This window comes from Callithrix jacchus, chromosome 10 (assembly GCF_049354715.1).
Source record: "Callithrix jacchus isolate 240 chromosome 10, calJac240_pri, whole genome shotgun sequence".
Taxonomy (NCBI): domain Eukaryota; kingdom Metazoa; phylum Chordata; class Mammalia; order Primates; family Cebidae; genus Callithrix; species Callithrix jacchus.
Window position 1 is genome coordinate 49,839,785 of NC_133511.1, and position 72,089 is coordinate 49,911,873.

Genomic DNA, 72,089 nt, shown 5'->3' on the forward strand with positions numbered 1-72,089 from the left:
ACTATCCTCTATTTCTAATATCGGATCACAAACTAAAAAGTTTGATAACTACTAGCATGGACTTTGTTATTAATAACCACATCACCTTTAAATTGATAATGTAAGAAAGCGTATTTTCTGTCTACAAAATCCTATTATGGGAGTGTAAATTAGTTGAACCATTGTGGAAGACAGTGTGGCAATTCCTCAAGGCCTTAGAAATAGAAATTCCATTTGACCCAGCAATCCCATTACTGGGTATATATCCAAAGGACTATAAATCGTTCTACTATAAGGACACATGCACACAAATGTTCATTGCAGCACTGTTTACAATAGCAAAGACCTGGAATCAACCCAAATGCCCAATGATGATAGACTGGATTGGGAAAATGTGGCACATATACACCATGGAATATTATGCAGCAATCAGAAATGATGAGTTTGTGTCGTTTGCAGGGACATGGATGAATCTGGAGAACATCATTCTCAGCAAACTGACACAAGAACAGAAAATGAAACACCGCATATTCTCACTCATAAGTGGGTGATGAAAAATGAGAACACATGGACACAGAGAGGGGAGTACTAAACACTGGGGTCTATTGGGGGAAAAGGGGAGGGCCAGTGGGAGGGGGAGGGGAGGAGGGGTAGCCTGGGGAGAAATGCCAAATGTGGGTGAAGGGGAGAAAGCAAGCAAAACACACTGCCATGTGTGTACCTACGCAACTGTCTTGCATGTTCTGCATGTGTACCCCAAAACCTAAAATGCAATAAAAAAAAATTTAAAAAAAAATCCTATTGGTCTAAGTGATGCAATTATAAACAACAGAATCTTCAGTCCTGCAAATTTTAACCATTTATTTCTCCATATGTCTTCACATTGTTTCTTACTTAGCTCAATTTCAATTACCGTTGTTATAGTCATTTACCTGCACATAGTTTTACTATATTGGCACACTCTCTTTCTTGCTTCTACTTACCTCACAAAACTTAAATTTTGTATGATTCTAACTATGCACTTAGTCTTTGCCAGTCCTTAAACAGGTTAAAGTTTCCAAAGACAATATATAACCATAATGAGTCATCAGTCTCACTTCAAACATACGGCTACTAACACCAAATGTATATTTCTCTGTACATTGTGCTGGTGGAGCTACGCCTCCGCTCATTTGGGCATGTATTTTATACCTTCTTCTATCTTCTCCAATCTCTTATAACGCATTCCTACACCCAAACTTATTATTTCTTATGACAATATAATCTTCACATTTCAGTAGAAAGTAGGTACAATAAGAAAGTAGTTTCAAACCACTTCAATCACAACACATGCAAACCTATTTGTATTTAGGCCTATATAATCATTCTTCTTTCCATGGATAAACGTTTGTGTTCCTTTTGAAGTCAGTTCTCCTTAAAAAAAAAAAAAAAAATGTATCCCAGCACCTAAAGGGTACTTAGGAAATTTGCTTCTGTTATTTATCCCCGCTCCAGTTTTGACAGATGTCAAATGTAGAAAATATTAAGAAAACAAAACATTGTCAAATGCTGCAGAAAACTTGAATTAAGTGAGGTATATTTGAGACTATTCAATTTGGTTACATAGAAATTATTAATGATAATTGTTGGTGATCTTGGCAAAAAAAAATCTGTAGTAAAATCCTATGTGAATAAAGTTTTTTTAAGTAGAGAATTTTTATAAAATGGAGGAAATTATCTAATTTTAATTAAATAAATGTCTTTATAAAGAGAGGGGATAAATAACAAAAGCAAATTTTTAAGTAGCCTGGACAAACAGTTGATCAGATATGAAGGTTCTACCCTCATGAATGGAATTAGTGCCTTTATAACAAGGCCTGAGGGATCCTTTTTGTCCTAATGGCCCTGCTGTCCAGTGAGGACACAACAACAGAAAAGCACCCATGAGGCAGACAGCAAAACTTCACCAGCCACCAAATGTGCTAGCACCTTCATCTTGGGCTTCCCTGTCTCCAGGACTGTGATGGACAAATGTCTATTAGTTATAAATCAAAGGTATTTTGTTATAGCAGCCTGGAACAGACTAAAACAGACTATATATACTTTTTGAAAAGTATTGTCTGTTGATTCCATATGTTGTTATTTATTCATTTTTTAATTAATTTATTTTTTCTTACACTTTAACTTCTGGGGTACCTGTGCAGCTCGTGCAGGACTGTTACATAGGTATACACATGCCATAGTGGCTTGCTGCATCTATCCCCCAAATCATCTACATTAGGTATTTCTCCTAATGTTATCCCTCCTCAATATCCCCATAGCCTGCTATCCCTCCCCTAGCTCCTCCACCCCCCAACAGGCCCCAGTGTGTGATGGTCCCCTCCCTGTGTCCACGTGTTCTCACTGTTCAACACCAACTTACGAGTGAGAACATGTGGTATTTGGTTTTCTGTTCTTGTGTCAGCTTGCTGAGAATGGTGGTTTCCAGCTTCATCCATGTCCCTGCAAAGAACATGAACTCATCCTTTTTCATGGTTCCATAGTATTCCATGGTGTATATGTGCCACATTCTCTTTTTCTAGCCTATCATTGATGGGCATTTGGGTTGGTTCCAAGTCTTTGCTATTGTAAACAGTGCCACAATGAACATACATGTCCATGTGTCTTTATAGTAGAACGATTTACAATCCTTTGGGTATATAATTTATAATCCTTTGGGTCAATCCCATTGACCCAGTAATGGGATTGTTGGGTCAAATGGAATTTCTATTTCTAGGTCCTTGAGGAATCGCCACACTGTCTTCGACAATGGTTGAATTAATTTACACTCCCACCAACAGTGTAAAAGTGTTCCTGTTTCTCCACATCCTCTCCAGCATCTGTTGTCTCCAGATTTTTTACTGATCACCATTCTAACTGGCATGAGATGGTATCTCAGTGTGGTTTTGATTTGCATTTCTCTAATGACCAGACTATGTATACTTTACAATGTTATAAAAATTAAATAAATTATTATAATGTAATTAATAAAAATGGAAAGAGAAATTGGCCAGGTTGGTAGCTCACACCTATAACCTGAGCACCTTGGGAAGCTAAGGTGGGAGTGGGTCACCAGAGATTGGAAGTTTGAGACCAGTCTGGTCAACATGGCAAAACCCTATCTCTACTAAAAATACAAAAATTAGCCAGGCATGGGGGTGTGTGTCTGTAGTTCCAGCTACTAGGAAGGCTGAGGCAGAAAAATCGCTTGAACCTGAGAGGCAGGGGCTGCAGCGAGCTGAGATCATGCCACTGCACTCTAGCCTGGGCAACAGAGCAAGACTGAGACTCCACCTCAAAATTATTAATTAATTAATTAATTAAAAACATATTAACAAAAAAGGAAATTAAATAAATGAACTTAACTTATGTTCATTTGGTAGCATAAATATACACAGAGAAATATTCCAAGTGATCTTCAAAAACAATTATTAAACTGTATCTTCCTTAAGCACAAAGAGAAAGTTTAAATATTTTAAACTGCTCTTGGTCATTGTATCTATGATTGGGTGATTTTTATACATTTATTCTAATACAATTATTTTGTTTATGCATCCACATGCACACACATACCCAGGTCTACACACTGCAGAAATTTCAGTGAAGTAATGTCATGCATATCTTTCAGAGTTGAGTGATTTAGAGTAGTTAAAAACAGATGAAGTAAAAAATGATAGTCAATTTTACGTTTCAATCACACAGGATCATAGAGGGCCCAAGTATTTAGTTGAACATTATTTCTGGGTTTGTCTAGAGGATATTTCTAGATAAGATTAGCATCTAAACATGTGAGCTCAGTAAAGTGGATTGCTTTTCCCAGTGTAGATGAGCATCATCCAATCAATGGCCAAATCAAATAAACTCTCACTGGTCAAAATCAGGACAATATAAACATCAAATATATTTAAATTCATAAGTTCATAATTATTTAAACAAACAAATATATACCTAATTGGTCACTTTCAGAGGATATTTAATAAAAGAAAAGATTGCAAATAATCAAAATACTTATGAGAGAAAGGTCTTTTTACAGTAGTATTCCAGCCAAAAATAGAGAAGAAATTTGAATTTTCAGACTAGTGAATCACAGTTATAATTAGTAACTGATAATTATAACTCAAAAACAGAGAGAATAAGACATTGGTTATCACATGATGGTGATATATTGTACAATCTGTATAGTAGCCTAGCCCCCCCCAAAACAAGACTCAATTAGCATCATCAATTTACACGATATGTAGACATGAATTTCAAACAGAAAAAGAAAAGAAAATAAGATTGGGGGAGAGAGAAAAAGAGTATTTTCAAATCAAAAGGAACTTATCAGGCATATCAATAAAGTACAATGTATAGATTTTCCTGGATTTTAATTCAAATACACCTAAGTAAAAATACATTGTAAACCATTTAGAGAAATATAAACACTAACTGAATTTTGATTTTGTTAATTGATAATTTGGTGAGATAATGATATTGTAACTGAAAATTTTAAAGAGTCCTTACACTTTAGAAATATATATTGAAGTATTTATACATCAGAAAAGAGAAATCTGGGATTGGCATCAAAGCAATTCAAAGGAGGGAGCAGGGGGAATCTGGAACAAGCTTGGCTATGTTTTCAAGTTATGGAGGTGAATGATGCATAAATCAGATTCATTGTATTGTCTTTTCAACAGTTGCATATTTTTATGCAAAACATAAACACAAGAAAAGCAAGAAGAGTTCAAAAGATAAACACAAGATTTCATGGTTAATTTTATGTGAAAACACACATCAGTCTGTTACATAATTATTCTCCACTTTACTACCAAAGTTGTTCAGAATCTTGTCATTGCTACCGAGGTTTATTACCGCCAGACCACACTTTCATTTTCTCTTGCCTTGAAACTTCCATGCCCTCACCTCACCTCCCTGCTTTCACTGAAGCCTTTACATAGACTGTTCTCAACCCAAGAATTAAAAAACGTAAGGCAGGCTTGGGACCCCTCTGCTCAAAATTCCCCAAGGGCCTCTCTTCATCACATTTGGAATAAGTTCCTTAGCTTGACTCTCAGTGTTCTTCCCAACTACCTCTCCCACTGCATTTCCTACCACTCTGCTGGCTGTCTCCACATTCTGGTTCTCAAACATGGGCAGCACACTATCATCTCTAAGCTTTGCCTTGCATTTTTCTCTGCTCTTATAATCCTTCTTTCACTATTTGCTTGGCTTGCTCCCTGTTAGTTCTTGGTTCAAATGTCACATCTTCAGAGACATCTGCCTGACCACCCTATCTAAAATAATACCACTTTGTAATCTCTAACCACGTAAGCTGCTTACATTTTTGTATCACATGTTGTCATGTATTTATTTGTGAACAAGAACTTTGTTTTGTTCACCACCGGACTACTGGCATCTAGATTATCATCTGACACATAAAGAATAGTCAACAAATATTTAATGGATAGAGTAAATAAACAGATTTTTTAAACAGAATAATATGTTCATTAATAGGAACTTGCTTAAGTCCCTGTAAGGCATCTGGAAGAGTATTTGATATTCTGCATAATTTTCTCATTTTATCTACATATCAACTCTGTGAAGTAGGCACTATGATCATCTATTTTTATTAAGAAGAAAAAATAATTGAGACTCAAGGAGTTAAAAAATACCTATAACCCCATAGAGAGATAAAAAAAAAGGTATAGCGTACATTTAAACCTAAATGAGTGTAATTTCAAAGTATTTGGTCTTTTTACTATATCATTCTACCACATATAAAACACATCAGTCAGGTTCAGGCTTTCTGAAAAAAAAATATATCAAGCCTGTGTTATAACAAATAACAAATGATCAAATGGAACAAGCGGGTATGATGTAACCCCATTAGGTATTTATCTATTTATTCACCGCCATTGAAGTATTCTCTTTAGAGCTTGTCTCTTTGGGAGCCATACATCTCTGTTTTATCTGTTCTTTCTGTAAATCCACAAAAGACACCAGCATTTACCTGATCAAAAATAATGAAAGTGCAGAAAAATCAATAATGGTAAAAGAGTAGCTACCTTCTGATTATGTTTTCCAGCAACAACTGCAAAAAAGAGGAAAAACACAAGGTTTGCTAAGATGCCACTATTTTGTACTAATCTGATATTATTAGGATGTGCTCTTTGTGGAAAATTGCCCTGTCTTTTCCTGCATTAACTTGCAGTAAAGAAGAAGCGAAAGTTCACAATATGTTTGCCTTATCTTGCCTTGTAAGATTTACTGGTGCAAGACAAAGATTTGCAGGCCTGGGTTCCAGACTGCTGTGTACTTTTTTGAATTTTCAGAGAAATGGCATTTGAAAGCCTACTTAGCCATAGTGCATTATGAGAATAAAATTAAATAAGAGGTCCAGGTAAAGTTTCAAGAACTAATTGGTAGTTATTATGGTTCTTGACATATTTTATATTGTTTAATTCTCACAACAGTTCTCTTACATGTATTTTAGAGGAAATCAGGGTGACATACCTACAGGCCCACCATAGGTCTCAATAAATACATTAATATCCAAGTTCCAAAAATAATAATATCACCCAATATAGAGGATTTTCTTAAGCTTATTGCTTTCAGATTCTATAATTTCCTCCAAGTGTCATAATTTCAAGTATTATGAAGAGCTAGGCAAGACCACAGAGGTGGGTCTGCATTAAAGATGTAGCAAGAATTATCAGTTAGGCAAGGCTTCAGCTTGTTTTCATGTCCTTTTCCTATTTAAACAGAGTACAAGAAATGCAAATAATGTATATAAGACCAAGAATACAAGGATACAAGGATAGTAAAAATATACCCTCATTTTTACTATTCCCTAGTTCTAAACAGAGTGCCAGTGAAGTTCAGTGGTTTTAGCTACTTGCTTGGTCAGAAGAAGCCACGACTTTTGACTTAAATTTAAGACTGAAACCATGAAACTACTACAAGAAAACATTGGGAAAAATCTCCAGGACATTTGTCTGGGAAAAAATTTCCTGACTAAAACATCCTACAGGCATGGGCAATCAAAGCAAAAATGGATAAACAGGATCACATCAAGTTAAAAAGGTTTTCGGCACAGCAAAAGTAACAATCAACAAAAAAAACATATAACACACAGAATGAAAGAAAATCATTGCAAACTACCCATCTGACAAGGGATTAATAAGCAGAATATATAAGAAGTTCAAACTAGTCTACAGGGAAAAAAAATCTAATAATCTGATTAAAAATAGACAAAAGATCTCAAAAGATTTCTCAAAGAAGACATACAAATGAAAAACAGGTATATGAAAATGTGCTCAACATCACTGATCATCACATAAATGAAAATCAAAACTACAATAAGATATTATCTCATCCAAGTTAAAATGGCTTATATCCAAAGCACAAGCGATAACAAATCTGGTGAAGATATGGAGAAAATGGAATTCTCATAGACAGTTGGTGGAATGTAATTTAGTACAACTACTATGGAGAACAGTTTGGAGGCCCCTCAAAAAATAAAAATAAAAATAGAGTTACTGTATAAGCTAGCAATCTGGCTGTGGATATATCCAAAACAAAGGAAATTAGTATACTGAAGATATCTCCATTCCAATGTTTGTTGCAGCACTCTTCACAATAGCCAATTATTCGGAAGCACCCTAAGTGTCTGTCAACTGATAAATGAATAAAGAAAATGTGGTACATATACAAAATGGAGTACAATTCAACCATAAAGAATAATGAGATCCAGTCATTTGCAACAACATGGATGGAACTGGAAGTCATCATGGTAGGTGAAATAAGCCAGAAAAAGAAAGACAAACATCACATATTCTTACTTATTTGTGGAATCTAAAAAGCAAAACCATCAAACTCACGGAGACAGAGACTAGAAAGATAGTAACCACAGTCTGAGAAGGGTAGTGCTGGGGTGGGGGATTAGTGTGAATGGTTAATGAATAATTTAAAAAAAAGGAATGAATAAGACCAAGTATTTGATAGCACAACAAGGTGACTATAGTCAAAATAGTTTATTTGTACATTTAAAAATAACTAAAATAGTATGACTGGATTGTAACACAAAGGATAAATGTTAGAAGAGATGGATACTCCATTTTTCATGATGCAGTTATTGCATATTTCAATATTGTATCAAAATATCTCATGCACTCCTTATAACTACTATGTACCCATAAAAATTACAATTTCAAAAAAAAATAAGGCATTTCGTCTTGTTTACATTCTGTGCTCTGCAGGAAGAACTGCATTTTATTTTATTTTATTTTATCTCACTTTATTTTATTTCATTCTATTTGAGATGAGGCTCTTGATATGTTGCACAGGCTAGACTCAAACTCCTGGACTCAAGCAATTCTCCTGCCTCACCCCCTCATCTTCTCAACCCAAGTAGCTGGAACTAAAGGCATACACTACCATGCCCAGCTTGAGAACTTAATTTTACATGATAATACTTAGGTGTGTGACTATCCAATATTTCAAAAATCTCCTTTGATAAAATATCTCAAATTAACCAAGGTTTTCCTATATTGAATTTTACTAACTTGCCCCTAAAGTTTGTTACTCAGACATGTATTGTTACATGGTATTAATATTACCCTTAATGAAGGCACAATTCATCAGAGATGTCATAGATATGACACAACCAAAGAACCGAATCAAGACCCCAAAATTTCACAAAGATGAGGAATAATAAGCTGGAACATAGAAGATGGTATTTGTGGGCACAAATGTAATATTGTTCCCTCGGGTACAGAAGCAAATTCTCACACAGAGAGGATGGCATTTATGTAGCATGGTATCCATGTTATCATCATCACTTTCACTCTCATATTTCTTGAATAATTTCTATGTACTTGGCACTGAAAATGTGATTTATATTAGTTAGCTTGTGTACCATATGGGGTAGATCTGTTATGTTTATCTTACAGATTAGGAAACAAAAGCAAAGTGTATCTGCTGAAGCTTACAATACTAATGAGTTGGGTCTAGGATTTGAATGCATATAGTTTTTCTCCAGGGCCTACAATCTTTCAGGCTATGTAATGGGTTTTATGTATGCTACAGCTGCTATAAAAACAAATGACATAATAGGCTACATTAAAAGAAATAGATGAATCTATGAGGCAACAGGTTCACAGTTTACCTTACAGTAACCCAAGTAATTTGCTGCAGAGCCAGGTTTGAACTAGGATTTGCCATCATTCTAATCATGCTTCTGATCATTGTTTTGCTGCCACAAATGCAATGCCATCTCCAACATAGCTAGAGTCAATTTAATGCCTTTCCATATCACAGGATTCTTACATCAATCAGAGACTTTAGAGGAATACATTTATAGGATTCATTTAGAATTACTATTCTAGTACAAGCAACCTTAATCTACCCTAGAGTGTATACTTTCTAAAGTATAATGGGGGTTTGTTGAAGGTCTTCCCGCCACAGAAGTAGACCAAAGTTTGAATATTATCCACTGAGAGCCCATGCCCAGTATAAGAAATTTATTCAGAGGATTTATACTTACAAGCATGGCTTACCACTGTTATGTCAAAATATGCATAATTAAGAGCATCTAGAAAAATTGTCCATTTTAAATTTTAATTTGAAAGAATTATTAATAATAACAATATCCAAGAGCATTAACTTGTTGGTATCATTCTTAACAGTAAAGCCTAGTTACAAAAGTTTGGCATCAAAATGCAAAAAAAAAAAAAAAAAAAATTCTAATGGCCGGGCGTGGTGGCTCACACCTGTAATCCCAGCACTTTGGGAGGCCGAGGCGGGTGGATCACGAGGTCAACAGATCGAAACCATCCTGGTCAACATGGTGAAACCCCGTCTCTATTAAAAATACAAAAAATTAGCTGGGCATGGTGGCGTGTGCCTGTAATCCCAGCTACTCAGGAGGCTGAGGCAGGAGAATTGCCCGAACCCAGGAGGCAGAGATTGCGGTGAGCCAAGATCACGCCATTGACTCCAGCCTGGGTAACAAGAGCGAAACTCTGTCTCAAAAAATAAATAAATAAATAAATAAAATTCTAAAATAGTCTTTTATTATTCCTCATAAAATTTTGCATGTTTAACACATGTGGTATCAAACTGGATTAGATAAAGAAAGCCTTCAGTGAAATCATTCCAAAGAGAGTTTTTGTAGAAGCCAAAGTAGCAACATCTTGCTAGATCTCACCATTGAGATCTAGCTGTGCTTCATTATGTACCAAGTGTAGCAGCACAGTCAGTCAGTATGCTTAGAATGTCAGTTTCTCCTTCAAAATCTGTCATTATTGAGAAATAAAATACAATATGCTATCTACAAATAAAAATGATAAAGAGACATAAGTGAAATATTTAATACTATAGGTAATAAAGATAAATGAAAACAATTCACTGGTCAGAGATTGTTCAAAGCCAAGAAATCTTGGGAGCGAACCTGTGGCATGCCCACAAAGAAACTCCAGAATGTGAGTAAAAACTGTAAGTATTCTTCATTAGAGTGAAAAAAAAACACATGATTATATGATATATTAGTTTGCTTTCATGGTACTGATAAAGACATACCCGAAACTGGGAATGAAAAGAGGTTTAATTGGACTTGCAGTTTCACATGGCTGGGGAGACCTCACAATCATGATGGGAGACAAGAGACAGTTTTCACATGGCATCAGCAAGAGAAAAATAAGGAACAAGCAAACTCAGAAACCCGTGATAAACCGATCAGATCGTGTGAGACTTATTCACTATCAAGAGAATAGCACAGGTAAAATAAGCCCACATGATTCAATTACCTCCCCCCTGGGTCCCTTCTACAACACAAGGGAATTCTGGAAGACAAAATTCAAGTTGAGATTTGGGTGGGGACACCACCAAAGCATATCATTCTGTTTCCGGCCCCTCAATCTCAATTCTTAACTTCTGTGCACCTGCAGGCTCCACACCATGTGGAAGCTTCCAAGGCTTGGGGATTCCTCCTCTGTAACTACAGCATGAGCTCTATATTGGCCCCTTTCAGCCATGGCTGGAGCAGCTGGGACACAGGGCACCAAGTCCCTAAGCTGCACACAGCTTGGGGACCCTGGGTTCAACTCATGAAACCACTTTTTCCTCCTGGGCCTCCAGGCCTGTGATGGGAAGGGCTGCCATAAAGGTCTCTGACATGGCCTAGAGACATTTTCCCTATGGTCTTGGGCATTGACATTATGCTCCTTGCCTAATAATAATCAGGCTCCTCAAAAAAATATGTATATTTTTTTCTACTACTACATCAGGCTTCTACAAAGTTTCTGAACTTTTATGCTGTTTCCCTTTTAAAATGGAATGTTTTAACAGCACTCAAGTCATCCTTAGAATTGCTTTGGTGTTTAGAAATTTCTTCCACCAGATACCCTAAAACATCTCTCTCAAGTTCAAAGTTCTACGAATTTCTAAGACAGGGACAAAATGCCACCAGTCTCTTTGCTAAAACATAACAAGAGTTACCGTTGCTCCTGTTACCAACAAGTTCCTCATCTCCATCTGGGACCACCTTAGCCTGGACTTTATTGTTCATATCACTATCAACATTTTTGACAAATTCTTTCAACAAGTCTTTAGGAGGTTCTAAACTTTCCCACATTTTCCTGTCTTCTTCTGAGCCTTCCAAACCATTCCAATCTGCCTATTACCCAGTTCCAAAGTCACTTCGTCATTTTCAGATATCTTTTCAGCAATGCCCTACACTACTGGAACCGATTTACTGTATTAGTTCATTTTCAAACTGCCTATAAAGACACACCCCAAACTAGAAACAAAAAGAGGTTCTATAGGACTTACAGTTCCACATGGCTGAGGAGGCTTCAGAATGATGGCAGGAGGCAAAATGCACTTCTTACATGGTGGCGGCCAGAGAAAAATTACAAAGAAGCAAATATGGAATCACCTGATAAATCCATCAGATCTTGTGAGACTTACTCACTATCCACAAGAACAGTACAGGAAAAACCAGCCCCCATGATTCAGTTACCTCCCACTGTGTCCCTCCCACAACACAAGGAAACTGTAGGAGTTACAACTCAAGCTGATTGGGTGAAAACCATATTGTGTGTTAACAATGATTTGTTAGACAAGGCTTTTCCCAATAGTCATATTAATATGAGTTTTTTAGAAAAAGTGAATGCTTGAATAAAGTTTTAAACAATACCAAGTATAGAATCAAAAGGCAGAAGAAGAAAATGCAATTTAATATCACAGAAAAATAACTGAAAATAACACTAAAATTATAATTCACTGGCCTGATTTAAATTCTACCACCCCCAGTTAGTAGTGTATAAATAACTATTTGTCCACTTGTAAAATTAGAATTATATATTCCTTACAGTGTTGCAGGGGTTGAATTAGATAATGTATGTAGGCATCTAGCATATAACAATTACATCACAATGAATGAAAGCTTTTGTGAAGCTATGGGATGCTTAAGGGAAACTGCTAAAATAATATTTCTAATAATAAAACATAATTACAGAAATTATATTTATAAACTGACTTATTTTTTTAAAAGTTACTTGCAATAAAAGTCTTTGTTTTGGTATAGAATCCTATGAGTTTTAACACACATAGATTCATGTAACCACTACCACTAACATAATACAGAACAATTTTATCACCCCTAAGGATTTCTTCATGATATGCTTAACCTCGAGCCCTCATCACTGGAAACCACAAAATGTTTCCTTCTCTCTTGATGGAGAAACTGTGGCATTCTAAGCATCCTGATTGACTGTGCTGCTATTCTTGGTACATAGTGTAGCGCATCTAGATCTCAGTGCTGTTAGGCAAGATGTTGCTACTTTGGCTTTCTACAAAACTGTATCATTAAAGCTTTACATTTTTCAGTATATCATGTGGATGGAATCATATAATACCTAACACTCTGAGTCAGTCATCTTCTACCTAGCATAAAACATTTGATGTTTATCCAAGTTGTTGCAATGTGTATGAACAGTTTGTTCCTTTTTAGTTCAGAGAATATTCCGTTATATGTATATGTCAAAATTTATCAATTTAGTCACTAAGGGACATTTACATTGTTTCTAGATTTTAGTGGTTACAATTAATGCTGCTAAAAGCATTTATGTACAGTATAGTTTTTTTCAATGTCCACATTACTGATAATTTGGTCTGGATAACTCTTTGCTGTGGGGAACTGTTTCTTGGTGCACTAGCAGCATCCCTGTCTTGTATACACTAGATGCCAGTAACACCCTCCTCTCAAGCTGGGAAAACCAAAAATGTTTCCAGACAATCTCTCATTGGGTAAAAATTACCCCCAGATGTTCAGGTTTTTGTGTGAACATATATTTTGCATTCTTTAGAATAAATACTTATAAATGTGATTATTGAGACATATGAGAATTCTATTTTTAACTTTGTAATTAACTTTCAAACTGTTTTCTAGCATCTGTAGCATTTGTATTCCTCTAGTAAAGCAATGCAGGAGCGGTTCAGTTATTCTTCATTCTTACAGTCCTTGTTGTCAGAACTCTTTTTGTTTTTTTCTCTGCTTTCTATATGTGACAAATGCCAATATTTTTATAGTAACCACATGAATAAGTTTTTAATGGTGTCAAAATATGATATTAATTTTCCTACTGGCTAATGATGTTGAACATTTTTTTATGTGCTTATTTTACAACCAGATATTTTCTTTAATTAAATGACTATTCAAATATTTGGCTAATTTCTATTGGGGTGTTTGTTTTCCTAAAGATAATTCTTTTGTATTCTTTATATATTCTGGGTACAATTCCTTTTTCAAATATGTCATTTGTAAATATTTTCTATTACTTTCTCTTTTCTTTTTTCTTTTTTTTTTTTGACATGGAGTTTTGCTCTTGTTACCCAGGCTGGAGTGCAATGGCATGATCTCAGCTCACTGCAATGTCTGCCTTCCAGATTCAAGGGATTCCCCAGCCTCAGCCTCCCAAGTAGCTGGGATTACAAGTGTGTGCCACCACACCCAGCTAACTTTGTATTTTCAGTAGACAGGGTTTCACCATGTTGGCCAGGGTGGTCTCGAACTCCTGAAGTCACGTGATCCACTAGCCTTGGCCTCCCAAAGTGCTGGGATTACAGGCATGAGCCACCATGTCCAGTCTACTTTTGCCTTTCTTCTCACTTTCCATAGAATATCCTTTAGAGAACTGATAAAGTCTAATTTATCTTCTTTTTTATTTTATGGATAATGCTTTTGATTTTGCATTTATGAACTATCTGCTTATCCAATGTTATAAAGAACATTATCTACATTTTCTTCAGTGTTCTACATTTACAGTTAAATCTATCAACCATTTAAAGTTAATTTTCTGTATATGACATTACAGGTTCATTACTTTTGTATGTGAAAGTCCAAACATCGGCCGGGCATGGTGGCTCACACCTATAATCCCAGCACTTCGGGAGACTGAGGCGGGTGGATCACAAGGTCAAGAGATGGAGACCATCCTGTCAACAAGGTGAAACCCCGTCTCTACTAAAAATACAAAAATTAGCTGGGCATGGTTGTGCATGCCTGTAATCCCAGCTACTTGGGAGTCTAAGGCAGGAGAATTGCTGGAACCCAGGAGGCGGAGGTTGTGGTGAGCCGAGATCGTGCCATTGCACTCTAACCTGGGTAACTACAGCGAAACTCCGTCTCAAAGAAAAAGAAAAAGAAAGTCCAAGCATCCCAGAACCATTTGTTGAAAACTTTGCTCTTCTCCATTGAATTGTCTTTGCACATTGTCAAAAACAATTGGCCATATGTGAAGGTCTGTGTACTGTTCAATAGGTCTACATAGTTTATTCTGTCAATACTACACTGTCTTCATTACTGTAGCATCATAATATGTCTTAATATCATGTAGCTCCTCCAACTTTATTGTAATTTTAAAAATTGTTTTGACAATTCAGATTTTTTAGATTTCCATATAAATTTTGAAATAAAGTTTATGTATCTACAAGGAATTCTGTTAAGATTTTGACTGGGATTCCATTAACTCCATACATCATTTTGGAGAGAACTGATCTTACTGTATCTTTCAGTCTTTTTACAAAGTTACACTATTCTTCATTTATTTACATCCTCTCGGATTTCTGTCATCAGTGTTTGTAGCTTTCCCTATACATATTTTGCAAGTATTTTGCTAGATTAGTATCTAATTATTTTATTTGGAATGGGAAGCATATTGTAAAGTGTATTTTTTTCTTTCAAGTTTCAGTTTCTAATTCTTAATTTTGATGTATGATAGTTTTTTGTTTCTTGGCCTTTCTAAACTTACTTTTGAACTTTTAAAGTTATTTAGTGTATTCATTGGTGTATTTTACATACAAAATTATTGTATTTTCAAATTAGGGCAGTTTATTTTCCTTAACAATTAGAATACATTTTATTTATTTATTTTTTACCTTAGTATACTTTCTAGAACTTGCAGCACAATAATAAATAGGAGTAGTCCAGAGTGGCCATACTTACCTGGATCACAGGGGAAAGTGCTCAGTCTTCCACTGCATAATGGTGTCTGAAAAAAAAAGTAGATATTTTTCTACTCATAGTGTTCTTCAATTTTTTAAATAATAAACGGATACTAAATTTTGTCAAAAGCTTTATTCTGCAGCTATTAATATAATCATATTTTTTCTTATTTAGTCTATTAATATAGTGGAAACCAATTATTGGTTTTCAATATTGAATTAGCATTGATTTCCTGGTGTAAAACTATTTTGCTACGACCTGTCATACTCTTTATATATTGCAGTATTCCATTTTATAATATGTGTTGAAGTTGCTCACACTCATTTAACATATGAGGGATACTGGCCTGTAGTTTTCTTTTACTTTATTGTCATTTTCTGGTCTTGGTATCAGAGTAATGCTGGCCTCACACAATGAGCATGGAAGTATTTCTTTTTCTTCTGCTATTATAAAAGATAATATAGAACTGATATTAATTATTCTGTAAATGGTTGATATAAATGGTTGATAAAAATTCTCCAGCAAATCCATTTTCTTCTGAAGTGTTTTCTTTTGTTTGAAAATTTTTTTAACTAAAAACTTTATTTAAAAAATATAGAATTATTTAGATTATTAACTTATTTTTTATTAAATTTTATTGGTTTGTGTCTTTCAAGGTACTGGTACATTTCATCTGGGTAGTGGAACGAATGTGCACAGAGTCGTTCAAGTTCTTTTGTTATTATCCCTTTACCATCTATGTTGATATTATTTCTTTTGTTGTCCATGTGCCTTCTTTCTTTTCTTATTGGAGAAACTGTCAAGAGGTGTATCAGTATTATTGATGCTTTAAAACATAGTTTTGGCTTCATAAATTTTTCTTTTGATTTTCTGTTCTTAATTTTAGTGATTTCTGATTTTATCTTTCTCATATCCTTCTTTCTGCTTGCTTTGGTATTGGCTTTTACGTCCTGTTGTGTCTTAGATTGTCTCTTAAATTACCAATTTGATATCTTGTTTTTCTAATATAAGCACATAGTGCTCTACATTTCCATCTCTGTAATATTTAGCTGTATCTCATATGTTTTAATATATTCTATTTGTATTTTCAAAATATTTCTAGTTTCCTTCAAGACGTATTCTTTGATATATGGATTATTTAGTTCTGTGTTAATTTCCAAATAGATGTGGACTGTCCAGACATCCTGTTATTGATTTTTAGTTTAATTTCCATATGATCAAAGAATACATTTGGAATAAATCCAATTATTTTATATTTATTAGCATGTATTTTATGACCTAAGATGTGGTCTATACTGCTGAATGTTTTATGCGCACTTTGTGTTAATGTGTATTCTGTTTTGCTGACTGGAGTATTTTAGAAATGTCAATTAATTCATCCTTGCTATTTTTTTTCTGCTTATTCTATAGATTATTGATAGGTAAGTGTTGGTCTTCAAATATAGTTGAAAATTTATCTCTTTATCTTTCCAGTCTATCAGCTTTTGCTTTATATATTTAGGAACTTTAAGTATATAAATTTAGAATTATTATATCTTCTTAGTGAATTGACTTTATCACTTTATAAATTTCCTCTTTGTTCCAGATAATCTCTTGATTTTAAAATTTGCTTTGTTTGATATTACTAAAGACACTTGAGCTTTATTTTCAAAGGGCTAGTGACATGGTATTTTCTTTACCATCATTTTTTAATCAATATGTTTTAAGTGCATTGCTTATAAATAGTAGAAAAGAGGGTATTTTAAAACATAAAATTAAGATGACTTTTCTTTATATATTGTATGCATAGACCATTTATTTACCTCCAATGTTATTATTGATAAATTAGATCTGGGTCTACCTTTTTATTATTAGTTTTCTTTGGGGTCCTTCTTTTATATTTCTGCTCCTCTGTGTTTCATTTTTAAATTCTGTTTGTTTGATTTTTAATGTTTTTTAAAATTCCGTTTTGTCAATTGTAGTTAAATACAGTTGCAGCTTTAGAGATTAAAACACAAATGCAAAACCTTTCCCAAACAACTTAGAGTTACTTTTTTCTACTTCTTATGACTAAACACAGTTTTTTACCCTCTTGCCTTTTTGATGTGACATCTACTTACATTGAAACTCCCATCAGAAACTGTTATAATTTTAGCTTTCAACAGCCATACATAGTTTAATAAATTTAAGAGGCAAAAATATACTAACCAGGTTTCATTCTATTATTTAATCTGACAATATCTTTATTTTGGGTTTATTCCAGAAAGATATTTTTATTAGATGTAGGATTAAGATAACATTTCTTTTCCGTCAGTGACTTAAATATGTTATTCAACTGTCTTCAATCTTCATGGATTCTTTTGGATAATCTGAAGTAATATGAATTGTTGTTTCCTTATATGGTATATTCCACTTTTATACTGGATGCTTCACAAAGATGTATTTTAATCTTTGGTTTCAAATAGTCTGACTTAGTGTTTGGGTGTAAATTTTTTGAATTTATCCTGTTAAGTTCACTGAGTTTGTCGGATTTTCCAACTTGTTTTACCTCAAATTTGCAGTTTGGGTGCACACCTATCTCTTTTTCTCTCTTCTGACAGTCCAGCGACACCAAGGTAAGACTTTTTGATATCATTTGTTAGTTACCTGAGACTGTGTTTGTATCTTTCACAGTTTTTAGTTTCTCTGTTACTTAGGTTGGGTAATATGCTGATCTGCCTAGAAGACCACGTTTGATGTTTGATCACTACTACCACATCTGCCTTGCATAAGGTGTGGAAAGTAAAAAAGACTGCCCTATGAGGCAGTCTCCACTAAGCCAGTGATAAAGGGGTGTTGCCTCATTTTTTTTTAATGCTCTTTTTTTTTTCACAAGGTGGTTTAAGAGTAGAACATGTAATTCTTACAAGGACAGCCAGATTGCAGTTGAGAGCTATCTATAGATTTATGGTAGTTCTAAAGGAAACCTCACAGATAGAGGCACTGAAGGGGAAAACTTCCTAGTGAAAGAAAATGATTCTCTTACTGAAATGTGAGAATAGAAATCTTGGATCAGGAAGGAGTGAATCAGGTGAAGGATAAATTTTCAGTAGGCATTTTGTGTACAACTTATCAACATAAGAAGGAAAACTATTAGGGTAGAATTGAGGACCTTTTCAAATATGTAAAAACAATAAACATTCCATTTGTAAGATTAGTAACATATTTTAAAGCCATTATTTCTTACCTAAATAAAACCAAATATGAAGCAGAGGAAAACAGATTTATATTGTCTTTTAAGAAAATATTTTATAGAAATTATAATGTGGGAAACAAGCTATATTGTGAAGTGAAAAGTTTCCCATCCTGAATGTTTTAAGATGGTCCAGCAGAAAATGGGCAACCACCTTGCAAGAATTGCACAGAGGGCACTTCCACCCAGAGTTGAGAAGTTAGTAGATGGTCAAACATCCCTTTCAATTCTAAACAGCTAGAGTGATTTTAGTTACCCAAACAAAATCATTTACAAAAGGATAAAACCCAGAACAAAAGTAATGACTCAGAAAAAAATTTAAAATACTTGGTAAAAATAAATCTTTAACACATTGTTTTATTTATTTTCAAACTTCCGATCTGAAAATTTTCACCACTGAATCCCCTAAGTTAAACACATACAGTATCATCTCTTACAAGCCAATCTGTTTCATTTGGTTTATGAGTAATAAATAACAGAATGTCTAGTAGGTTAAATTTAAGAAATAATAGCCTCCATAATAGGTAGAGATAAATGTATTGATAAATACATTTAACTTAAAATTGTTAAGTTATATGAGAGTTAACAGAAGAGACTGCCACAATTTTTAATAAATATCTAACGTTTTTAAAAAGCATATGCATTAATCTTTTTATTTTTACTTGATTGGCAAATAAACAAAAATGAGTAATTTGATTTTCTTATCTATGTAAACTGTCCTCATTTTTTAAGTCAAGGATTTTTAAGAAATACCAATGTGTACCCTTAGTATTTCCATGGCCTCAGTCTCTAAGGAAAACACAACAAAAGATTATTTACACTTAGTTATTATCAATAACTAAGACTTATTGGTCAGCTAATATGTGCCAGATGCTCTGATAGGCACTAGGTTATAAAATAAGGTTATAGTCACTATTCTGAAGGAAACTTCAATCTAAGTAGATATACAAGCATGAGGGTAGTCACAATAACAGCTATTTGGGAATTTTTAATATGTGGATTACACTTTCCTAAAGTATTTTTATGTATTTATATATTTGAGATTATAACAGTACTCTGAGATAGGCCCTGCTGATGTAAGCTGATTAAGTCTCACAGACATGTTGCAATAATATTATAATCCTTATCTTCTGCAGAGGGTGAGTGCTCATATAAATTCCTAGTAAGCACAATGAAGGGGCATATGTCAGATTCTGTGTTTATCACTTTTTGGCATTCTGTTCTCTGTGGAAAAGAGAGAGATTGGCATACTTTAAAAAGCTGAATTTTCTGCTCTACTGTGTAACTGGCATTCCATACATGATTTAGGATATACCAATAATATTGCTTATACATGCCTCAAAAAGTACTAAATTATTTGGAGAGAGAGGCAGAGTGCAGAAAATGTCTATTTTGATGATATAGATCAACAAGCTGTGAAGTTTCAGAGCTGATCACTTCTCAATAAAGCACTTGACCCTGATTTGACAGCCACCCCGTTCCGGCAGAGGTGGCTTGTTCTGGAACTAGTGGCCACAGCAGCAGTTTCTTGGGTCTGCAAATCATGGTACAGGTAGCAGCTCCCTTGGCTTTGTTGTGCTGCAATTTGGGGAAGTTTTCCTGGAAGTTTAGCTAAGAGTCCTTTTCGTCAGTCTCCCTGGAAAACACTGTGAGCTCTTCCTAAAAATATTGTAAGCTGTCGATCACACTTCATAAATTCTTTTTTGCTTAAACTATGGTTATAAATTTGTTTGATACAGCTGCCACTGCAGTATCCATTTTTAGTCCTGCCATAAATTGTTTAAAATGGTCATATCCCATCACCTTTGGCTTAGTTAAAATGAACCTTCCCTGTGGGTGTGTTTGTGGGATAGCCTGCGTATTCCTTGTCTCACTGACCTGAAACCCAACACACCCCACAGCCACTGACCATGATAAAACCATAGTCATGGAAATGTTTCTCCTTCCACATGTGTTTTTTAAACTACCCAGTCCTCACCTCTTGTGGGAAAGCCTAAATAATAATGTTCATGGACTTTAATAAAGGCATAGTCCCACGGGTTCTTTCTCTCTTGCTCCCTGCCTGCTGCTTGAGCTTCAAGCTGCCTCCAGACTTTTCATGCCTCACCTCCCCATTGACACCATTAACCTCTCCGAGATCTATAAATAATACATTGCTTTCTGGTTGGTGCATTTCTGTTTCATCTCTTCATTGTATCTCACCTGACTGACACAGCTGATCGTAACCTTCCCTCTGTCAGGGTTCTCCTAGAGAGGAGCTCTCTTGGCTTACGGTGCCTCATAACAGACAGCCCTCAAGACAAAATGAGAAAAAAAACCATCACAATAAAAATCACAACTATCTAGAATGTTTCTAATGTCTGTGTGTATAATTTTTGACTAATTTGGAGCACTCTGTCCAGCCTGAGGGCAAGGGAATAGGATAAAGTAAGGACCTTGGAAGAAATAACATCTGTGGTGATCTTGAAGAAAGAGTTCAAGAAAAGGAGGGTAACAAGTCATCTGTGAAGTAACAGTTTGCAATAGATTTAGATGCATCAGAAAGTATCACATCCAGAGGACCACAAGTACTGGAATATTCGCTATTGACATATGATTGCCTTGAAGTTTCATTTGTGACACACAATTTCTCCTGAAAAGTTTATGCAAAATATCTGTATCACTTAAAGCTTTCTGAGTTCTTCTGGTATCAAAAGACTCAACAATAGAATCTGATTAGTGTAATTATAGCTCGTTACCTGTATGATTAAGGACACATCTGTTTGAAAAAAGCATCTATAAAAAGAATGTAATCTGAGGTCAAATTTCTTTGATCGTTGTTCTAGTTTTTTTTTTTTTTTTTTTTTTTTTTTGCCATAAATTCTCATTATATACTTTGTAGGTTATCAGTGAAATCAATGGTTTGGCAAAAGAGATTTTTTTTTTTTTTTTGGTCAACATGTATAGGCCCACACTGAAGTTTATTCAATTCTGTCCCCTCTTTTAGAATGACGATTTGCTGCCAAATTTTACTCTCAGAGTTCAACACCCTACTCCCCATCTACTTACCTTCCTAACCTCTGGGTCTGACACATCCAACTATACATTACCCTAATATCCCACTCTATTCCACATTATGGAAAATGTAGTCCAAAGGGTTAAACAACTTGCTCCAGTTTGTAAAGACTTAAAACCAGAAAGATTGGCCGTACTCCAGACCCCTGCCTTGACTACTAAGTTTAGCTGCCGTATTATCACCCAGAAAGAAACTATCTGAAGAAAGCTGAAGATCCTTAAAAAGAAGCACTGTGAATAGATGTATTAGTAGCTAATCTAAATTAAAATGTTTTCCTCTATGAAATTGTGGTTCAGCAAGAGATACATCTTTTCCAATCAAGATTATGTCTGATCATTAGATTCAGCATTATAAACAAATAGAATTATATAAATCTCTGCATGAACTTTCTTATTAATAATAGTCTTTTTTGAAATAAGATGGGAGGAAAAGGCAAACAAGAGCAAAGTAATTGTTAGACAGAAAAAATCTAGGTGGAGAAACCAAGTTTACCAGTTTTCTGCCTGATAATTTTTGAAAATGAAAATATGGAATGACTAGTCTTTTATTTGCCACTTTCATTCAATTTCAAAAGTAATTTTTGTTTTAAATAACTTGCTATAATATTAAACTCAATAAACACAGATCAGTTTTTTAATAGCTTAAAAGAAGCGGTAATAATGCATCTTAGTATCATTCTGGAATAATTCTTCAAATATATACTTTTAAATTCTTTTTTTCAGTTAATGTAACCAAGGCAAAACTCTTCTCAGGGGAAGATATATTACTATGGTAAGTCTGTTTTAGAATATGGTTAAAATTTACATGTTTTAGAGTATATTAAAAAAACAGTCTTTTAAAATACAGTATCTTTGAAAATCACTATCAAAGTAGAAGTTGGGCTAGGCTAACAGCATGATTCCAGACGTTATGTCTCATAAGCTTGATTCTATGATAACGTAAACCCAGAGCTCTTCCAGCTCCTGGCAAACCAAGAGGTACACATATTGACTTGTCACATTTCAGGTCATTGATAGGACCGCATTTGCAAGTGGATGGGGTCTTCTGAGAACTTCTGTTGACATGCACATACTGCCTTTCGGTAGCATGTGAACTGGATCCAGATCTGAAGACTTTTTCTCTGGTCAGCCCACTCCTTACACCAAGTGGGATTAAAAAGCATTTCTGTGTCCCTTAGACAAGTGTTGTGAACATATCTCCTAGGCCTTAGCAAATAAGGAGTCATTGTTGTCTGATGTTTCTAATGTATAACTATAAAAAAGAATTAGGTATGAAGATAAGTTTGCTTCCTTGTGATATGTATATTTGTGTTGTTAAACACAATGGCTTAGAACATATGTTTTGAAGGTCAAACCTTTCTTTAAAAATGAAAATGCTGAAGTAATTTTACCTATTTCATTCAGTTGCTGCCAGTTAACTAGCTCATGAAAAAATTAAATAACACCTACAAATTCACAACTGCTTAATTTAGTAAAACGATATAAACCTTCCTACTCATGGGTTGTGTTTCCTGTGAAGCCGTTCACACCCTGAAACTAGCCACACAGCAAGTCACATTATATACAGAGCTATCATTTCAGGTTATTACTGTGCCATATTACCTCATCGAATATCAAGAAAATCCTGACAGGCCCATGATATAAGTTAAAACAAACGAGAACTCTTAATCTCATCAAGAAAATTAAGAGTTGTCATGACCATTTTGTCTTAAATTGCAGTATTTTCTTGAGCCACTCTGCAGTGTTTCCTTTTGTTCACACAGGAGGCCATCAATGGCTATTCATAATTGTTATCTTTAAATAAAAACTCTATTCTGATGTAATGATGTGCTACATTTTTATAAGACAATGCTATAAACTCAAAATGACTCTTCTCTTTAAACTATAATTAAGTAGTGTACTCTTTAACATGACAATGAAATCCAGTGATTATGGCAAAAATCACTGGGAAGTACTGAAATATGCACAACTTTAATTTGTAGGACCAGTTTTTCCTCATAAATATTGGAAACTGCACTAACATCTCCGTTTTTATCCTCTAGAGGGCTAAACATTCTATTCCTTTGAGGAGCAGAAATGTAGCTGGTTTCCAACTGGAAGGAGCTAGTGAAGCCTTTAGCAACAATGTCAGAACAACAAATTTATTCACCTTATGAAAGTTCCTCAGGGAATGGTACATAGTTTGGGAGAAAAAGATATTTCATTTTATATACATAACAAAGTAAATTAAATACATAAAATAAACAAACATATTGTATTTTCAAAACCAAACAAGTATGTCTAGTGGTAAACACATTTGTTTTTAGTATTTTGAGAGACTCTTACCTAGCCTTGAATACGGGCAAACCTGTAGAGTTTCCCCAACTATTACCACCACTACCTCTGGCATGCTGGTAATAAACACCACAAAACATGTCATTAGGAAACCTTCAATGAAATTACATCTCTATCATGTACTCTAAGAATGTATTATGAGTTTTTTATTAATAGAGATGGTATTCAAGATTTTGCCATTCATGAATCATATGCTGGACAACAAGGCTGACCAACTCACTAACTTCTATCTTCCAGTCCAAGATAGTTGAGTAACATTGAGTAACATTGAAACTACAGTGACGTCTAGCAGCAAACATAGTCAACATGATATATATTATATGAGAATCCTATAAATGCCCCAAATGTAATTAATTCAAGGATCCCAGCCTTTTCTCAAGGTGACAAGTATAGTTTTATTCATCAAATACTTCCTTAAATAAGCATCGCTAATAAATTAAAGAAATCATGTTTGATTTCCACCTCCCAAACTGTGACTTGTTTTAAACATTCAAATAAGAGTGCAATGAATGACTTTGATGTTAAGCTCTATTTTTAAAACAGCTGCTGTTGTATTATTGAATCTATGTGCACTGCAGATTAGCTTTAATATGGTGCATGTTAAAAAATAAAAGATGATTTTCTGCTAGCATAGTTAAATAGCTACTTCTAAAATGTAATTTATTTCATCCACATGGCCTGGAAATAAACAAGTCTGATATTTTACTTTAGAGAAATATGATAAAATTGGAATTGCAAATTTGCATTTATAATTTTATGTGAAAAAAATCATTTCCTGACTATAAATGGACAGATATTTTAAAATATTCTAAGAATTTTATTCCATATCATAAATGTGGCACAACTATTTCTTTCTTCAAACAACATTAGAATTTGATCCATATAAATTGCCTACAGACTGTGAAGTTTCCTTGGTTTAGATTTTGCTTTACTACAGATTTTGTTTTTTCTTTTCTTTTCTTTCTTTTCCTTTCATTTATTTATTTATTTATGTATTTATTATTTATTTATTTAGAGACAGAGTCTAGCTCTGTTGTCACCCCAGGTTGGAATGCGGTGGCATAATCTCAGCTCACTGCAACTTTTGCCTCCTGGATTCAAGTGATTCTCCTGTCAGCTTCCCAAGTAGCTGAGATTACACGCACCTGCCACCATCATTATCCCGGCCAGTTTTTGCATTCTTTTTTTCAGTAGAGACAAGGTTTAGCCATTTTGGCCAGGCTGGTCTGGAACTCCTGACCTCAAGTGATCCACCAGCCTCGGCCTCCCAAAGTGTTGGGATTATTGGCGTGAGCCATCGCACACAACCCAGACGCTTCTTCTAATTAATGCAGGAATCTAACTCCCCAAGGGCTTTAGTGAAGCAAAATAAGTTTGGAGAGGATCTCCAGGTTTGTGCCAGTAGCCTCCATTAGGATCTCAACATTGACAGCTTCTCTTGTGTTATAGCAAATTAGGCTTTGCTAACACTAAGGTTTATGTGTTACATTAAAATATTTTTAAATTATTGCCATTACAAGAAAAAAAAATAGAAAACAATTTTTCCTATCTGGAAGCAAATATGAAAGTTTCTTCAGTTCTACATGATGTGGAAAAATATATTTTATTTTCTAAACTTTGCCAAGCTATCATAGATGTAACTGCCAATACAAAGAAATGAAAAGGAAAGTAGAAGCATGCCAAATGATGAAACATGTGTTGATATTTTTTATTCTGTTGAGAAGTGTGATGGGTGATGAAAAGAAAGCCTCTTTCTGCCTCCATTAAAAATATTAAACCGTAGCAAGTTTATATAAAGTTTAGTTTATATAGTGGAGGTTCTCCCGCTTTTTAGAATATGTCAAGTGCAAATTATGCATTTTTTGGAGAGTAAAAACTCATTTGAAATTAGTTGAGAAAGAAGAAATGAAACGTCACAGACTCCATAGCAGTTCTTAAAGTTTTACACTGTCTATAGACTAAGGCTGTCAGCACAGCAAGGTCAATTCTTTATCTTTGATGTGTTAGTGAAGATCTTCAAAATCCATCTGCATAGATGATAAACACAACAGATTACTGTGAGAATACAAAAGAGCTTTTGGAAGGAAACGGATGGAGGAAGGAAAAGTGAAACAAACATATAAAACATATTAAAAATAGATAAAACTCCATTACCAAAAAAAATGTTTAGCAGGGAGAAAGAGTAGGTTGAAAACATTTAGATTTAATAATTGTGATTATTTACTAATAGCTAATCATGTAAGCCCTTTAAATGGGTCAGGAATTCTGTTATGAACTTTACATTTACTAACTGATTTTTTCTCACCACAGACAAAGTAAGTTGCATACAGATTATTCAGCTATTACGTAGTAGAACTAGAATTCACATCCAAGCAGTGCTACAGTTACAATCATTAGAATAGACCACATCTCAAATTTATGGGTCATTGTGTGTGGCAAGCACTGGATAACTACACGTGTCTACCTTATAACAACTTTGGGAAGTATGCCTTTATCTCTGTCTTATAGATGAGAAACTAGGGCTTAGAAAAGAAAGCCCAAAATTTCAGTAAGCTTGACAGGATTTCAGAGTCTGATTTTCTTCTTATTGCATTCTTAAAAAAAATGAAAGATTATTTTATATTGGTTGTTGTCTGATATAGAATATAAGAGAAGAACTCGTTGTCATCTATGTATTTTCTGTCACCACCAAGTAAGAATTTATTATTAAAAAGATATCCTGTGACTAATGGAAAGAATACAGACTTTAAAACCACATCTCAGTTTTGCCATGCTCTGGCTGTGTTTTTCTGAGCATGCTTGCTAACTGTGCTGAGAATCTGTTTCCTTAAGGAGAAAAGATGATTAATATGTTTGTCAGATCACTGCTAAAAAAATTTGATCTCAATTACAAATGTGCTTATCCTACAGAAAGTGCTCAGCTACTTTGAATTTTAATCATTACATTTATTTGTCCTAAGGATGGCTCCAATTTATGGGAGATCCTCACAGAAATAAAGAAGCTTCCAGGAAGAGCATGAAAGCTTAAGACAGACTGGCTGGCTGGTTTTATAGACAGAAATTAGTCTAGTGGAAAAGGAAGCCATTAATATTTTAAAAAGCAAGGCCTATATATAGAAATAATTATAGAGTGTCAATCAGCAGCATTATGTAAATAACAATGTAGCCGGACCTACTGTCATAGCTGAAGAAAAGGTTTTCAATACCTCCATGGCACATGTTTCAAAACACTGCTCCATGCATCAGCTCATTTTCATTAACCTGATGGAGTCTGGTGGCTGGAATTGCCTGCTCTAAAAATTTCAGGAGAACTACTTTTGAATGTGCTATCTGGCAGTTTTTCTTTTGTCCTCTAACCACAACTAAATTATCTTTTCTTAAAATCACCTCTAACTAATAGGCATCAGTGAGTGAGACCCAGATTCAGAATATAATGGGAGCCCACTTGCCAGCAGGGAAACACATTAAAGAAAACCTTCTAATGGCGAGAACCTATTTAAGCTGTGTCTCCCAAGGGAAGTGGTTCAAGGCCCATTGACTAACAAAATTAAAATAAGATTGAACCAAAGGCTGCAGCTTATTCTTTAAGGGATCATTCTACAAAATCAATGACAAATGTAGGTATTGTTTTTCATGGAAGAGTCTTAAATTTCTAGAATTTTAATCTTTTCAATTAAACCACTCAAATATATAACTACAGTTATTGAAATTCTATAAATGCATGAGATCGTTTATATAAATTAATTTATAAATTAGAAATTATCTGATCACATATCCTGATTTTAAAATTATAATACTGTCAAGGTATATAGAAAACTAGCTAGCACAATAATAGAACCTATTTATATATCCAATTATTTGATATTCCTCTTAGTCAGAAAACAGAAAGAAAATGTCATGTCATTTCAGTTAAGTCCAGTGATAAAACACTGTCAAAACGTGTGTTGTTTATGCTGCTTAGAAACTTACAGGCTTTTATCATTTTAATGTCATGTTTTTGCTTGAGAAAATTACTTATTTCTTATTGTTTCGTGCTCATAGATTATTAAACTGACTTGAAGAATTGACATATCTGAAGGTAGACTGAAATCAGGAAGTTATCTCCATTTCCACTTTAGTGGTAATATCATTCAAAAAGTTAAATTGCAAATCCTGAGTGTTATGTGCTACTGGAAACAGCTTAAACCCAGAGCTTTCTTTACAAATACAAGTTGAGAAAAACTGAATGGACAAGAATTATTCTCCATTTTATCTTCCTAGTTTCCTCATCTAACATCATTTGACATCTTTTATATAGTTCTGAATAAAGAAAATTCAATAACAAAGAGCATATAGAGTATTAAATGTTTCTAAAGAATAAAGAATTTCTATTTTCCCATAAATAAGGTGGGTAACATCACATGGAATACAAATACATTTTATAATTGATTAGTTTTCTTAATTTTATGTTGCTTAGTTTGAAGTCTGTAGAATATCTATTGCTTCTGAATCATGTAACAGAAAGTAAAAGCTTTATTTTTTTATAAATCTGAATCACAGAAAGGTACACTATCTAATCATTCTTTCTAATAATCATTCTGATTAACAAATGTGACAATAAAACTTACTTTAATAGGCAGGTAACAGTCCCAACAATAACTGATTATTTTGGTGGAATAATCTCAGACATAAAGAAGAATTTCTCACTTTTTTCAACTAAATAATTTATCATTCAACACCATGGAAAGGTAAAAAATACACAAGCAGTTGTGTATCACCTTATCAGCAATTTTTTAAAATTTTCTTTCTCTTAAGGAAATCATGATGAATATTTAGCAAATAGAAAGCTTGAGATGAATAGAAAGCTTCAGATGAATCTTTGAACTTTAAGATTATTCTAGAACTCCCATTCCTCATTGGAACAAATGAAATGATCTCAGAAAGATGGACATCTAGGAAAAGTAATAATGCCTTCATTTATTAAATGATTTAAGGCTATTCTGCTTCTTCATAATCATACAATATTTATCAATTATAAACCACATCAGTTTAAATAAATATCTGGGAGACTTCTTACATCATCTTTTCCTAATTATGACAGGTAGGTGAGTCACAAGCAGGAAGAAAGAAGACATGGACTAAACAATCCAGAGGGTAAGGAGTATTGAATTCCTGGGACATAAATTAGAAAATAGTATTAATATTACCAAATTAAAAAGTGAGAAGGGAAAACAAAGGGTGATCAGGTCAGAAGAAAACAGCTAATGGAGTCAGATAGATCTAAGTGTAAATGTCTGCTCGGCCACCTATGGTCTAGGTGATTCTCACCACATTAATTCTAGCTTCAGCTTTCCTTGCTGAAAAAAAATGGGTCTAATATTAACATACTCAAAATGTATTTGAGGACTAAACTTTTAACATCACATCACATATAAAGCACCTTACAGATCACAAATGATACATTTGAAAAATATAGTTATATTTGTCTTTTTAATATTTTTGTTTGTTTTAGAGATTGTAGTGGTTTTATAAGATTTTATAACTTTTTAGGACTATCTCTTGTGTATGTTTCTAATTTCAAAAATCATTGCTTTTTATTTATTTATTTATTTATTTGGATCATAAGTATATCTTCCTCCTTGAGGGAATAATATTTGCTACCTTGATCTAAACAACCAACTCATGCTATCTCTCTTCTTTCCTGGCTAAGTAGCTTATATTTTTACTTTCTCAATATAAATGTTATTTCCTCAAGGATCATTTCTCAGATCCTTGATCATTTCTCTTGACATCTACATAAGTTTAATTTCTCTGTCACAGTTCACACAGTAACCTGTGGTTTATTCTCTATACTTAAAGATTTTCATTTATTCATCCAAAGATAGTGGGTGCTTATATTTAAATTATGTTTGTGACTTCAATTTAATGTCACCTCAACCATCATTGCATACTCCTGGAGAGGCTGTTGAGAATATTCCCTTTTATACCTTCACATCTAGTGTGATGAATGCTACACAGGTGGGTTCAATAAACTGTTGAGGATTTATGGATGTTGAATATTTTTATACATATAAAACAAAATTCTAAGATCATCAATGCTATTTTGAATTACTTAAGATCAATATTTTATCTAGCAATTGATAATAGTTATATGATTCAGGTTAAATAATCTAAGGCACAGTTACAATCATAATTTCAACTCAAGTACTTGGCAATTAAACACACAATCTCAGGATTTTTTTAGTCACAGGAAGTTTTTAGCTATAAAAAATCAATAAGTCTCTTTCTTTCTCTCCCCCATCTGCCTCTCCTTCCCTCTCTCTAGCTCACATCTTTGTTTCTCTCTGTGTCTGTCTCTCTCTTCCCTTCTCTCTAGTGCACATGTATATGCAAATTATACAAACACACACAGGGAAAAATTAAGATTATAGATTTTCAGGTAGATAATTATTTCAGCCTTTAGTAATGTGCAAATGTGCAATTACAGACATGAAAGCATAACCTAGAGGATCAATAAGAAAGGAAAATCATTATACTGTAATTTCTATGGGTTGCTCATTAAATAAGTTCATTTAGTAAAAATCTACATTTGTTCCTTTGTAATCTGGATCATATTTTACATTCATGATTTACATCACATTTTCCTTTTCTATTCTATTTTCTTCTTTCCCTAAAACAAATACATTTTAATATTTAATGTAGTACAAGAAATAAGAAAGAAGCTGGTCCAAGTACAGTAGTGTTAACAACTAATTGATTATAACCAATTACAGAAATAAGGAATGGGAGAACATTTATTTTGCATTTTAAAATTTGTCTTAATCTATTCCAGCATCTGTACCTGTTCTAATTAGAGATGACTATAAAACATCTTGGCTCTAGGCAAATAACACTAAATCTAATGGTGTTATAACGGCTTGCTCTTCTACTCTTGAAGATAACCCTCAAATGTAACATAGCTAAACCTGGTGAGAAATTGGCCATTAAACTCAGTAAGCACTTGCTTTGCTGGCGATCCACAGAATGCCTTTTAATTCAATGTTAAATTATCTTTATAAAGAATCTGAACAGTCTGGTTCTTAAATTAATAAGAAAGTCATTTTATAAATCTGCTATTAGTATAAAAGTCACTATAATTAATATATAAACAATAAACTATCTTAGAATGTGGCTCAGTCTATTCAAAAATTGTTCTGCTGCAGTGTTGTGGGTTTCTACCTTTTGATCTACATGTATCCTTAGGTACATATGCATCAGATCTTGCTGTTTCACCTCCATTACCAGCCAGTTGCCTCTGGAGCTTATTGACTACTGCCATAAATTATAAGATCTCTACCTGTTTTCAGGGAGAAATGACATAAGAAAAATGCTTGAAATTCTTAAAAGTGAAATAAACCAACTGTTATTGATTACCCAAGAAATATAAGAGAGCATTTTCAGTATTGTGAAGTGTCCTTAAGGTTACTCATTAATAACAAAAGCTAATGTGTTCTAACACTTAGCATTGTGGTTAGTGTTTAAATTATTTAGAAGTAAGAATTAAGAACACATGAACAGTGGGCCAGAGGCATGAGTTGCTAAAAGCAATGCTAATTATTAAACATGCTTGAAGGTAGCAATTAATATCAGAAGATCAATTTTACTTTTAAATGCTTTACTTTTAAAAACTCTTGGGAAAGTATATATAAAACTACTATAAAAGTAAAACCACGATTAAATTCCTTAGTTTGTATATTATGGGTTGGTTTTTAAGATATGGTCTGGAGTGTATTTTCACAGATCTTGATGGGAATGCTTCTCTCACATAACAGACAAAGACTCCTCACCTTGTAAGATCCCATCCTTAGTACACCAGGCCTTTAAAAGGATCACTTGAAGTGATGATGTATTTAGATCAATGAATCATTCAATACTTTTGCCAGAATCAATTACTTCACATGCAGTTGAGTTTGTAAAAGAAGCACTCAGCTGCCATGCACCCTAATCTGTATTTTCAGCTGAAACCTATGTACAAATTACTGCTCAAGATAAAAATTATACACTATAGAATGGAGGGAAGGAGAGTAACTTTAGAGTACAAAAACCTGACAAACACTACCTCAGAGTTGATGAAGGTCAACCTTAAATGTAGTAACTCATGTTAATAGTGTATATCCTTGATATGATGTAATGAAAATTGCACTTTGCTTCTGTGATTTGCCTCCTCAGAACACAGAACCCCAATATAATCATTACTGAAAAAATTTAAAACATAAGATAAGCCCCAAGTAAGAGATGCTTTGCAAAATAGCTAAGCAACAATTCTCAAAACTGTCAAGACCAAGAAAACAAAAGGAAAGTCCAAGAAACCATCACACCCAATGGTAGCCTACAGATAGAATAACAAAATGTAATATGATGTCCTACTGGAATCCTGGATCAGAAAAAGTACATTAGGAAACAATTCCAGCAAGATGGCTAAATAGGAACAGCTCTGGTGTGCAGATCCCAGCAAGAGCAACACAGAAGGTGGGTGATCTCCACATTTCCAACTGAAGGACCTGGTTCATCTCATTGGGACTGGTTAGACAGTAGATGCAGCCCAAGGAGGGCAAGCTGAAGTATGATGGGGTATTGCCTCAACTGGGAAGTGCAAGGGATTGGGGAACTCCTTCTCCTAGCCAAGGGAAGCCATTAAGGACTTTTCCTGGCACTCCAGCCCAGATACTGCATTTTTCCCTATGGAACTGTAGACCAGGAGATTCCCTTCATAACCTGTAGACCAGGAGATTCCCTCTGGTGCCTACAACATCAGTGCCCCAGGTTTCCAGCACAAAACTTGGGGGCCATTTGGGAAGACAGTGAGCTAGCCACAGCAGATTTCCTTTTCCATACCCCAGTAATGCCTGAAACACCAGTAACATAGCATGCTCATTTCCCTGAAAAATGAGGCTAAAGCCAGAGAGCCAAGTGATCTAACCCCATGAAGACCAGAAACTTAAGATCCACTGGCTTAAAATTCTCACAGCCAGCACAGCAGTGAGAGCTCGACTTGGAACATTCGAGCTCAATGGGGGGAAGGGTGTTCACCATTGTTGAGGTTCTAGTAGGAGGTTTTAACCTTGCCTGTGTAAACAAAGTCACTGGGAAGTTTACACAGTAACAGGCCTAAGGAAGCTCAGCAAGGCCACTGCTGGCAGACTGTGTCACTAGACTCCCTCTTTTCTAGGAAGGGAATCTCTGAAAAAAGGTAGCAGCCCATCAGGGACTTATAAATAAAGTCTCCACCTTCCTGGGAAAGAGCACCTGGGAAAAGGGGTGGTTGTGAGTTCTGCTTCAGTAGACTTAAATATTCCTGCTTGCCAGCTCTGAAGAAAGCAACAGATCTCCCAGCACAGTACTTGATCTCTGATGAGGGACAGACTGCCTCCTTAAGTGGCTCCCTGAGCCCTGGGTATCCTGACTGGGAGATACCTCCTGGTAGAGGCTGACAGACATCTCATACAGAAGATCTCTGGCTGGCATTTCATGGGTACCCATCTGGGATGAAGCCACCAGAAGATGGAACAGAAAGTAATCTTTGCTATGCTGCAGCCCCCCTGGTAATACTCAGGGAAGGAGGGTCTGTAGTGGAACTCTAGCAAACTACAGCAGACCTGCAGCAGAGAGGCATGACTGTTAGAAGGAAAATTAATAAATAGAAATAAATAGTTTCAACATCAAAGAAAGATGTCCACTCAGAGATCCCATCCAAAGGTCACCAACTTCAAAGATCAAAGATAGATAAATCCATGAAGATGGGAAGAAACCAGTGAAAAAAAGAATGAAAATACCCAAAACCATAACTCCTCTCCTCCTCCAAGGGAATCACAACTCCTCACCAGCAAGGGAACAAAACAGGATGGAGAATGAGTTTGATGAATTGACAGAAGCAGGCTTCAGAAGGTGGGTAATAACAAACTTCTCCAAGCTAAAGAAGCATGTTCTAACCCAATGTAAGGAAGCTAAGAACCTTGAAAAAAGGTTAGACAAAAATGCTAAGTAGAATACCCAGCATAGAGAAGAGCATAAATGACTTGATGGAGCTGAAATACAGCAGGAGAACCTTGTGAAGCATACACAAGTTCCAATAGTTGAATCTATCAAGTGGAAGAAAGGATATCAGAGATTGAAGATAAACTCAATGAAATAAAGCAAAAAGGAAAGATTAGAGAAAAAACAGTGAAAAGAAATTAACAAAGCCTCCAAGAAATATGGGATTATATGGAAAACACTCTTGAGGACATTATCTAAGAGAACTTCCTCAACATAGCATGGCAAGTCAACATTCAAATTCAGGAAATACAGAGAACACCACAAAGATACTCCTCAAGAACAGTAAACCAAAGACACATAATCTTCAGATTCACCAAGGTTGAAATGAAGGGGAAAATGTGAAGGGCAGCCAGAGACAAAAGGTGGGTTACCCACAAAGGGAAGCCCATCAGACTCACAGTGGATCTCTTGGCAGAAATCCTACAAGCCAGAAGAGTGGAAGCCAGTATTCAATACCCTTAAAGAAGAGAATTTTTCAATCCAGAATTTCATATCCAGCCAAACTAAGCTTCATAAGCAAAGGAGAAATAAAATTCTTTACAGACAATAAACTGACAGATTTTATCACTACTAGGCCTGCCTACAAGAGCTCCTGAAGAAAGCACTAAACATGGAAAGGAACAATGAGTACCAGCCACTGCAAAAATATACCAAATTGTAAAGACCATCAACAATATGAAGAAACTACATCAACTAACGAGCAAAACAACCAGCTAGCATCAAAATGGCAGGGTCAAATTCACACATTACAATATTAGCCTTAAATGTAAATCAGCTAAATGCCCCAACTAAAAGACACAAGCTAACACATTGGATAAAGAGTCAAGACGCATTAGTGTGCTGTATTCAGGAGATCCATCTCATGTGCAAAGACACAAACAGACTGAAAATAAAGGGGTACAGGAAGATGTACCAAGCAAATGGAAAGCACAGAAAAGCACAAGCCACAATCATTGTCTCTGATAAAACAGACTTTAAACCAACAAAGATCAAAAGAGAAAAGAAAGGCATTACATAATGGTAAAGGGATCAATGCAACAAGAAAAGCTAACCATCCTAAATATATATGCACCCAATACAGGAGTACCCAGATACACACAGCGAGTTCTTTATGGCCTACAAAGATACTTAGACTCCCACACAATAATATTGGAAGACTTTAACACCCCACTGTTAATATTAGACAGATCAATGAGACAGAAAATTAACAAGGATATCCAGAACTAGAACTCAGATCTAGACCAAATGGACCTATTAGACATCTAGAGAACTCTCCCCAACAAACTGACAGAAAATACATTATTCTCAGCACCACATCATACTTATTCTAAAACTGACCGCATAATTGGAAGTAAAACACTCCTCAGCAAAAGCAGAAGAATGGGAATTATAACGAATGGTTTCTCAGGTCACAGTACAATCAAAATAGAACTCAGGATTAAGAAACTCACTCCAAACCATGCAACTAAATGTAAATTGAACAACTTGCTCCTGAATGACTACTGGATAAATAATAAAATAAAGACAAAAATAAAGATGTTCTTTGAAACCAATAAGAATGAAGACATAACATACCAGAATCTCTGGGATACGTTTAAAGCACTGTGTAGAGGGAAATTTATACTACTAAATGCCCACAAGAGATAAGAAAAGATCTTAATTGATACCCTAATATCACAATTAAAAGAACTGAAGTAGCCAGATCAAAAAATTCAAAAGCTAGCAGAAGACAAGAAATAACTAAGATCAGAGCAGAACTGAAGAAGATATAGACACACAAAAAAAAACCCTTTAAAAAAGTCAATGAATACAGGAGCTAGTTTTTTGAAAAGATCAACAAAATAGACTGCTAGCCAAAGTAATAAATGAGAAAAGAGAGAAGAATCAAATAGATGCAATAAAAAATGATACAGGGATATCACTACCAAACCCACAGAAATACAAACTACCATCAGAAAATACTATAAACAGCTCTATGCAAATAAATCAGTAAATGTAGAAGAAACTGATAAATTCCTTGACACTTATACTCTCCCAAGTCTAAATCAGGAAAAAGACAAGTCCCTGAATAGACCCACAACACGGCCTGATATTGAGGCAACAGTTAACAGCCTACAACAAAAAAAAAGTCCAGGACCAGACAGGTTTGCAGCCAAATTCTACCAGAGTTACAAAGATGAGCTGGTACCATTCCTTCTGAAATGATTCTAAACAATAGAAAAATCCTCCCTAACTCATTTTATGAGATAGACATTATCCTAATACTAAAACCTGGCAGAGAAACAATTGAAAAAGAAAATTTCAGGCCTATATCCATGATGAATATTCATGCAAAAATCCTTCATAAAATACTGGCAAACTGAATCTAACAGTATATCAAAAAGCTCATCCATCATGATCAAGTTGGTTTCATCACTGGGATGCAAGGCTGGTTCAACATATGCTAATCTACATATATAATTCATCACATAAACAGAACTAAAGACAAAAACTACATAATTATCTCAGTAGATGCAGAGAAGGCCTTTGACAAACTTCAATAGCCCTTTATGCCAAAAACTCTCAATAAACTAGATATAGATGTAACATATCTCAAAATAGTAAGAGCTATTATCATACTGAATGAACAAAACCTGGAAGCGTTCCCTTTGAAAACTGGCACAAGACAAGGATGCCCTCTCTCACCACTCCTATTCAACATGGTATTGAAATTTCTGGCCAGGGCAATTAGGCAAGAAAAAGAAATAAAGTGTATTCAATTAAGAAAATAGGAAGTAAAATGGTCTCTATTTGCAGATGCCATAATTGTATATTTAGAAGACTGCATTGTCTCAGCTGAAAACCTGAGAAGCTAATTCAGCAAAGTCTCAGGATATCAAATTAATGTGCAAAAATCACAAGCATTCCTATACACCGATAACAATGAACAGAAAGCCAAATCGTGAGTGACCTTACATTCACAAAGAGCATTGCTACAAAGAGAATAAAATACCTGTGAATACAACTTACAGGGATGTGAAGGACCCCTTAAGGAGAACTACAAGCCCACTGCTCAGGGAAATAAGAAAGGACACAAGCAAATGCAAAAACATTCTATGTTCATGGATAAGAAGAATCAATATTGTGAAAATGACCATTCTGCGCAATGTAATTTGTAGAATCAATGCTATGCCAATCAAGCTACCATTGACTTTCTTCACAGAATTAGAAAAACTACTGTATGGTTCAAATTGAACCAAAAAAGAGCCTGTATAGCCAAGACAACCCATAGCAAAAAGAACAAACCTGAAAGCATTATGGTACATGAATTCAAACTATATGACAAGGCTACAGTAACAAAAACAGCATTGTACTGATACCAAAACAGATACATAGACCAATAGAACAGAACAGAGACCTTGGAAACAATGCTAAACATCTACAACCATCTGACCTTTGACAAACCTGACAAAAACAAGCAATAGGGGCCTGATGCGGTGATTCACATTGGTAATCCCAGCACTTTGGGAGGTAGAGATTAGGGGATCATGAGGTCAGGAGTTCCAGACCATCCTGACCAACATGGTGAAACACTGTCTACTAAAAATGCAAAAATCAGCTGCTTGTAATCCCAGCTACTCAAGAGGCTGAGCCAGGAGAATCAATTGAACTCAGGAGACAGTGGTTGCAGTTAGCCAAGTTATACCATTGCACTCTAACTCAGAGACAAAGCAAGACTTTATCTCAAAAAAACAAAAAACAAAAACAAACAAACAAAAAAAACCCAAGCCTCTTCTGCTACAAACATCAGCATAGTGGTATCTGCCAGTAAAAAACAAACAAACAAACAAACAAACAAACAAACAAACAAAACAAAACAAACCACCAAAAACAAAATCAAGCAATAGGGAAAGATTCCCTATTTAATAAATGTTATTGGGAAAACTGGCTAGCCACATGCAGATTAAAAAAAAAAAAAAAAAAAAAAAAAAACTCTAAAACTAAAATTAGACTCTTTCCTTGCATCTCATACAAAAATTAACGGAATATGTATTAAAGACTTAAACATAAAATCTAAAATGATAAAAACCCTAGAAGAAAACTGCCTAGGCAATACCATTCAGGACATAGGCATGAGAAAAGACCTCATGACTAAAACACCAAAAGCACTGGCAACAAAAACCTAGATTAACAAATGAAATCTAATTAAACTAAGAGTTTTGCATAGCAAAAGAAACTATCATCAGAGTGAACAGGCAACCTACAGAATGGGAGAAAATTTTTGCAATCTATCCACCAGACAAAGGGCTAATATCCAGAATCTACAAAGAATTTAAACATATTTACAAGAAAAAGAACAAACAACTCCATCAAAAAGTGGGCAAAGAATATAAACAGACAGTTCTTAAAAGAAGACATTTATGAAGCCAATAAACATATAAAAAAAAGCTCATCATCACCGGTCATTAGAGAAATGCAAACAAAAAACACATTGAGATACCTCTCACACCAATTAGAATGATGATCATTAAAAAATGAGACAAAAGAGGCTGGAGAAGATGTGGAGAAATAGGAACACTTTTACACTGTGGTTGGGAGTGTAAATTAATTCAACCATTGTGGAAGACTGTGGTGATTCCTCAAGGATCGAGAGCCAGAAATACCATTTGACCCAGCAATCCCATTACTAGGCATAAACCCAAAGGATTACAAATCACTCTATTATAAAGAAACATATGCACATATATTTATTGCATCACTGTTTACAATAGCAAAGACTTGGAAACAACCCAAATGCCCACCAATGATAGACGGACAAAAAAAAAATGTGTCACATATACACCATGGAATACTTCGCAGCGATAAAAAGATAAGTTCATGTCCTTTGCAGGGACATGGATAATGCTGGAAACCATCATTCTCAGCAAATTGACATGAGAACAGAAAACTAAACACTACAAGTTCTCACTCATAAGTGGGTATTGAAAAATGAGAACACATGGACACAGGGAGGCAAACAGCACACATCAGGGCCTGTTGAGGGGATGGGAGTTAGGAGAAAGATAGCAGAGGGTGGGGTGATAGGGGAGAGTTAGCATTAGGAGAAATATCTAATGTAGATGACAGGGTGATGGATGCAGCAAACCACCTTGGCATGTGCATACCTATCTAACAAACCTGCGAGTTCAGCACATGTACCCCAGAACTTAAAGTATAATCATAATAAAGAAATAATTAAACTAATGAAAATTAAAGAAGAAAAGAAAAGGGACATTAGACAAAAATTGAGAAAAACTGAATAATGAATGTACTTTAATAATAATATATAAACACTGTTTTACAAATTATGGTCAATGAACCATACGAATATAGGATGTTAATAAAATAAACTAGGTGCTGAATATATGGAAACTTTCTATAGTATATATGAATTTGGGGGTAAATTTAAAAACCCTTCCAACAATGAAGTTCATGTTTAAAACACGAAAACAAAGATGCTGAAGGTGAGTCTGATAACACAGGAAACAGCAGATCTAGAAACTTTTCTTTTTTAAAACAATGCTTAAAGGAGTTAATTTGGTTCAAGATTTCTTAATGACTGCAAAAAATAACTTGAGAAATACCCTTATACAGATTATAGAATTAACTATATCAGCTAAATGCATAGCCTTGGTATATACCTCTTTATATTTGAGTTAAAGTATGAAAACACAAACAAAACTTATCCATAGAACCATTGCAATAAATGATAGGAATGCTTGAGATTTAACACTGAAATGCATGCTAGTTTTATCTTTCACTCTTACTTTAAAAGTACTTACTAGGATAACAATTTATTTCATCGACTCTAGAAAAAAATTTTTGATAGCCCCATGATTTCTCTGATTCATCTTATGAAATAAAGTATACTATAACTATTTCAAGTCACAGTTTAAATTTGTTACTCATGCAAGTAATACACCAAACTTTAAACTTGCCTATAAGTGGCAACTTTTCTGTTCTCCCAGCTTAGCCTTGCTTAAATTAGGGAAGTGAAGTGGGATATGTTTTCTTCCTTCTCCAACTGACACTTCTGAATTTAGCCTCACTTCTCAGTTGGCTTAGTGGTTTCTACTTCTCTAGAGTTGGAGCAAAAGTAAAGAGCAATAAGAGGAGTAAGAAAGTTTTCACTTAATGGATTCTAGCATTGCATCTTGGATTGAAGCTTCTTAAGTCTGGAAGGTGTTTTAATCTTACTGGTTCTTAAGAGATCATGCATTTCTCGGTTTTTAGTAAATGCAGTATTTTTTACCCAGTTAGTTATTCTCCTCTACAACCCAGGGTATCTGGTGTTATTGAGTTTATTATTGATCAGCTTCATTCCATTCTCTAAGTGGTCCATCCACTTGGACAAAACCAGATTAATCTCATGTCAACTGTATTTCATGTATGAACTATATGTAGATTATGAAATTCTTTGTGCATCCCTTGCTCTGAGAAACTCTGCTGAGCATCAGGCAAGTTCATGAGCCTACCTCTCTGGTCCTTTGCGATTTACAGAAAAGAGAAAATAAGTCATCCACTGATATGGTTTGGATGTCTCCCCACTCAAATCTCATCTTGAATTGTATTTTCCTTAAGCCCCATCTGTCATGGGAGGAACCCAGTGAGAGGTAACTGAATCATGGTGGGAGTTTCCTCATGCTATTCTCTTGACAGTGAGTAAGTTCTCATGAGATCTGATGGTTTTATAAGAAACTCCCCCCTTCACCAGGCTCTCATTCTTTTCTCTTCTGCCACCCTGTGAAGAGGTGCCTTCCACTATGATTGTAAGTTTCCTTAGTCTTCCCTGGCCATGTGGAACTGTGAGTCAATTAAACCTCTTTTCTCTATAAATTTCCCAGTCTCAGGTATTTCTTCATAGCAGTGTGAGAACAGACTAATAAATCTGCTGTTTCTCTTCATTTCAAAGGTACACTTTTTCTACATGATCTATATAAAACTGCATTCTCTTGAATTCAGAAGACAGGTATACCCCCAATATTCCCTTTTGTAATACAGTTTTAATTCAAATCAAATCATACCTGAAATTCTACCTAAATATATTCCTTTAGTCCTTTTTTCTTAAAACACTTCTTATTCTATATTGCATTTGTGGTAGAATGCTTCACCTTTTTCTTTAGGATTGTTCAATTAGAGTCATGAAAAGTTCTTTCTAATGAAACCTTATAGAAACATAATCTTTCCATTTTTAACAGTGAGTCCTTTTGTATAATTCACATAATTGAGGAGCAGAGAGTAGTAAGTGACAAGGAACTGTATTTTCAAAATTTCTTTTGTAACTACTTCAGAATGATACAGTGCCTCTTTTGAATGTGCTACTAATTGTTTATCAATGCCTCAACCAAAGCTTCAATTTTCAGATTCTATTGTGCATGTTTCTTTAGAAACAAATTACAAAAATCAACTTATAGTTGGTTCTAGATAGAAATACAAGCACTTGTTCAGTAGGAAAATGATTTTAAAAGTGTCTTTCCAAGACTAGTGGCAACAATATGCCACGGGACGTAGGTTTATCAAATAAAATATAAACTACTGCACTAACTTTGAGTTCAGATAAATAGCGACTCATTATTTAACTTAAGAGCGTTCTAAATATTGCATACTCATATAAAAATGTTAGTTGTTATTAGCCTGAAATTAAAATTTAACTGCACTTTATTTGCTATTTCTGGTAACAATATCTGAGAACTTGATAAACATGCAGACTCACAAGTCATTTTACAAACCTATGGAGTAAGATATCCTAGGGTAGGAGTTCCGCAGTTTCTGTTTTAACAGTGCCTGTAGATGATTCTGATGTGCTCTCGAGTTTGAGAACCACTGCCCCAGGGTATTATGAATCTTTCAGTGATCAGTCTTGAAGCTGTCCCCAATATGGTCCTTCTTTCACAAGCTATCAGTAGACTTATGCTTGTCAAGTGCCTGAATTAATGAGAACTAAACGATGGTAAACGTTGCATAACTCTTGTTCCAGTAAAAGGTGTCTAAAATAAAAATGAGTCAGTAATGACTGACAACTGAGTTTAGGTTTCTTAGTTGTGATTTATCCTGGGTGGAATAAGTTTTCCTTAATAATATTTTGCCTGATTCATTGTTACAGATTATTTTCCAGCTGAAACAAGATGGTTCCTCTGAAATTTTATCATATGTTTAGTATCCCTGGAATTGACTGGAATGAATATACTTAATCTAAAACAAAACCACTCAACTAATGCTAAGAAAAACTGCCTAGAACAGTTGTGCTACTGTCATGTACTGTTTTCTCTTAATTTGTTTCCTTTTAATGTAATGTTTCCTGTTTGATTGGTAATATGGACCATTGGCTGCTTACACAGGAGTTCCTCTGTCTCATTCAGTCCTCTTTCCTTCTCTGGCATCCTTTGTCCAGTAATAAATGCATTTTACCCTTATTTCTTTTGTGGTAAAGTCTGAGTTTTACTGTCTAGAAAGCTACTCAAAGTTCAGTGTGCAAGGTATCAAATTTTCTGACTTAACCAAGATAGCTCATCAATTATATTTCTAGTACCTAACTTATTTCTGAGACTAATTGCTATTGAACAAACCTTTACAAATGCAGGTAATTGAAGGCATATTACTCTCCTTGAATGCAAATGCATTTCATCACAGAATTCTCTACAGAATATTTTCTGTTTAAGGTCAGAGAAAGTAACAAAACTGACATTTATTGAAGGTTGAATGTGTGCCCAAAACTGTACTAGATGTTTAAGACATTTATCTCAATATAGAGTTTAATTTTTTTTTACTCTGATCTATCTTTCCTCCATTACTTGAAATCTCTTAATTTACAGACTGGTGTTTTTAGGGATGAAATAACTAGAAAGGATGAAGAGAATCAACAACGTAGATTTCAATGACATAAAAAAGAAAAATGAGAAATAAATTCCTAAGAACTGAAGAGAGTAATAGATACTTTTATCTAAACTTAAGAGGTCCCAGTGAAAGAAAAGCAAAACTAAGGGAGCTCATGTAACATCCCCTTCTCTGAAATTGGATAGGGAGACAAGGAAGGAAGGAAGGAAGGAAGGAAGGAAGGAAGGAAGGAAGGAAGGAAGGAAGGAAGGGAGGGAGGGAGGGAGGGAGGGAGGGAGGGAGGGAGGGAGGGAGGGAGGGAGGGAGGGAAAAACGAGAAAGAGACAGAAAGAGAAAGGGAGGGAGGAGGAAGGGAAGAAGTAAAAGGAAAAATAAGAATGAGTAAGAATGAGAGAGAATAAAATATGAAAACAAAAGTATAATTGTCTGGAAGGTTTAAAGCAAAATTTATTTTAGTGTCAAGATAAATCACAAGGTAGGCACTCTGACATGTGTCTATATTTTATATTATCAATTGAAATGGTTTTTAGAAGCATGAGAATTCTACCACTCATCCAAATTGAGATGTAAGGCATGATCACATTATGTAAAGATGATAGAAACTTGGATAATTATATTTTCACTCTTTAAGAAAGATATAGATTAATTTAGCAGTAAATTATTTCTAAAATTATGCTACCAGACTAAAAGCATTTGCTCTGGATTAGCAGAACAGGTTTCCATTAGCTATTTAGAGTTGTGTAACTACTTAACCTAGGGCCTCCTAGAAAATAATCAGTTCTCAGTGACTATACACTAAATTAAGAAAAAACTGAAAAATTATTTTTGATAAAATACCTTTTTTTAAGGTGATTATATATAATTCAATTTTTCATTTTTTTTCCTAGACCAGAGAAATAGCCAAGTCAATGGTATATAGCAGAGAATCACTTGGAGGACTTATTAAAACAAAGATTGCTAGGCCCCATGCTTCATAATTATGATTAAACTGTCCTGGGGTCTGACTTGAGAATTTCCATTCCTAAAAATCTCCTGGTCAACCTGATGTTTTTGTTCTTGGGACTTTAACTTGAGAACTATAAATTTAGATCTGTAATACTTTTTCCATCAGCTCTAACAGGTGAAAGAAGAAACTGGAAAGAAGCAAAAAAAAAAAAAAAAAGAAAAAGAAATAAAAGATTCCAACATCTTTTGGACTTAGAAGCAATGCAAAATAATGTATCCTCTTTTTCATAGAATTTAGGTTTTTATAAAGTTTTTCATGAGCATTTGGTTAAAATTCCAATTGGCCAATACATGTAGGTTCCTCTATTTAAAAACAATATATGAAGTCCTTGTGTCAGGCACTATAAGCAGCAAGCATAAAAAAGATTAAGATGTGATAAAGTTTCCACTCTTAGGAAAGATATAATCTAGTCTAAGTGCCTGAGCTATGGACAAAATAGTGTCCCCAAAAGTTAATATATTGAAGCCTTAAGTTTCAAAGTGACTGCACTTGGAGTAACAAAGTTATTAAAATTAGATGAGAACATAATAGTGGGCCCTTGTCTGGTAGGATTGTTGCCGTCTTGAGAAAAGACACAAGGGAGCTAGTTCTCTCTCTCTCTCTCTCTCTCCCTCTCTCTCTCTCTCTCTCTCTCTCTCTCTTGCTCTGTCTCTCTCTGTCTCTGTCTTTCTCTCCCTTTCTCCCTCCTTTCCTGCCTCCCTCCCTCTCTTTCTCTCTTTCTGCCTTCTGAGGACATAGTGAGAAGATTGCAAGTAAAGAAGACAGCCCTTACCAGAATTCTAATAGAACAAACACCTTGATCATGGACTTCTTAGCCTCCAGAACTGTGAGGAATAAATTTCTGTTGTTTACACCATCTAATTTATGGTACTTTTGTTATATCAACCAGAGCGGACTAAAACAAAATAGCAGCTAAATTTTATCTCATGTGCAAATTCCACTTTATTTACACTAGCTTTCTGAAGTTTTATGGTGAGAACAATTCTGATCTCAAGTTTGCACTGTACAATAGTGTAGCCATTATCCCTGTGTGGCTTTTTAAATATACGTTGATTTAAACCAATTAAAATCAAAAATTCATGCAGCACTCAGACTGTACACTGCCTCTCCATCAAAGCATTTTTGCTGGCTTTGGAATGTACCTCTCATTGGAATGTAGTTGCCAGTGGATTGGAAATACTTCATCCCCTTCAGCATAGCGAGTACTTAACAATGAGGAGCCAGAGAAAAACGTCATGAGCTTGGTTTCAGCAATCCAGGGTTACAGCACAAAGCCCAGGAGTGCTCAGCTGAGCCTTGGCCCTCAGAAATTATCCAGAAAAAATCCAGTTGACTTAACCCAAGATATACCACATTCAAATCCTCAAGGGTGTCCAAAAATATGAAGGCATCCAAAAATATGAAAGCAAAAAAGCTTCATCTGAAGGACAGCAACTCCAAAGATTAAAGAAACATCAGCCCACGAAGATGAGAAAAAAAACTGTGAAAGAACTCTGGCAACTTTAAAAGCCAGAATGCCATCTTACCTTCAAACAACCACACTAGCTCCCCAGTAATGGCTCTTAACCAGACTAAAATGGTTGAAATGAAAAACGTAGAATTCAGAGTCTGGGTGGCAATGGAGATCATCAAGATTCAGAAGAAACCTCAAATGCAATCCAAGAATCTAAGGAATTCAATAAAACAATGCAAGAACTAAAAGACAAAATAGCTTTATATAAAAGAACCAAGCTGATCTTTTAGAGCCAAAAACTCATTACAAAAATTTATGAATACAATAAGAAGTTTTAACATCAGAATAAACAAAGCTGAGGAAAGAATCTCAGAACTCAAAGAGCAGTTATTCAAATCAATTGAGTCAGACAAAAATGAAAAAATATTTTTTAATTAAGAAAAGATTTCTGAGAAATATGGGATTACATAAAGGGGCAAAACCTATGAATGATCAGCATCCTAGAAAGAGACAGAGAACAAGAAACTAGGAAAACTTATTTGAGGGTGTTTTTCATGAAAATTTCCCCAACCTTGATAGAGAAGTCAGTGTGAAAATTCAGGAAATTCGTACAATCACTAACATGACCATTTCAACAACCATAGTTGTCAGATTCTTCGAGATCAAAATTTAAAAAATAATATTAAAGGTAACTGGAAAGAAGAGGAAGATCACCTACAAAGGGAACCCCATGAAGCTAACAACAGACCTTATAGCAGAAACCTCACCAGCCAGAAAAGACTGGGGACCTATATTCATCTCTTTAAAGAAAAGGAATTACAACCAATAATTTTATATCCATCCAAGTTAAGCTTCATAATCAAAGGAGAAATAAAATTCTTTTCAGACAAACAAATACTAATGGAATTTGTTACTGTCAGGCCTTCCTTAGAAGAGGTTCTTAAGAAAGTGCTAAATATAGACATCCACCAAGATGGCTGAATACAACAGCTCCATAGTGCAGTTCCCAGCAAGAGTGATGCCGAAGGCAACTGATCTCCACATTTCCAACTGAGGTACAAGGTTCATCTCAATGGGACTGGTTAGACAGTTGGTGTAGCCCAAGGAAGGCAAACCAAGGCAGGGTGGGGTGCTGCCTCACCTGGGAAATGCAGCTGGCCGGTGATACCCTCCTTCCAATGGAGGCCATCAGGGAATTTTCTGGCCACTCCAGCACTCTGGTTCAGATACTGTACTTCTCCCATGGTCTGTACTGCCCACAGACCAGGATATTCCCATCAGGCCAACAAGCACCATGCGTTTCCAGCACAGAACTGAGTGGCCATTTCAGCCAGTGCCACAGGTTGCCAACACAAATCTGGTCAGATGTTTTAGCTGGCACCTGGAACACCTTCAAGACAGAGCCGAAGATTTCCCAGGAAAAAAGGGGGCCAAAGGCAGTGAACCAAACAATATAAGTCAGCAGATCCCACCCCCACAAAGACCAGCAAATGGACACCCACTGGCTTGAGAGTCTCGCAGCCAGCACAGCAATTAGAGCTCAACCCAGGACAGTCAAGCTTGATTGGGAAAAGGGCATCTGACATCACTGAGGCAGTCCGTGGTTACTGAGGCAGTTCTAACCTTACCATTGTAAACAAAATTGCAAGGAAGTTTACAAAGCAGCTGGGCGTAGCCCTCAGAAGCTCAGCAATGCCTCTGCAGGGAGACTGTGACTAGACTCCCTCCTTAATGGGCAGCTCATTTCTGAAAAATGGCAGCTGCCTGTCAAGGACTTGTAAATAAAGCCCCATCTTCCTGGGACAGAGCACCAGGGAAAATGGGTGGTTGTGAGTTCTGCTACAGCAGACTTAAACACCCCTGTCTAGCAGCTCTGAAGGGAGCAATGAAGCTCCCATCACAGCACTTGAGCTCTGATAAGACTGCCTCCTCAAGTGGCTCCCTGTTCCTCTGTATATCCAAAGAGACATCTCATACAGGACAGCTCTGGCTGATATCTGGTGGGTACCCTTCTGGGGAAAAAGCTACTAGAGGAAAAAACAGGCAGCAATCCTTGCTGTTCTGATGCCCCTGCAGGTGATTCCCAGGCAAGCAGGGTCTGGAGTGGACCTCCAGCAGTCCTACAAAAGAGGGGCCTGACTGTTAGAAGAAAAACTTAAAAACAGAAAGAAATAGCTTCAACAAAAACAGACATCCACTCAGAGACCCAATCCGAAAGTCACCACTTCAAAGACCAAAGGTAGATAAGTCCATGAAGATGGAAAGAAACCAGTGGAAAAAGGCCGAAATCACCAACATTCAGAACACTTCTCCTCCTCCAAGGGATCAAAACTCCTCAAAAGCAAGGGAACAAAACTGGATGGAGAATGAGTTTGATGAACTGACAGAAGCAGGCCTCAGAAGGTGTGTAATAACAAACTTCTCTGAGCTGAAGAAACATGTTCTAATCCAATGCAAAGATACTAAGAACCTTGAAAAAAGTTAGACTAAGTGCTATATAGAATAACCAGCTTAGAGAAGAACATAAATGACTTGAAAGAGCTGAAAAACATCACATGAGAACTTCATGAAGCACACACAAGTTTCAATAGTCAAATTGATCACACAGAAGAACAGATATCAGAGACTTAAGATCAACTCAGTGAAATAAAATGAGAAGTCAAGATTAGAGAAAAAAGAGTGAAAAGAAATGAACAAAACCTCCAAGAAATATGGGATTATGTGAAAAGACCTAATCTACATTTGATTGGTGTAACTGAATGTGACACGAAGAATGAATCCAAACTGGAAAACACAATTCAGAATAAAGAGGAGAACTTCTCCAACCTAGCAAGGCAGTTAGAGCATTCAAATTCAGGAAATACAGAGAACACCACAAAGATATTCCTCAAGAAGAGAAACCCCAAGGCACAGAATGCTCAGATTCACCAGGGTTGAAATGAAGAAAAGAAATGCTAAGGGCAGCCAGAGAGAAAGCTCTGATTACACACAAAGAGAAGTCCACTGGACTCACAGCAAATATCTTGGCAGAAACCTTACAAGCCAGAAGAAAGTGGGGACCAATAATCAACATCCTTAAAGAAAAGAACTTTCAACCTAGAATTGCAAATCCAGCCAAACTAAGTTTAATAAGTGAAGGAAAAGTAAAATCCTTTACAGACAAGCAATTGCTGAGAGATTTCATCACCACCAGGCCTGCCTTACAAGAGCTGCTGAAGGAAGCACTAAACATGGAAGGAACAACCAGTACCAGTCACTGCAAATACATACCAAATGGGCAAAACAATCAGCTACTAATATTAAAATGGCAGATGAAATTCACACATAACAATATTAACCTTAAATGTAAATAGGTTAAACACCCCAAATAAAAGACATGGAGGGCAAATGGATAAAAAGTCAAGACCCATCAGTGTGCTGTATTCAGGAGACCCATCTCATGTACAAAGACATAAACAGACTCAAAATAAAGGGATAATGGAATATTTACCAAGTAAATAAAAAGCAAAAAAAAGCAGGGGTTGCAATCCTAGTCTCTGATAAAACAGGCTTTAAACCAACAAAGATCAAAAGAGACAAAGAAGGGCATTACAAAATGGTAAAGGGAACAATGCAACAAGAAGAGCTAATTATCCTAAATATATGTACACCCAATACAGGAACACCCAGATACATAAAGCAAGCTCTTAATGACCTACAAAGAGACTTAGACTCCCACACAATCATAGTGACAGACTTTAAGACTCCACTGTCAATAACAGACAGATCAATGAGACAGAAAATTAACATGGATATCCAGGACTTGAAGTTGGATCTGGAAAATACGGACCTAATAGACATCTACAGAAGTCTCCACCCCAAATCCACAGACTATACATTCTTCTCAGCACCACATCACACCTATTCTAAAATTGACTACCTAATTGGAAGTAAATAACTCCTCAGCAAATGCAAAAGAACGAAAATCATAACAAACAGTCTTTCAGAACACAGTGTAATCAAATTAGAACTCAGGATTAAGAAACTCACTGAAAACCACACAACTAAATGGAAACTGAACAACCTGCTCCTGAATGACTACTGGATAAATAATAAAATGAAGACAAAAATAAAGATGTTCTTTGAAACCATTGAGAATGAAGGCATAATGTACCAGAATCTCTGGGGAACATTTAAAGTAGTATCTAGAGAGAAATTTGTAGCAATAAATGCCCAGATGAGAAGTGAGGAAAGATTTAAAATCTGCACCCTATTTTCACAATTAAAAGCACTAGAGGAGCAAAAATCAAACAAATTCAAAAGCTAGCAGTGTAATTTTTATTGCCGAGGTAAAATAAGGAAACTGAGGCAAGTATAAAAAAGTGAGAAGCCAATTTATTCAGCTCCTGGGCAAGCTTAAGTGGCCCAAGTGGGGGCCAGAGAAGTTGCACCTGGCTGTTCAGGGCATGGGGTTTTATGGGGAGTGCAGGCAATTGATTGGTTACTGGGGAAACAAAGAGAAGGCATTTCTATTGGCTGTTGAGGAGTAGGAAGTACATGGAGTTAAAGTAGGAAGTACATGAAACTAGCTGCCATTGGTTGGTAGGCAGGACTTTGGATAAGTGGGCCTTGATTGACTACTGGGGAAACAAAGAGAAGGCATTTCTATTGGTTGTTGAGGAGCAGGAAGTACATGGAGTTAAAGTAGGAAGTACATAAAACTAGCTGCCATTTGTAGGTGGGTGGGACCTTAGGTACATGGGCCTGCCAGGGGCGTGTGGGGTAGGCTGTTACTGGGCAGGGAATGGTGGGGATTCTTTAAAAAAATTTCTCTGCAGGGTTTTTTAACAGTGGGCTGGAGTTTGGATGCATAATTTAGTGCTGAATGTGGGCTTAGGCATGGTATACAGAGGCGAGTGAAAGGAAGCTTTGTGGGGAAGCCAGATCATGACTTGGGGTGATGACGCAGTTATCAGGCACGGATAGTGATGAATGTGTTCGTTTGCCTCCGGCAAGGCAACCGGCCTTACATTCCAACCTTTTTGATGATATAGGATGCTGCTTCTCTCTGACTACTTCCTGCTGAACAGGGGCAGAGTGGGGGGTCAGTTGGCTGGTGTCTCGATTGTGAGTCGAATGGAGGGGTGAAGCAGCATTTGATTTACAACTACCCTCGGTATTTTCTTTATGTGAGTTTGTAAAAACCTGAAAAAGAAAGGGGCTAACATTAAGCAAAAGACAAATTACAATAATGGGAGTGATGATAGGGGTTGGCCAGGTAAGTATAGGGGATTGCCACCAGTTAAGAGAAGAGGCTGGTGCACTTTGTTTTCTTTGGAGGTCTTCTTGAAGACAATAGAGAGTGTTGACATTTCCTCCCACTAGACCGGTTTCATTAACGCAATAACAACATTGTTCTTAGAGAAACAAGCAGGTACCTCCTTTTTCTGCTGTTAAGAGATCTAGGGCGTGTTGATTTTGGAGAGTTACCTTAGCTAGTGATGTGATTTGTCGCTGGAGGGATGCCAGAGAGGCAGCTGATGCCTCAATGGCCACCCGGAGTTTGTTCTCTAGTTGTGCTGCTGAAGTGACACTGTAGCCCAGGGCACCACTCCCTATTCCAGCTGCTTCTAGAGAAGAGGCTAAAGAGAGGCGAACCACTAGTGGGAGGAAGACTGTTTGTTTACTCCAGTGGTTTGGGGATGGAATGACCAGGGATAGGAATTCAGCTTGTCCATATACTTCTAACTGTGGGACTAAGGTGGCTGGCACACAAGGGAAGGGAAGAGAAGTATCTATAACTTTGGTTAGAGTTGCATTGCACCAAAAGTACCCCCCGGAGGTGCATAGAGGGTGGAGGTTACCTTTACCGTAATATTGCAGTTGGAGTTATTGATGGTCCCATAGCAGAGAAAGAGACTTTGAGAGTGTACCTTAAACAGAGGGATGTCTGTTAATGGGGGGTTGGGCTGTCCTGTAGGTGATTGTGACAAGTTGAACCCGGTCTGGAGGGGAACTGCAGCAAAGGGGGGTTTGTTGAGGGAGGCACATAAAAAGCAGTTGGTGAAATTCGTGTATTTGGCTAAATTTAACATGTTGATACCTTATTGGTTTAGGTGAAGGCAAAGAGAAAGTAAGACTCTGAGTGAAGGAGAATAGTAAAGAAGGAATCTTTGAGGTCCAGAACTGTAAAATGAGAGGTAGTGGAAGGAATATTGGATAGTAGGGTGTAAGGGTTGGGGACTACTGAGTGGAGAGGTACTACTGCCTCATTGATTAGATGGAGGTCTTGAATTAGGTGGAAATTGATGGATGGCTGTAAGATAGGAGTATTACAAGGGGAACTGGTGGGGATAAGGAGTCCCTGGCCAAAAGTCGAGTGATTTTAACTGGTGTGTGATGTGTGATCACTACAGGCTTGGAGATATCCTATACTGAGGGGTTAACTATCTCAGGAGGGATAGGGGATTGAGGGGAAGGGTTATGACTAGGTGGGTTGCCAGTTAGTGTTAGTATTAGAAGTATTAGAAGGCTAGTATCTTAGTATTAGAAGATGGGTGGAGGATGAGGTTGGCTATGAGGGGCCAGTGAGTTGGAGGGTGGCCCCTAGAGTTTGGAGGATGTCCCACCCTAGTAGGGAAACTGGACATGAAGGCATGATTAGGAAAGAGTGAGAGAATGGGTGCCCCTCAAGGTTACAGGCTAAGGGAGGAGTCTGGTTGAGGTAGGAGGGCTTTTCATCAATTTCCTTTACTGACACCTGGGAAGGTGTGCTAGGTCCTGAATAGAAAGGCAATACAGAATAGGTAGCCCCCATTTCCACTAAAAAGGAAATGGACTTACCCACTCCCTGTAGTGTTTTTCTGGGCTCGGCAAGGGTGATAGAGGTCTCTGAGTCCAGGCCACATCAGTCTTCCAGGAGGTCAAGGAGTTCAAACAAAAGGACTGAATCCTTTGGACCGGCCTGCCCCTCACATGGAGGTGTGGGGGGTAAGCCTGTAGTCCGGGATGGGCAGACTACCTTCCAGTTTCCAGTCTGTTTGCAAGTAGGACAGGGTCCAGGGGCTGGACACAGACAGGGGCACTGTCAGGCCCAGTGTCCTTCCTGGCCTCATTTGAAACAGGGCCTGGGCAGGACCTTTGAAGCAGTCTGGGTGGGTACAGAGGGTTCTGAGGGACCCTTTTGAAGGGGCTTTGATAGGCCCCTTAGACCAGATGCTTGGTGAGTTGCCGGCCTCAGAGCCGCTACAAGAGCTTGGGTTTGGAGGCTCACCTATTGCTGTAGCTGGGCTTGGCGGGCAGCCTCAGCCTTTTCCTCTTGACCATTAAAAACTTTAAATGCCATGTTTACCAGGTCTCGTATGGGAGTTTGGGGGGCCTCCTCTACCTTCTTTAGTTTTTTTCTAATATCTTGTGCTGACTGGGAAATAAAATGGGACACTAGGAGGGTAGCCCCAGTTAAAGAGTCTGGACCTACTCGGGTATGAAGAACCATAGTGGTAGCTAGCCGGTCTGGGAAGGCAGCTGGATTCTCAGTAGGATCCTGAGTTAGTTCCTGCAGTTTATCATCATTAACTACTTTTTGGGCTGCGTCCTGCATGCCCACTAGGAGGCACTGTAGCATTTGGTCTTGGCAGCAGTGGCCATTTTGGCCAGTTTGATAGTCCCAGTTAGGATTGGCCTCAGGGACCGCCACTGCGACTACTGGCATCTGATCATTAGTGAGATGTACTTAATCAGCGTGTGCCCTGGCTGCCATAAGGATGCGGTTACGCTCATCAGGAGTAAGGATAGAGAACAGGATTACATAAGTGTCACACCAGGTTAAGCCATATGCCTGAGTGAGATAACAAAATTCCTTAATGTAAGCAGTAGGGTTGGCAGAGAATGACCCTAAGCACTTCCCAATGGTGGACAGATCAGTAAGGGAGAAGGGAACTTGGACAACACCCTCTGCTCTGGCCACCTCACATAGAGAACAAAGGAGGGAGTTTTTGTCACTGGGAGTGCTGTGTGAGCAAGTGTGAGCACTAACAGGAGAGTCCACATCTGAACTTGGAAGAGGAGGAGGAGGAGGTTGAGGGTCCACGTATGGCGAGGGATTAGTGGATCGAGTCTGGGGTAAGGAGAGTTCTTCAGGCAGATTGGGGTCAGAAAAAGAAGAGGAGGAGGTCGGTGAAGGGGCTGAGGGCAGTGGGGGGATGCTTTTTACCAGGAGTACTTGGGAAATACTGCAGGATGAGCAGAGGCTGGGGTGGGAACACAGGTGCCAGAAAGCCTGAATATAGGGAACCTCCACCCACTTGTCATTTCCTCGGCAGAAGTTGTCTAAATCTGTTAGAACATTAAAGTCAAGGGTGCCCCCAAGAGGCCACTTGGACTGGTTGTCTAGAGGATACTGTGGCCAGGCCACAGAGGAGAGGAAGAGTAACCTTTTCCTTTTTATAGAAAGACTCAATTTAGGTAGATTTTGGACCAGGCATCCTAGTGGTGACTTGGAGCTTGGGCGGGAGTTCTGATTACCCATATTTTATCTTCTTCTGTTGCTTAAGGGCAAGAAGTGGACAGGAAAAGCAATTATACCCAACACGGGCAGAAAAGCTCCTTTCCTGGAGGGAAAGGCTGAGAGAACTTACAGGCGGCAATGATAACAATGAGGAAGAAAATAAAAAGGGATAGGGCTAGAGCTATTTGCCACATGGTAGAGTTACAGGAAGTGAAACTAGTGGAAGTGGGAAGTGGGGTTTCAGTGGTAGAAGAAGAATAGAAGGAAAAAGGAGCACAGAGTTATTTGTAGAGGCAGGAACTCAATGAAGGTCCCCTGAAGCAAGTGGTCTGTTACCCACTGTAGAATATCCAGTACCTCAAGGGAAGTAGGTTGGTCCTGAGGTGAATCACTGTTGTGCCTTATGATGTCCTTCTGCAACCACAGGTGGAGGCCTACACAAGCCCTGTAGCTGTTAAGCTGTGGGACTACACATAGACTCACTCACACACTTGCTCAGGAAGAGAGAGAGAGAGAGAGACAGAGAGAGAGAGACTAAAAGTGCCAGAGAGAGAGAGAGAGAGAGAGACTAAAAGTGCCTAAGCAGGAGCTGACCTGCCAAAAGGCAAGTTTGTGATTAAGAGCCAGAGGTCTGTTTCAGTCCTGGGCAGAGCCCAGGCTTGTGAACAGGGCTTCTTATTACCCAAACCTTAGCCGCTGCTGCGGAGATGATCAGAAGGGCAGCTCAGAGTCCTGGGTCATCCCCCTGAACACCGGAGATTACAAGAGGGTTCAGGAAGGTGGGGACATCTCCCTCAGATTCCTGGTTCTGAGAGACCCCTTACAGGGAGAAGACAAAAGTGTAGGGACGTCTCCACTACACTCAGGTCCTTGGAACAAGGCCGGGGCCCTAGGCCCACTGTGAGTAATGAGAAGGAGTCCCCAACACGGCCACGATTATGAGCAGGAAGTCCAGAGAGCAGGCAGTGGGAAAAGTTATGGGCAACAGAAGTCTTACCTCGTGGTGGAGCAGCTCCTGGTCCGGCCTCGAGTGGAGGAGTCAGTTTCCCTCCCCAGGAGGGGAGGTCTCACAACTCGTCCCGGGTTTCAGCACCAATAAATGTAAGATTTATTGCCAAGGTAAAATGAGGAAACTGAGGCAAGTATAAAAAAGTGAGAAGCCAATTTATTCAGCTCCTGGGCAAGCTTCAGTGGCCCAAGTGGGGGCCAGAGAAGTCGCACCTGGCTGTTCAGGGCATGGAGTTTATGGGGATTGCAGGCAATTGACTGGTTACTGGGGAAACAAAGAGAAGGCAATTCTATTGGCTGTTGAGGAGTAGGAAGTACATAGAATTAAAGTAGGAAGTACCTAAAACTAGCTGCCATTGGTAGGCAGGCAGGACCTTGGGTATGCGGGCCTTGACTGACTACTAGGGAAACAAAGAGAAGGCATTTCTATTGGCTGTTGAGGAGCAGGAAGTACATGGAGTTAAAGCAGGAAGTACATGAAACTAGCTGCCATTGGTAGGCGGGAAGGACCTTGCGTATGCAGGCCTGCCAGGGGCATATGGGGCAGGCTGTTGCTGGGCAGGGAATGGTGGGGCTTCTTTAAAAAATTTTCTCTGCAGGGTTTTTTAACAGTGGGCTGTAGTTTGGATGCATAATTTAGTGCTGAATGTGGGCTTGGGCATGGTATACAGAGGCGGGTGCGGGGAAGCTTTGTGGGAAAGCCAGATAATGAGCTGGGGTGATAACGCAGTTATCAGTCATAGAGAGTGATGAATGTGTCCATTTGGCTCCTGGCAAGGCAATGGCCTTACAAGAAAAAGGCAACAAATAACCAAGATCAGAACAGAACTGAAGGAGACAGAGAAACAAAAAAAAAAACTTCAAAAAATCAATAAATCCAGGGCCTTGTTTTTTGAAAAGATCAACAAAATAGGTAGACCACTAGCCAGACTAATAAAAAAGAAAAGAGAGAAGAATTGAATAGATGTAATATAAACGATAAAGGGAATATCACCACCAATTTCACAGAAATACACACTACCATCGGAGTTTACTATCAACAACTCTATGCAATAAACCAGTAAATCTAGAAGAAATAATAAATTTCTGGACACTCACACCCTCCCTAGACTAAACCAAGAAGAGGTTGATTCCCTCAATAGACCAATAATAAGGGCTGAAGTTGAAGCAGCAATTAATAGTCAACCAACCAAAAAAAGTCCAGATCCAGATGGTTTCACAACCAAATTTTACCAGATGTATAATGAGGAGCTGCTACCATTCTTTTTGAAACTATTTCAAACAATATAAAAAGAGAGAATTCTCCCTAACTCATTTTATGAAACCAATATCAGATACCAAAACCTGGCAGAGACACAAAAAAGACAATTTCAGGCCAATATCCATGATGAGCATAAATGCAAAAATCTTAAATAAAATCATGCCAAACTGAATGCAACAGCCCATCAAGAAGCTTATCCATCACAATCAAGTAGGCTTCATCCTAGGGATCCAAGGCTGATTCAACATACACAAATGTATAAATGTAATCCATCACATAAACAGAACCAAAGACAAAAATTACATGATTATCTCAATAGATGCAGAGAAGGCCTTTGACAAAATTCAACAGCCCTTTATGCTACAAACTTTCAATAAAGTAGGTATTTATGGAACATATCTTGAAAGAATAAAAGCTATTTATGACGAACCCACAGCCAATATCATACTGAATGGGCAAAACTGAAAACATTCCCTTTGAAAACTGGAACTAGACAAGAGTGTCCTCTCTCACCATTCCTATTCAGCATAGTATTGGAAGTTCTAACCAGAGCAATAAGGCAAGAAAAAGCAGTGAAGCGTATTCAGTTAGGAAAAGGGGAAGTCAAATTATCTCTATTTGCTGATGACATGATTTTACATTTGGAAGACCCCATCGTCTCAGCCCAATATCTCCTTAAGATAGTAAGCAACTTCAGCAAAGTCTCAGGATACAAAATTCATGTGCAAAAATCACAGGCATTCCTATACACCAGTAATGGAAAAGCAGAGAGCCAAATCATGAGCAAACTCCCATTCACAATTGCTACAAAGAGAATAAAATACTAAGGAATACAACTACAAAAGGATGTGAAGGAACTCTTCAAGGACAAACCACTGCTCCAGGAAATAAGAGAGGAGGCAAACAGATGGAAAAACATCCCATGCTCATGGTTAGGAAGAATCAATATCATGAAAATGGCCATACAACCCAAAGTAGTTTATAGATTCAATGCTATCCCCATTAAGCTACCATTGGCCTTCTTCACAGACTGGGAAAAACCACCTGGAGGTACATGCTACCTATACTACAAGGCTACAGTAAGAAAACAGCATGGTATTGACACCAAAATAGAGATATAGACCAGTGGAACAGAACACAGGCCTTGGAAGTAATGCCACATATCTAAAAACATTAATCTTTGACAAACCTGACAAAAACAAGAAATGGGGAAAGAATTCCCTGTTTAATAAATGGGGTTGGGAAAACTGGCTGGCCATGTGCAGAATGCTGAAACTGGATGCCTTCTTTACACCTTATACAAAAATTAACTCCAGATGGATTAAAGATCTAAACATAAGACCTAACACCATGAAAACCCTAGAAGAAGACCTATGCCATACCATTCAGGATATAGGCATAGGCAAGAAATTCATGACTAAAACATCAAAAACAGTGGCAACAAAAGCCAAAATAGATAAATGTGTCTAATTTAACTTAAGAGTTTTGCACAGCAAAAGAAACTATCAGTACAGTGAATGGCAACCTGGGAAAAAATTTTTGCAATCTTGACTGAAGGAAATGAACAGACACTTTTCAAAAGAAGACATTTATGTGGCCAAGAAATATACAGAAAAAAAATGGTCGTCATCAATGGTCTTTAGAGAAGTGCAAATTAAAACCACATTAAGTTACCATCTCATGCCAGGTAGAATGAGGATGATTAACAAATCTGGAGACAACAGATGCTGGAGAGGATGGGGAGAAGTAGAATGTTATTACATTCTTGGTGGGAGTATAAATTAGTTCAACCATTGTGGATGATAGTGTGGCAATTCCTGAAGCATCTAGAAATAGAAATACCATTTGACCCAGCCATCCTATTACTGGGTATATATCTAAAGGATTATTAATCATTCTATTATGAAGACACAGGCACATGTATGTTCACTGCAGCACTGTTTACAATAGCAAAGTCTTGTAATCAACCTGAATGCCCAACAATGATAGACTGGATAAAGAAAACTTGGTACATACACACCATGGAATACTATGAAGCCATAAAAAGGATAAGTTCATGTCCTTTGCAGAGACACGGATGAACCTGGAAACCATCATTCTCAGCAAACTGACGTAAGAACAGAAAACCAAACACTGCATGGTCTCACTCATAAGTGGGTGTTGAACAATAAGAACACATGGACACAGGGAGGGGAACATCACACTCTGGGCTCTGTTGGGGTCTGGGGGCTGGAGGAGGGATAGCAGAGGGTGGAGGGATTGTGGAGAGATAATATTAGGAGAAATACCAAATGGAGGTGATAGGGGGATGCAGTCAGCACACCACTATGGCATGTGTTAAAACCTGTATAAAATCCTGCAAGATCTGCACATGTACCCGAGAGCTTAAAGAATAATAATAATAAACTAAACATGAAAACAAGACCACAAAAAATACTTAAATGCATAGCCTATTGACACTATGAAACAACTATGCAATAATGTCTACAAAACCACCAACTACCAACACAATGACAGGATCAAGTCCTTCCATATCCTGTCATTTACAACCTTGAAGGTAAACAGGCTAAATCCATACTTAAAAGGCACAGAATGGCAAGTTGGATAAAAAACAAGAACCATTTAATTATTGTGTTCAACAGACACATTTCACATACAATGTGAACCATGAGATCAAAATAAAGGGATAAAGAAAGATCTATCAAGCAAGTGGAAAACAAAATAGAGCTATTCTTATTTTAGACAAAACAGACATTAAGCCAGCAATGATCAAAAAGAACATGAAGGGCATTGCATAATGATAAAGAGTGCATCTGGGTGGCTGAGTTGGGAGGATCATTTGAGTCCAAGAGGTTGAGGTTATAGTGAACCCTGATTGTACCACTGCTCTCCAGACTGGGTGAGAAAGTGAGACTCTGCCTCAAAAAAAAATAAATAAATAAAAATAAATAAATAAATAAATAAAACAGGGCAGGGGAGTTATTTTAACAAGAAGATTAACAATCCTAAATATATATGCACTCAACATTGAAGCACATAGTTCTATAAAACAAGTTCTTAGAGATTTATGAAAAGACTTAGATAATCAAACAATAATAATTGGAGACTTCAACATCTCACAGACACATTAGACAGATCATTGAGTCAGAAAGCTAACAAAGATATGTGAAAACTAAACTCAACACTTGACCAAATAAACCAAGCAGGTATCTGCAGAGCATTGAACTCAGTAACAACAGAATACACATTCTTCTCCTCTGCACACGGCACATACTCTAAAGTTGACCACATGCTCAGAGAGAAAGAAATATTTAAAAAATACAAAACACTCCAGAAATTATAACAACCACAGTATTGGATCATAGCACATTAATTACAGAAATCAATACCAAAAATATCTCTCAAAACCATATAATTACAAGGAAATTAAACAATCTGTTACAGAGTTACTTTTGAGTAAATAATAAAATTAAGGCAAAAATCAAAAAATTATTTTAAACTAAAGAAAACCAGGATACAACATACCAATATCTCTGGGACACAGCTAAAACAGTATGAAGAGGAGAGTTTATAGCATCAAACACTTTCATCAAAAATTAGAAAGATCTTACATTAACAACTTAACATTACTTCTGGACAAACTAGAAAAACAAGAGCAAATAAATCCCAAAGGTAGCAGAAAAAAAAAATAAATAACCACAGTCAGAGCTGAACTGACTGACACTGAGATGCAAAAATCCATATGAAAGATCAACAAAACTAAAAGTTTATTCCTTAAAAGAATAAATAAAATAAATAGACTGCTAGCTAGACTAATTTTAAAAAGAAAAAAACTAAATAAACACAATTAGAAATGACAAACATGACTGATATAGTTTGAATATTTGTCCCCACCAAAATCTTATTTTGACTTGTAATCCCAAATAGTGGAGGAGAGGCATAGTGATAGGTTCTTGGATCACAGGAGTGGATCCCTCATGGCTTGATGCTGTTTTGTGTTGGTGAGTTCGTGTGAAATCTGGTCATTTGAAAGTGTGTCGTACCTTTTCCCAACTCTATCTCTTCCTGCCTCCTATGTTTGCCCTATGAAGTACCTGCTCCCATTTCACCATCTGTCATGATTGAAAGCTCCCAGACTCTTCACCAGAAGACCAGAATACGCCAGCACTATGCTTTGTATAAAGCCTGCAACCATGAGCCAATAAAACCTCTTTTCTTTATAAATTACCCAGTCTCAAGTTGTTCTTTATAGCAATGGAATGGCCTAATACAGTGACATTACCACCAACCCCACAGAAATAAATAAAATCTTCAGAGACTATTATGAAAAGGTCTGTACACACAAATTAGAAAACCTAGAAGCAATGGGCAAATTCCTGAGTATATGCAACTTCTCAAGATCGAATAAGAAAAAAAATCAAATACCTGAAAATAAATCAATAAAGAGTTCCAAAATTGAATAATTTTTAAAATCCTACTAATTAGTAAAAGCCCTGGACCAAATGGAGTCACATCTGAATTCCTTTAAATTAATTTTTAAAAAGCTAATACCAATACTCCTGAAAGACTTCAAAACATTCCAAGAGGAGAGATTCCTCCCTAATTCATTCTATGAGGCTTGCATCATTTTGATACTAAAATCTTAAGCCAGCAACATCACATTACCTGACTTTAATCTAAATTATAAAGCTATGGTAACCAGAGTGCATAGTACTGGTACAAAAACAGAGACAAAGACAAATGGAATGAGTTAGAGAATACAGAAATAAAATGACAAACCTACAGCTATCAGATCTTCAATAAAGTCTACAAAATTAAGCAATAAAAAAAGGACTTTCTGTTCAATAAATGCTGCTGGGATAACTAGCTAGCCATAGGCAGAATAAAACTGACTCTGTTCTTTCACTGCATAATTTAATTCGAGATTTATTATAACATTATTTATTATTTTTGGTTTTAAACATAAAACACAAAACTATAAAAACCATTGAAGATAGCCAAGGAAATAACATTCTGGACACAGATCTTGGCAAAGATTTTGTGACAAAGACTCCAAAAGCAACTGTAACAGATCCAAAAATGTACAAATGGGACCTAATTAAAAAGCTTCTGTACAGTAAAAGAATTTATTGAAAGTTTTCCAAGATGGCGTGGTAGGAACAACTTGGGATTGCAGCTCTCATTGAAGGCACAGAAGGTGAGTCCTAGCCGCATTTCCAGATGGATCTTTATTGCCCACAGAATGGGGAAATTCCCAGGTGTAGGAGAGTCACGGGAAGCCAGCGCAGCCCTCTCGGCTTGCACGGGCGGTTTCAGCCGGCGCCGTAGTACAGCGGCATCCTGCACAAAACACGCTGATCTGGGTGACCGGTTAAACCAGATATCTGAGATTTGGGAGGGCAGATTAGCATATCCATCTGATTAAATGGGACTTGGACAGTAAGCCAGACAAGGAGATTCCTGGGAAGTGACATTTGAGCCAGTGCAGTGGGCCCCTGCATGAGAAATCACACAGATCCCATTGCCCTACCAGCAGGCAACTAAAACACTTGGGAGAGAGTCATCCATTCAACTTAAAAAAAATAAATAAATAAATAAAGTGGGAGAAAGGGCTCTGAGGCAGGGAGCCAGGTGATTACGCTCAGCAGGTCCCACCCCCACAGGGACAAACAAAAAGATGAATTGAAATGCTTGGGGTTGAGAGTTTCACTGAGGTCACAGCTGAATTCAGGACAGTGCAGCTCCGTGGTAGATGGGCGTCCACCACTACCAAGGCATTTTGCCCCTAATGAGGTACACGCCCATTGCTGATGCAGCCTGCCATTGTCAAGGCAACCTGCCACAACAGAGAGACTCTGCCAACAGGGCAGAGCCCACAACAGCAGGGCAGAGCCCACGGGCAACAGGGTGGAGCCCAGGACAGAAGAACAGAGCCCACAGCAGCAGGGCGAAGCCCACAGCAGCAGGGCAGAGCCCACAGCAGAAGGGACTGGATTGGACCTCAGCAGTCATACAACAGAGGGGCTAGACTGTTAAAAGGAAAACTAAGTAACAGAAATACTTCAGCATCAACAATATGGGTGTACACTCAGAGAACCAATCGAAAAGCCAGCAACTACTCAGATGAAAGGTGGATAAATCCACAAAGATGGAAAGAAACCAGCACAAAAAGGAGGAAAACACTTGAAACCAAAAGACCTCACATCCTACAAAGGACCAAAACTCCTCACCAGCAAGGGAACAAAGATGGACAGAGAATGAGTGTGATGAAATGATGGAATCATACTTCAGAAGGTGGATAATGAGAAACTTCTGTGAGCTAAAAGAACATGTTCTAAATCAATGCAAAAAAACTAAGAACCTTGAAAAAATATTCGAGGAAATGATAACAAGAATGGACAACTTAGACAGGAATATGAATGAATTGAAGGAGCTGAAAAACACAACATGAGAACTTAGCAAAGCATGCACAAGTTTCAACAGCCGAACTGAACAAGCAGAATAAAGAATATCAGAAGTCAAAGAACAACTCAATGAAATTAAATGAGAAACCAAGATTAGAGAAAAAAGTGCAAAAAAAAAAGAACAAAGTCTCCAAGAAATGTGGGACTATGTGAAGAGACCTAACCTACGTTTGATAGGTGTACCAGAATGTGAAGAAAAGAATGAATCCAAACTGGAAAATACTCTTCAGGATATTATCCAGGAAAATTTCCCCAACCTAGCAAGGCAGGCCAATACTAAAGTCCAGGAAATACAGAGAACACAACAAAGATATTCCGCAAGAAGAGCAACCCTAAGGCACATAATCATCAGATTCACCAGGGTTGAAATGAAGGAGAAAATACTAAGAGCAGCCAGAGAGAAAGGTCGGGTCACCCACAAAGGGAAGCCCATCAGAGTCACAGCAAATCTCTTGGCACAAACTGAAGAGAGTGAGGACAAATATTCAACATCCTTAAAGAAAAGAACTTTACACCCAGAATCTCATATCCAGCCAAACTGAGCTTCATAACTGAAGGAAAAATAAAATCCTTTGCAAACAAGCAAGTACTCAGAGATTTTGTCACCATTAGGCCTGCTTTACAAGAGCTCCTGAAAGAGGCACTATACACAGAAAGAAACAACCAGTACCAGCCATTCTAAAAGCATACCAAATGCTAAAGAGCATCAACAAAAAGAAGAATCTGCATCAACTTACGAGCAAGACAGCCAGCTAGCATAAAAATGGCAGTATCAAATTCACACATAAAAATATTAACCCTAAATGTAAATGGGCTAAATGCACCAATCAAAAGACACAGACTGGCAAATTGGATAAAAATCCAAAACCCATCGATGTGCTATATCCAGAAAACCCATCTCACATTCAAGGATACACAAAGGCTCAAAATAAAGGGATGGAGGAAGATTTACCAAGCAAATGAAGAGCAAAAAAAGCAGGAGTTGCAATTCTCATCTCTGATAAAATAGACTTTAAAGTAACAAAGAACAAAAGAGACAAAGAAGGTCATTACATAATGGTAAAAGGATCGATACAACAAGAAGAGCTAATGATCCTAAATATATATGGACCCAATATAGGAGCACCCAGATATATAAGGCAAGTTCTTAAGGACGTACAAAGAGACTTAGACTCCCACACAATAATAGTGGGAGACTTTAACACTCCACTGTCAATATTAGACAGATCAATCAGACAAAAAATTAACAAGGATATCCAGGGCTTGAACTCAGACCTAGAACAAGCAAACCTGATAGACATCTACAGAACTCTCCACCCCAAATCCACAGAATATACATTCTTCTCAGCACCACATCACACCTAGTCTAAAATTGACCACATAATTGGAAGTATAGCACTCCTCAGCAAATGCAAAACAACTGAAATCATAACAAACAGTCTCTCAGACCGTAGTGCAATCAAACTAGAACTCAGAATTCAGAAAATGACTCAGAACCACACAGCCTCATGAAAACTGAACAACTGGCTCTTGAATGTTGCTTGGATAAACAATGAAATGAATGAAGAAATAAAGAAGTTCTTTGAAACCAACGAGAATGAAGACACAACATACCAGAATCTCTGGGGCACATTTAAAGCAGTCTCTAGAGGAAAATATATAGCAATAAGTGCCCAGATGAGAAGAGTGGAGAGATCCAAAATTGACACCCTATCATCAAAACTGAAAGAGCTAGAGGAGCAAGATAAAAAAAAACTCAAAGCCTAGCAGAAGACAAGAAATAACTAAGATCAGAGCAGAACTTAAGGAGATAGAGACACAAAAAACCCTTCAAAAAAATCAATAAATCCAAGAGCTGGTTTTTTTAAAAGATCAACAAAATAGACAGACCACTAACCAGACTGATAAAAAAGAAAAGAGAGAACAACCAAATAGATGCAATAAAAAATGATAAAGGGGAAATCACCACAGATTCCACAGAAATTCAAACCATCATCAGAGAATACTACAAACAACTCTATGCACATAAACTAGTAAACCTAGAAGAAATGGATAAATTCCTGGACATCTGTTTCATCCCAAGCCTAAACACGGAGGAAGCTGAAACTATGAACAGACCAATAACAAGGTCTGAAGTCGAGGCAGCAATTAAGAGCCTACCACACAAAAAAAGCCCAGGTACAGATGGGTTCACAGCTGTATTCTACCAGACAAAAAAAGAGGAGCTGGTACCATTCCTTCTGAAACTATTCCAAATAATTCAAAAAGAGGGAATCCTTCCCAAATCATTTTATGAGACCAACATCATGCTGATACCAAAACCCAGCAGAGACTCAACAAGGAAGAAAAACTTCAGGCCAATATCCATGATGAATATAGATGCAAAAATCTTCAATAAAATACTGGCAAACCGACTGCAACAGCACATCAAAAAACTTATCCATCATGATCAAGTAGGATTCATCCCAGGGATGCAAGGCTGGTTCAACATACACAAGTCTATATACGTAATTCACCACATCCACAGAACCAAAAACAAAAACCACATGATTATCTCAATTGATGTGGAGAAGGCATTTGACAAAATTCAACAGGCTTTTATGCTAAAAACCCTCAATAAACTTGGTATTGATGGAATGTATCTCAAAGTAATAAAAGCTATTTACGACAAACCAACAGCCAATATCATACTGAATGGGCAAAAACTGGAAGCATTCCCTTTGAAATCTGGCACTAGACAAGGATGCCCTCTCTCACCACTCTGATTCAATATAGTACTGGAAGTTCTAGCCACAGAAATCAGGCAAGAAAAAGAAATAAAGGGTATTCAATAGGAAAGGTGGAAGCCAAATTGGCTCTATTTGCAGATGACATGATAGTATATCTAGAAGACCCCGTCATCTCAGCCCAAAAACTCCTGAAACTGATAAGCAACTTCAGCAAAGTCTCAGGATATAAAATCAATGTGTAAAAACCACAAGCATTCCTATACACCAATAACAGACTTAAAGAGAGCCAAATCAAGAACGAACTGCCATTGGCAGTTGCTACAAAAACAATAAAATACCTAGGAATAGAACTTACAAAAAATGTAAGGGACCTCTTCAATGAAAACTACAAACCACTGCTCAACAAAATAAGAGACAACCCAAAAAGATGGAGAAACATTTCATGTTCATGGTTAGGAAGAATCAATATCATGAAAATGGCTATACTGCCCAAAGTAATTTGCAGAATCAATGCTATCCCCATCAAGCTACCATTGACTTTCTTCACAGAACTGGAAAAAACCACCATGAACTTCATATGGAACCAAAAGAGAGCCCACATAGCCAAGTCAATTCTAAGCAAAAAGAACAGAGCAGGAGGCATCACACTACCGGACTTCAAACTATACTACAAGGCTACAGTAAGCAAAACAGCATGGTACTGGTACCAAAACAGAGATATAGACCAGTGGAACAGAACAGAGACATTGGAGGCAACACAACATATCTACAACTATACAATCTTTGATAAACCTGACGAAAACAAACAATGGGGAAAGGATTCCCTGTTTCATAAATGGTGTTGGGAAAACTGGCTAGCCATGTGCAGAAAGCAGAAACTGGACCCCTTCCTGACACCTTACACTAAAATTAACTCCGGATGGATTAAAGACTTAAACATAAGACCTGGCACCATAAAATCCCTAGAAGAAAATCTAGGGAAAACCATTCAGGACATAGGAGTAGGCAAGGACTTCATGACCAAAACACCAAAAGCATTGGCAACAAAAGCCAAAATAGACAAATGGGACCTAATGAAACTCCACAGCTTCTGCACGGCAAAAGAAACAGTCACTAGACTGAATCAGCAACCAACAGAATGGGAAAAAATGTTTGCAGTTTACCCATCTGACAAAGGGCTGATATCCAGAATTTACAAAGAACTCAAACAGATTTACAGGAAAAAAACAAACAAGCCCATTCAAAAATGGGCAAAGGATATGAACAGACACTTTATGAAAGAAGACATACATGAGGCCAACAAACATATGGAAAAATGCTCATCATCACTGGTCATTAGAGAGATGCAAATCAAAACCACATTGAGATACCATCTCACGCCAGTTAGAATGGTGATCATTAAAAAATCTGGAGACAACAGATGCTGGAGAGGATGTGGAGAAATAAAAACACTTTTACACTGTTGGTGGGAGTGTAAATTAGTTCAACCATTGTGGAAGACAGTGTGGTGATTCCTCAAGGCCTTAGAAATATAAATTCCATTTGACCCAGCAATCCCATCACTGAGTATATATCCAAAGGACTATAAATTATTCTTCTATAAGGACACATGCACACAAATGTTCACTTCAGCACTGTTTACAACAGCAAAGACCTGAAAGCAACCCAAATGCCCATGGATGATAGACTGGAATGGAAAAATGTGGCACATATACACCATGGAATACTATGCAACAATCAAAAACGATGAGTTCGTGTACTTTGTAAGGACATGGATGAATCTGGAGAACATAATTCTCAGCAAACTGACACAAGAACAGAAAATGAAATACCACATATTCTCACTCATAGCCGGGTGAGGAAAAATGAGAACACATGGACACAGGGAAGGGAGTACTACACATCAGGGTCTATTGGGGGGGATGGGTAGGGCCAGTGAGGAGGGGAAGCTGGGGAGGGATATCCTGGGGAGAAATGCCAAATGTGGGTGAGGGGCAAGAAGGCAGCAAACACACTGCCATGTGTGTACCTGTGCAACTATTTTGCATGTTCTACCCATGTACCCCTAAATCTAAAATGCAATAAAAAAGAAAAAAAAAAGAATTTATCAATAGAGTAAACAAGCAATCTAGAGAAGGAGAAAATATTTGCAAACTATGCATGTGACCAAGATCTAGTATCCAGAATCTATAAGGAAATAAAACAAATCAACAATCAAAAAACAAACAATCCATTAAAAAATGGGCAAAGGACAGGAACAGCCACTTCTCTAAAGAAGACATATACATGGCCAGTAAGCATATGAAAAGTATACTGAACATTGCTCATCAACAGAGAAATGCAAATTAAAACCACAATGAGATACTATCGCACACCAGTTTGAATAGTATTATTAAAAATTCAGAAAATAACAGTTGTTGGAGAGGTTGTGGAGAAAATGAAATTCTTATACATTGCTGATAAGAATGTAAATTAGTCCAGCCACTGTAGAAAGCAGTTTGGAGATTTCTCAAAGAACTCAGAACAACCAATCAACTCATCAATCCCACTTCTGGGCATATAATCAAAAGAACATAAATCATTCTACCAGAAAGACACATGCACACATATGTTCATTGCAGCACTGTTCACAATAGGGAAAACATAGAATCAACCTAGGTGCCCATCAACAGTGGAACTGATAAAGCAAATGTGGTACATGTACACTATGGAGTACTATGCAACCATAAGAAAGAATGAAATCAAGTCCTTTGCAATAGCATGTATGGATCTGAAGTCCATTATCAAGAAAATTAACCCCGGAGTAGAAAAATAAAACTGAATGTTCTTACCTATAAGTAGGTGGTAAACTTTGAGTATACATGGACAGAAAGTGGGAAAAAATAGACACTGGGGCCTATTAGGGGTAGAGGATAGGAAGAGGGTGAGGATTTAAAAACTACAAAATTAATGTGCAAAAATCACATGCATTCCTATACACCAATAACAGACTTAAAGAGAGCCAAATCAAGAACTAACTGCCATTCACAATTGCTACAAAGAGAATAAAATACCTAGGAATACAACTAACAAGGAACATAAAGGACCTCTTCAAGGAGAACTACAAACCACTGCTCAATGAAATAAGAGAGGACACAAACAGATGGGGAAACATTTCATGTTCATGATTAGGAAGAATCAATATCATGAAAATGGTCATACTGCCCAAAGTAATTTACAGATTCAACGCTATCCCCATGAAGCTACCAATGACCTTCACAGAACTGGAAAAAACCACCTTATACTTCATGTGGAACCAAAAGAGAGCCCACATAGCCAAGTCAATTCTAAGCAAAAAGAATAAAGTGGGAGGCATCACACTACCAGACGGCAAGCTATACTACAAGGCTACATTAATCAAAACAGCATGGTATTGGTACCAAAACAGAGATATAGACCAATGGAACAGAACAGAGGCCTTGGAGGCAACAAAACATGTCTACAACCATCCGATCTTTGACAAACCTGACAAAAACAAGCAATGGAGAAAGGATTCCCTGTTTAACAAATGGTGATAGGAAAACTGGCTAGCTATGTGCAGAAAGCAGAAACTGGACCTCTTTCTGACAGCTTACACTAAAATTAACTCCAGATGGATTAAAGACTTAAACATAAAACCTAACACCATAAAATCCGTAGAATAAAATCTAGGCAAAACCATTCAGGACATAGGCATAGGCAAGCTCTTCATGACCAAAACAGCAAAAGCATTGGCAACAAAAGCCAAAATAGACAAACGGGACCTAATCAAACTCCAGAGCTTCTGCACAGCAAAAAAACAAACAAAAAAAAAAACAGTCATTAGAGTGAATTGGCAACCAACAGAATGGGAAAAATTTTTCGCAGTCTACCCATCTGACAAAGGGCTGATATACAGAATCTACAAAGGACTAAAACAGATTTACAAGAAAAAAACAAACAAGCCCATTCAAAAGTGGGCAAAGGATATGAACAGACACTTTACGAAAGAAGACATACATGAGGCCAACAATCATATGAAAAAATGCTCATCGCCACTGGTTATCAGAGAAATGAAAATCAAAACTACATTGAGACACCATCTCACACCAGTTAGAATGGCGATCAGTAAAAAATCTGGACACAACAGATGCTGGAGAGGATATGGAGAAATAGAAACACTTTTACACTACTGGTGGGAGTATAAATTAGTTCAACCATTGAGGAAGACAGTGTGGTGATTCCTCAAGGACCTAGAAATAGAAATTCCATTTGACCCAGCAATCACATTACTGGGTATATATCCAAAGGATTATAAATTGTTCTACTATAAGGACACATGCACACAAATGTTCATTGCAGCACTGTTTACAAAGCAAAGACCTGGCACCAACCCAAATGCCCATCAATGATAGACTGGACAGGGAAAATGTGGCACATATACACTATGGAATATCATGCAGCCATCAAACATGATGCGTTGTGTCCTTTGTAGGGACATGGATGAAACTGGAAACCATCATTCTCAGCAAACTGACACAAGAACAGAAAATCAAATACTGCACGTTCTGACTCAGAGGTGGGTGTTGAACAATGAGAACACATGGACACAGAGAGGGGAGCATTACACACTGGGGTCCGTTGGGGGGAAACAGGAGAGGGACAATGGGGGATGGGGAGTTGGGGAGAGATAGCATGGGGAGAAATGCCAGATATAGGTGATGGGGCAGCAAATCACACAGCCATGTGTGTACCTATGCAACAATCTTGCATGTTCTTCACATGTACCCCAAAACCTAAAATGCAAGTTAAAAAAACTACCTATCAGGTACTATGGTCACTACCAGGGTGAGACCAAATCATTTGTTCACAAATTCCAAGCCACACAGTTTTGATCCATGTAACACACCTGCACATAAACTGCCTGAACCTAAGATAAAGTTGGAAAAAAAACAAACTTTAGTTCTTCTGTCATTTTACTAGCAACATGTGTTTTGTAAGTGAATTTATTTGCTGCTGTATTGGAAAGTGCAGAATATAACACATTTTCATCACTAAAGAAAGTTACACTACACAGTGCTATTCCACTTAAAGAAGAAAGAAGAATGTCAGGATGATGGACATTTCCTTTCCAAAGAAACAATAAAAAGAAAGAAAAAATACTTACTGAACCTTTGGTAGGAAAAAGCATAAGCAATTTTTTTTTTTTTTGCCAAAGAAATTGACATAAAACAGCATTGTAAAAGAGTGGAAGGTTTAGAAGACTGTTTTCCCTACTTATCTACACAGAAGAATTACAAAAGAAAAGAATGCATGTATACACAATCCTAAAAATATTCAATAAAATTCACTGAACTGAAAATAAATTTATCAAGATCATGAGTAGAGAGCCCACAGAAAACCCAGGGAAGACTTTTTAAAGTCAAAGGAATCTTGACTTCCTTTGACTTTAAAACATAAAGAATGCACAAGACTTCTCCAACACAGAGGAAAGGTAAGCGCAAAGGCTGGAATAATACCAATGTTGAATCAATTCTCTTTCAAATACGTAGAGGAGAAGTAATAAAAATAAGAAAGAAAGAATTACTTCAGAGTTTCTCAAGAAGGGTGATATTAGTGTTTCAATTGGAACAGTTCTAGAACGTACAAAATTGTCTAGAACTTTACAAGATGTTTTGCATACCCAGGCGTTGGTCATAAATGCCAGTAAAATCCCATTGAGACAATCAGAAATACCCTTTAAAAATTCCAAAAGTTGCCCTAGACAGTTAGTACTATTAAGCCAGTTGAGAAAATCAAGAATTCTGAGCTTAAAAAGAGGCCAGACAGGCATTGCTGTATCCCCATAGGTTAATAACATAGAACCAAATTTGAAAAAAGGACAAAACACCATTGCGAGAAGCAGTCAATTGACCAGAGATATTGGTAACTTATTGAATACATTTATCAACTTAATGTTTATATTAAGTTTGAGAAAAGAACAAAACACCATTATGAGAAGCAATTGATCAGAGATATTGATAACTTATGGAACATATTTATCTGCTTAATGTTTTGAAACAACTTTAAGTCTGTGGAGGCATTGAAACTTAACCACTAAATTATTTGCCAAGTTAGAGCTACATTTTTATTTATTACACCAATTTTTAATCTAAAAATTTTCAGATATCAGTCAGGATCTTCTCATTTCAGGTTATCCTAATCAGAGGTAAGGCATAGTTGAAATTAAGTAAACATGTCCTATACTGCCATAACAAATAATCACAAATTTAGTGATTTGTAATTATTTGTTTACTTAATAAGAATGCATGTTATTTGACATGTTTACTTAATACGAATGCATCATCTTACAGTTCTAGAAGTGATAAATGGGTCTCCTTTGACTAAAATCAAGGTGTTGGAAAACAGGGCTGTAACTTTCTGCAGGTGCCAGGGGGAATTCCTTGTGTTTTTCCAGCGTCTAGAAGTTGCCCATATTCTTTCGCTCATTGCTTTTTCTTCCAAATTAATTAACTTAAATTAATTTAATTCCAAATTAATATGTAAATTTTAAAGTACTATTTGAATATTATATACAATCATAAAATCTGTGTTTCTGTTTGAATTCTGTAGGTGGTGACTAAGAATGACCAAACATGACATCTGGTGAACTTCATGCCTCATTTACACAATATTTTGTCAGAAAATCCTATTTTATCTG

At 36.8% G+C, this 72,089-nt stretch overlaps 1 long non-coding RNA gene across 1 annotated transcript; it reads right to left on the reverse strand.

Moving 5' to 3' along the window:
• Positions 1-9,420: 9,420 nt before the first annotated feature.
• LOC118145762 (uncharacterized) lies at positions 9,421-55,443 on the reverse strand. The gene is made up of 4 exons (XR_004731180.3): positions 54,928-55,443; positions 20,895-20,985; positions 15,482-15,527; positions 9,421-11,859 (listed from the first exon to the last, which is right to left on the reverse strand). It is a non-coding gene; the product is annotated as an uncharacterized LOC118145762 (long non-coding RNA).
• Between the last annotated feature and the right edge of the window lie 16,646 nt (positions 55,444-72,089).